Source organism: Lygodium microphyllum, chromosome 16 (genome assembly GCF_053477565.2).
Source record: "Lygodium microphyllum isolate KBCC chromosome 16, Lygodium_microphyllum_v1.1.10, whole genome shotgun sequence".
In the NCBI taxonomy this organism is placed as follows: domain Eukaryota; kingdom Viridiplantae; phylum Streptophyta; class Polypodiopsida; order Schizaeales; family Lygodiaceae; genus Lygodium; species Lygodium microphyllum.
Window position 1 is genome coordinate 91,104,746 of NC_141150.1, and position 72,089 is coordinate 91,176,834.

The following is a 72,089-nucleotide window of genomic DNA, read 5'->3' on the forward strand; positions in this document are numbered from 1 at the left end:
ATTTACGAGATAGAGCATATGGACTGGGTATCACCCATAGTCATTGTCATGAAAAAGAATGGAAAGATTCAAGTGTGCCTAAACTATAAGAAGGTCAACATAGTCATGAAGAGAGACAACTATCCATTACTATACACTAAGCACATGCTAGAGAGAGTGGTAGAAAAGGAAGCTTGCAACTTTCTAGATGGCTTCTTAGGCTATAACCAAGTATAAGTCCATCCGCACGACAAGCACAAGATGGCATTCACCACCAAATGGAGGACTTTGTAATGTCTAAAGAGAGTAGTACGCTACCCTATCCAACACTTGAAAAAGTCATGTAATAAGCCTTGTCCTTTGTTTTTTACGACAAAAACATGCGAGTGGGGATGGTATATAAAGGGTGGAAAATAGAGGTTAGCAGTGCAAAAAAGAGACACAATTCCCGAGGAGGTCACTCATAAATATATGTATATATCGTGTGGGTTCAATGTAAGGGATTTTTAAAATGCCATTTTTACACATTTTTTTACATATAGAAGGGTCCCATATAACGGGATTATGTACAAATTGAATAGAAAAGATTTATGTTTTCTTAAGAAAAAATTCATAGATAAGGGTATCTATAAATAGGCCTTGAGGGCACATGATATAGAAGGTATAGATATAGTAAATTACTTGGAACACAATTAGGCATCGGTTTTATGAATAATCAATCCTCTTCACTTTCCTTTCAAGCTTTCATGGCCTTTTCTTCTTCTTTCTCTCTCTTCTTGTGCTTCTCTCTATTTTCCTAGTCTTTCTCTCTTTTCTCTACAATCTTCTTTCTCCTCTCTTGTCACTCAGTAGTCCTCTTCATTACAATATGAGTAATGTCAAAATCATAGTTTTTTTAGTGTAGTGACCCACCTACACTACTTATTAGGAGTAAGATATAATTAGGAGAGGAAAAAATTTGTAATGAAGAGGACTGGAGAGGAGAAGAGAAGAGAGGGAAGATTGCAAAAGAGACGAGAGAGAAAGTGAGAGAATAGGAGGGAGAAAGACTAGAGAAAGATAGGGAGAGAGATAGAGAGAAAGGAAGCTATAAAAGTTGGAGAGACTTGATTATGCAATAATTGATACCCTAATTGAGTCTCACAATACCTTATATATCCCATCAGTGTGATCGGGTATTTTCCTTGTGTTAAAACTATGTCTAACTCATCTATCCCACTCTTTTACATCTAACCTATCTATCCCACTCTTTTACATTCTATCATGACCCCTAAGGTTTTTTCCCTAAAAAACAAAAAAGAGGACTTATTGGTGTGGCTCATTAGTGGGGATGTAGAGTACTACTCTGTTATGCATTAGGAAGGGTAATATATATGTGGTGAAGCTCAATTTCATATGGAATTGGGACATATAGATGTGTATGTGATATGTATGCCATGTAAGATTTGACAATGTATGAGTTTAGCCACCAATTCTTGATAGTTAAGGTCTTACAAATAGTGGGTAGTATGTTGTCCAAAATAGCCTTGCTATAGAGAATCATTCATAAAGTTGTATGGGTAGCTCCGAATGAGACATGTTACATGTCAAAACAAATCTCATCAAGTGTAATTTCTACCATATAAGTTACACTTGGATTCCATTAATGCATGATAAATATGGTTCTAGAACAATTGCTATCTTTAATCAAATCTCGGCCAAAGTTAGCTAGTCTTTTGCCAACAATATATTTTTTATGTAGGCAAACTACATTGGGGAAATGTTGATCTATATAGAGATTTTCCAAGCCATTTCTTCCCCCAAGATCAAATGGATAACCTACATGGTAGGCACTAAGGGTGTAGAGGTCATCCATACAAGTGTGTGTACCTGCACTGCACCTGAGCCAAAATAATAATGGCGACCCAATATATCTATTGTGTCATAGAAGTGATCCATGGTGCCATTCTCATCTTTCTCTTCCACATCTTTCAATATATATATACTATTGGGTTTAGCTCTCCTATAAGCACATTTAAATGCACGATCTGTAGTGTATATTTTTCCACATTGAAAATATAAGCCCTTCTCTTTATGCTCTTTGAAAAGTTCCAACAAGATGACTTGTTGGCCCTCTTGGCTACTTTGGAACTAAAGCAGCTCGATCCATTTGTAGTCTATTTTGTGTTGCTTGCTTCCCTAAAGTTTGATTACTATTGTGAAGCATTATTGCCACTAAATGTGTGCAAAACCTTAGATGAAGAGTTGCAAAATGAATATTTTGCTCATTTGTCTTGGGATAGATATCAAAGTAAGATTCCAACTTGGCTATCAACTCCTCTAGATACAATGGGGAACATGATTTCCCATTGTACCTAGGGGGATTATCTTGTCCCAGGCCTCCTAATCATAAGCACCTTGCTGCCCATTTAAGCACCATTATAAACATGCTGCTAATTATATCCATGATGCCATTTTTTCCATGTTGCCCATGATATGCATGAGTGCCATTATGGCCATGCTACCCATTAAATGCATATTTCCCATTGTAACCTTGTTGTCAACTACATACATGCTACCCATTGTGGCCATGTTTCCCATTTTATGCATGTTGCCCATTGTGACCTTATTGTCCATTATATGCATGCTATCCATTGTTGCCATATTGCCCATTATATGCATTCTTCCCATTATTATCATGTTTCCCATTTTGGCCATTAATAGGCCAAAATCTACTCAAAAGTGGGGGTTGACTTCTAATGCTAAGGTGTGTAGGGAAGGTACTCATCACCAGCTCGTCATTCCTATTAGACGATTCACCCACTTCAAAGTTGTTGGTGGAAAGGCCTCTACTTCCAATAATATTGGGCTACAATTTTGCATTGGGGGGTGGAGTGGGTTATCCTGGATCAAGTTGAGAGTTGGCATTAGGGGTTAGAGTGAGCCACTTGGATTCAATTATGTCTCTACTCTCTTTGTCTTGTGAATGATTGGCGATCATTTGAGAGTCAAGTGTTGTGAGTTTGTCCAAGGTTTGTTGGGTTTGAGATTGAGCAAGCATGGCTTGTTTATTGGAAAAGGGCTATTTTCTCAATCAACAAACCTATCTTGGAGGGGCTATTTGAGTGGGCCATATGATTGATGAACTTATCCAATTTTGACACCACTTTATTAAACTGAGTATAAATTTTCATGACTAATTCTGAATGGAGTAATTTTTAATTCAAATTGAAGAGGGCAACACCTCTTTGAGATGAGCTATCAAGCTTTATGATAAAAAATATTCAAAAAAATCTACAATGCAACCTTTGTGACTATTTGGGATCGATCAACACATTGCCCACAGTGAGCCTTATGCACAAAAATTTGTATCAATTTTGGAAAAGCTCCCCCTCAAGATATTGATCCTACTAGGATAGTCTTACTTATTGCTACTACTATCCTTTGTTCTATTTCCATGGATGCTTGGATAGGTTCTAAGAGCCCTAACACTTTATATGAAGGGTTCCATTCATGGAAATGATGTGCTTATCTTGATAGACAGTGGTAGTACATGTAGTTTTGTGAATAAGTCAATTGTGGATAGAGGCTACATTGGTTTCCTATTGATTTACAGCATCCCATAAGAGTATAAAAGTAGCTAATGTTGAAGAGGAGATCAGAACTCAAATGTGTCCATAGGTTCCCATACACTTAGCTAGAAATTATGAAGCAAAGGTGAGCCTGATTACATTGGAAATGGGACCCATAGATTTTGTCCTTAGGTTTGATTGGCCGATGACCTTAGGAAAGATTGCTATGGATTTCTCATAGTTATACATAGAGTTTACCATTCATAGACATTTTATCCATTTATAGAGAATCCTTAGTAAACCTAATTTTTAGCTTATCACCATGAAGCAACTCAAGAAGAAGTGTAAGAGATGTTCTCAGTCTTTTGTTTTACACCTAAAATCAATTCAAAAATTCATCCAAGTATCTAGCTTTGAGAGCTCTTCTTGAGGAGTATAGGGATTTGTTTGAATTGCCTACTTCATCATCTCCCAAAAGAGTAGTGGATCACGCTATAGATTTGGAAGCATATTCAAATCCAATCAATAAGACACCCTATAGATTTTCTAAATGTGAGCATGAAGAAGTGGCCAAGAAAATCAAAGAGCTTCTAAAGATGGGACTCATTGATCCTCTCTTCACCTTATGCATCTCTATTCTTGTTAGTAAAGAAGGAAGATGGATCCTTCAAGATGTGTATTGATTATAGGGATCTAAACAAGATCATAGTGAAGAACATGTATCTTATTTCTTAGAGTTGACAATTTGCTTGATGAGCTCAAGGGGGCTAGCTTGTTTACCAAAATTGACTTGAGATTAGGATATCATCAAATCCATATGCGAGATGGTGATAAAGTTAAAACAGCTTTTAGGACTTGTCATGGGTTATACCATTTCTTAGTGATACCATTTGGGCTTACCAATGCTCCAGCTATCTTCCAGAGTGTGATGAATAATATCTTATAGCCTTTCTTCATTTAGTTTGTCCTTGTTTTCTTAAAAAACATACTGAGTTATAACAAGATACAACAAGATTATTTGTTATGTATCAGGAAGGTTCTTGATGTATTGAGGTATCACAAACTCTTTGCTAAGGAGAATTATTTTTTAATGCAAACAATGGTTGATTACTTAGGCCATATTGTTAGTTATAAAGGGATACATGTTTATTCTAAGAAGGTGCAATGTATTGGAGATTACCACTACAACTTCACTTAGAGGATTTTTTGGTCTATCATCATTCTATCATAGATTTATTAAGTATTATGCGACTGTAAGCAGCTCCTTTGAGTAACAAGTCAAAGAAGAAATCTTTCTTTTGAGATACACTTGTAGATTCTAGCTTCAACTAGTTAAAGAAACTTCTTACTTATACTCCTATTTTTGTATGCTCATATTTCTCTAGACAATTTACCATATAGTGTGATGCTAGTAGCATTGGCATAGGGAGTGTATCACTACATGAGCATGGAATTATTGCCTTTAAGAGTTGCAAGCTTGCAAATAAGGAAATGGCTATTAATATATATGACCAAGAGATATTGGTTGTTCTTTATGTGATAAAAAAGTGGCATTGTTTGTATGGTAGTCACTTTAGAACTTAGAATGATTATAGGATCCTAAAGTACTTCCTTACTTAATCAAATCTCACTTCTAAGTATTGTAGGTGGGTAACTACTTTAAAAACTATGATTTTGATATCACTTATATAAGTGGTAGGGACAATATTGTAGTTGATTTTCTTTCTAGAATGTGGACATGTCAGGTTTTAGCTATAATTTCATAGTGATTGGATTGAGGAGTTATAGGAGGCCTATTTTTGGATAATGAGCTCGGCCATCTAATTCAAAATTTACAGTAAAGTCTTATGGAGAAAAACTCACATTATCAGCTTAAAAATGGCCAAATCTAACTTAATTGCAAGATTGTTATTCCCTCTACTACTTCTTTTAAGGTTAAAATTTATTGAGGACTTGCATTCTTCACCTATAGCATGGCATTTTAGAGTGTTTAATACGTATGATAAGATTAGCACAAGTTTCCACTAGAAAGGATTGTGGAGACATATTAAGGATTATGTCATGAACTGTATGTCTTGTCAACAGAACAAGGATATCACCCATAAGCCAGGTGGTTTGTTGTGTAGCCATTGCCTATCCCTGAAGGCAAATGGATACATATTACCATGGATTTCATTACTGGCTTACCTACTACCAAAAAGAATGGAATATCATCTATGTAGTAGTGGATAGTCACTAAACAATCCCATTGCATTCCCACCAAGACACGGTTTACTACTTTACATGTGGCTAATTAGTTCATGGAGTAGATCTTTAGATTATATGGATTACTGCAAGTATCAATACATGATAGGGATACTAAGTTTATGAGCAACTTTTGGTAATTGGTATTCAACTCTATGGGCACTAATTTGGTTCCTTCTACATCCTATCATCCATAGACTAATGGCCAGATAGAAAGGGTAAATAAGTGGTTGGAGGCTTACCTTCACCATTTCTATCATGATATGTAGTATGCATGGGACTCATAGTTGCATTTAGCTAAGTTTTTCTATAATAAATCCACTCATTTTAGTGTTGGAGTTTCACTTTTTGAGGCTATGTATGGTTATAAGGTGCCTTTACCCATAGTCATTTTCATTGAGAAGATCAATCCTCATGGGAAAAAAGAATTGGAAAGAATGTAGACCCTTCTTCAATAGTGTAAGATGAATCTTAGAAAAGATCAAGATCAAATGAAGATATATGCTAATGAGAAGAGGCAACCTTTAGAGTTCCAGAGGAAGGAGAGTTGGTTTTACTGAAAGTGCCCAAGTCTCGTTACTCTACTTTGAAGGATGGATCCACCAACAATAAACTTACTCACAAGTTTTATGGACCCTATAGGATCTTGAAATGTATCAAAGACTTGTTGGCATATAGGTTGGAACTACCTTATTCTAATAAGAATCATAATGTGTTTCATGTCAAGAAGCTTAAAGCCTTTTATAGTACTCAGGTGGAAATAGTTGATGAGTTGCCTAGGTCTTATTCAGTATATCCCTAAGGAAATCATAGGCAAGTATAAGAAGAAGCTTTGCTCTCATTCTATTACTAAGTATTTGATTAAATGGAGAGATTTGCAACTCAAGGAAGCTTCTAGGAGACCAGATTCTATACTAAATGAGTTTCCCTACTTATATGATGCGTTAGTGGTTAATGTATAGTCAATTATGGAGCCAATTATGGTGCAGATAGGGTATAGACATCAGTTTATTTGATAAAAGTTTTATTCTATCTAATTTTTAGAAATATGCCACCTACATAGGATAAAAGTACTCATCAATAACTATGTTTTGACATGTGGCATGTTTCATTTGGATGCTTCTGTTAGAAGTTATAGTAGATTTTGTTTAGTATGACCTGTTTTTTTAGCAAGCTATCTATTCATTCAAGAGTTTATTTCTTGAAGTTTTAAAGGCTCAAATTTCTTTTCAAAGACATCTGAATTATGTATATGGTAGAGGCTTCCATTTATATCTTTCTTTCAATCAATGAATTTCAATTTCTTCATTTATTTTCTATATTTTATATAGCTAAAATCATAGTAATACTTTATTTCATCCATCTTTCTTTGCCATGATATGTTTGCTTTTGTAGAAAAAAAACCTTTGGGAAGGGATGGATTGTAAGAAGCTGGGAAAATATATGATATAGTGAGAGATCATTAACTTCACAGTGGCATAGATATAAAATATATGAGGCATGTAATTTTTGGGATCTTTTTTACATTGTCTCTCATCTCACCTCCTAGCTCATAGCTTTCATGGCTTCTCTCTCTTCTTTTCTATCTTTCTAGTCTTTTTCTCTCCTTGTCACTCATTCCCTCTCCATTCTTCTCTCTTTTTTGCTCTCCTTTCTCTCACCCTCTTAGCCCTCTTCTTGACAATTGGTGGATCTTTTGGACAATTCATGATGTCACAAAATAGGTTATAGCTTGCTATAATAATTAGTCTAACTACATCATAATTGGGTCTTTATAATTTGGATGGACATATCAAGTGTCTGATACATTTACACATCTCATTGGCCTTATTTGGAGGAGTATATCTCAACTTATAAACATTTTTATCTTGTTCTAGATAGCATCTAGATTTTTATAGTTTTTCCTTATTTGTGACTCTTCTTTTCATTGGACATACTTCATCATCTTCAATTTTCATTCGTCAGAATTCTTTGTGCTTAAGTTTTTTAAGGGTTTTTAGATCATTTCATCACTTTTATCATATAAGCTTTGTGGATAAAGCTATTTTAGGTGGGGATGGTTTGTAATGAAGGATAATAGAGGATGAAGAAGTCCATTATCAGTTGTAGAGGATAAAAAAGTACATTATCAATTTGGAAAGAATAATTAGAAAAGCAAGTGTAAATAAATATTATTATTTCAGGAGTATAAAAGGGGGCCTTAGTGCCATTGTAAATAACTTTGACTCATTTTTCAAGAATCTAATAAGAACTCTTAGCTTAGCATTAGCAGTTACATTTTTGTACTTTTCTTGTACTTTGCAGCAGCCATGGATTCCATGGAGCTTAGACTAATGGAAGTGTATCACTTTCTTATTGTATTTTTGTTTTCTAGGCATCAAATGTTAGTCTAGTTTAGTTAGAGCAGGCCTTCTTTTCATAAAGTGACAAAATACATGCTACCACCATTCTATGTAGGTCCCCCAAACATATATATGCACAATATTAAATATATTTCTACCTATATCTTTGTCATGCCAAAAAGATTAACTTGCATGCTTCCCAAATTAACATCTTCACAAATCTTACATAATTTTGCAATTCTAAGTGTGGGAAACCCTTTGGATTGCATTAATTTCAACCTTTGCACATTTGCATGACCAATACATTTGTGTCAAAAGTTAATGTCTACAATCACATCTTTGCCTTTAGTATACATGGTAGTATTTATAATAAGAATTCTACCATCAAAGTAAATATGTGGCCAACTCTACTTCCTTTTGTAACTAATCTACACTTATTAAAATCCTCCACAAAAAGCCTTACACATTAAATCTAACCTACAACTCCTAATCTGCCTACAACTCCTAATCTGCCATTTGATTTACATACATTAGAATCTTTCTGATGGATGATACATGCAATTTGATAATCACTCTATTTGACCATTATATAATGACAAAGGAATTGTTACAATTTGTGAAACTGGGTGGCATGAATCATCACCGTCTCTATATAATGTGGCCTTTGTAAATCTTACATCTCCTCAAACCATTCAATATGTGGTTGTATGATTAGATATACTTGAATCAATATACCACACATAATTACTTATCACCTTACTTATAATAGCATTCATCATTTATTTCATGATAAATAGACATTTATTTTTATGATTACTCTATCTTGAATATAATGCATAGTTTTGTTATTATAGTTTATCATTACAAATCTCATCCTCTTTATCATTACAATGGGCTACCATATAACTTGTTCTTTCACAACAACGATAGATAATACTAGAATTACTAGAACCTTTCTTTTTCCATTCATCTCTTTCTCTAGAACTCCCCCTACTTCTAGAATTAGCACGGCCTCCCAAAATTTAGAGGTCACCAAACTATCGATTTAATCTGTGTTGCTAGTTATCACTAGTATGTCCCATACCATGGCCTCTTAAAGATGACTTGCGACATTCATTTTCTAAACTTAAGTAGAATACTTAAATCTATTTGGCACTTCTTTTAGAAAATTCACCTCACATTAGGATCAAAATACATTTAAAATGGCACTTTTGTTAAAAATTAGATTAAGGAAAGGGCCGATGAGAGTTTGCCATGTGTGCAAGAATATTATATTCTTGAATTGTCTATTTTAGAGGTAATGGAGTCCACTTCATGGATTTCTCCTTTTTCTTGGCCAAAATCTCTAAAATCTAATATATTTTGGTAGTCTCAAGGCTCCTAAATCTAATAAAGCCTAACAAAAGATGTAATTAAAATGAGACATAATTAATACTATATGTTTTGGAACTTTCAAGAGGCATTTGAATATTTCTTTTAGCACCCATTGTATTTTGATTGGTCTTGTTGACATTTGCTTTGAGTTCATAAATCTTTCCTCTTCAAGTTTCTTTCATTGCACATTACCTACACTCCAATTGTTACATAGCATCCATAATTCATCCCTCTCATTCTGTAAACTCTTATATTGTCTTTAACATATGGAAAGTGGGAGCCCAAATGTTTAGTATAAACAATTGGTTTACCATACTGCCACCTTACAAGGGTTCTTGCAAGGTGAAGAAAATGAAATAAGAAAATATCATGTATCACTGGAAGGGATGTATCATTGGTTTCAAAATCACATCCCATTGTTGAGGTACAATATGTTTACATGGATGAAGAAGGTTTAGTTTCCTCTCCAAATGAATGTCTTTCTTAGCAAACTTGCTATAAGTTTAGTTTTGAGTTGGATATTGTATGAAAATATATTTGTTTTATTAAAACATATAGTAAATAGTGGATTATTGGTATTAGATATCTTTTAATTGACAAGTTTTGAATGGCATCTTAGGGAGAGTTTTAGGAGCACATTCTATACAATTCATAAAGAATTTGTAGATAATATCTATGCTAATCAAATCGTAGATTTATTTAGTGAAGGTAGGATTTTTATGTATTGCGCAAAATATGTGGTTTTGTAATAGAATAAAAGTGCCTAAATTCCTTAGCCAATATTTAGCCTACTAGGGTTAAGTATAAAATGCTAAGTTGTAACTAGTCTAGCATCTTTTTGACATTTTTACAACGTTACATGTTTGAGGTCTCAACCTCCCACCATCTAAGAGGGTGAATACTCTTGGCCACCATAGCTTGGCGTGCATACCATGCTGCAACCACTCATCATTTTATTCTTAGCCCCAACATTGGTAATATCATTTCATGCATATCCACCTTGGCTATGGTTTCTTAGCAATTTAGTCTATTCCTTGTATTTTCAGTTTAATGGCTTCCTATGGGAATTAGCTTCTTTACATTGGTATTATAGCACATCTTTGATCCAATGGGAATGTCATTTTCATGGTAAATCTAGTTACAGTTTAGGCACAAAGTAACTGGAGGACAAAAATTAGTCACAAGATTTGACTCAATTAAAACCGTGAGTAATTAAGGTCTCTTCAGTAAGCCTTGACTAAATTTGATAGTCTTGAAGAATGCCTGAAGAAAAAATAGCGAATTCATGGTCATTTTGGTGGTTTGTGGTCAATTTGGGACCATTTTGAAGGATCATGGACTTAATGAAGTCTAAATAGGGTTTGAGAGGTTAAGCCGTGGTTACTTTTTGAAGCAAGCTTCTCTTTCCTCTTTTCAGGCTTGTTGCTAAAAACTACCATGGAGATCTCTTTTTATTTCTCTCTACCATGATCATTTCTCTTTAAGCCACCTACTAGAGATGATTCTTGATACCCTGGGAAACCTACGAACTACCTATTTGATGGTTCTTCATCAAGATTATCATCACGTGATACAAGAGAAGGCCTAGACAGTTTGTGCCAATTTTCAGCATGTTGTTGTCCACTTGAATCAGTTCATAACCTCATCTTGAAGTTATTCCCTCTCTTTCATGATCAAATGCTGCCCTAACCTAAAGTGTCAGTCATCTCTTACTTGATATTTCACTTTCCTTCAGCCACCCTGAAGCTTCCTTCACAACCCTAGCTATGGCTAGAAATGGACAACATGAAGATTTTAGCAATGTCTTGAAGTTTTGAGTCAATCTTGGTGTATTTTAGCTTCAAGAAGTCGAAATCAAGCATCTACAACCGACATTGGACAAACATTGGAGCTTCCAAACAAGATTAAAGCATTTTCCTCATCATCTCAAATTAGGAAAAAACATGGCATCCATCAATCTTCATCAAATTTTGCTTCTTTGATGTAACATTTTCCCTACAAATGCTTTCTCGTGCCTCTCCCATAAGAACCCCCCCTTTTCAAAATTTTAAAGCTACATTTTTAATTAAGATGAGTTCAAAATTTTTTACCTCTCTCTCTCCCCCTGCCGACAGTGTGTCGGGGAGAGACAAAGAGGGAGTAAGAGTGGGAGAGGGGGCATGCACCCCCCATGTGTGGGGTGGCGGCCCCCGCCAAATGGCCGTCTCCCCCACCCATGAACCACCCCCTCCCCAATATATAAGGGGAGCCCCCCCTCCCCCTCAGGATCATCATCTTCAATGCCACCCCCTGCTCCATCTAATATGTCGCCAGGCTGCTAGACTGCTGCCACATACCCTCGTCATCATCATTTTCGTCATCATCATCATTTTCAGCACGATTGAGGAGGAGTCACTATCAGGCCCAACTGACAGAAAGCAAGAAGCTAAAGAAGCTTCTTTATAAGCTTCCACTAAAAGATTCTTAGGGGTGCTTCAGCCGCCGCAGGTCACGTGAAGGACACGATTTGTTTGTGAAGGGAGTTCCCTTGCGGGAAGGAAGGACTGCCAACTTGCATAAAATTTCTGCACACCCTCCACATGTCTGACTTATTCCCAAATCCAAATTGCGATGGCCCCAAATCACCACACAAGAGGAGCACGTGTGGGAGCAAGAGGAGCACGTGTAGGAGTCCCCACCCAAAGTGCAAGAATCGATAATACCCCTCCTGCAGATGTTCAGGTTCCATCAAATTCACCTTCTTCATTTCCGCATGATATGGGTGCATTAAGTATAAATTTGCATAGGAAAAACTTAATTGCATTGGAAATTTACTAAAATTGAGCGCTTTGTTTTAAAAAGACCATAGGAATGTTCGAAAAAGTTTTAAATTACATGTCAACGTACTTATAATTCTTGCACCATCATGATGGAAGGTTGTTGCATTTTTGAATATACAGTTCATGTGTTAAAAGATGCACTTATGCAATAATGTTCTAGTTGCATCTCGCATATAGGTTAAATAAATATTGTGATGTTCTTGTGCATTGGAAGGTTTTTGTTGAGTAATTTACGTTCAAAAGAATGAATTATGTTGTATACAATGCATTTATGCAATAAAAATTCCTTGTTATGACCGTAAATAGGTTAATTCATAGAAGGATGTTTGATTAAAGAATAGATAGTTGCTATGGAGAGGAATTAAAAAAGTTATATTTTTATTATAATTCGCATAAGCAACTCCATTCTTATTCGTGTGACTTGCATGGGAAAAGAAAAGATTATGTTTTTATTTCAATATCATTGTAAATTTACATAGTGCCATAACTTACATGCATAAGCAACTTGCATGCATAAGTAAATGTATGAAAAGAAAAAGGGTTATGTTTTATTTGATGAAAAGCATATAGAATGCAATACACATGAAATGATAGTTACATTCAATATGAAACGATAGGTTAAGTTAAGTTAAAATTTTGCTTAGTATTGTGCTTGTAGAGTTAATCCAACGTTCTCGTACTTAGATCGTTCTATGTTGCGAGTAAGAGAGGGTGCTAGGTCCTAGGACACGAATACTAGTAATATCGACAAACAAAGGATGTTAAGTGACCAAGCGAGTTGCTTGCAAACTATCGTTACGACCTTAGACTACGGAACAACGACGTTTCCCTAGTCCAAGATAAATTGATAGGTTAAACTCTAGGTTGGATTATCGATCAAGGCCTACGCCTTGGACATTGGAGAGGATAATTTCAGACAATCATCGGATTGTCTGATTAGACAATCTTACTAGGGACAAGTGGTCCATAAGGGAAAAGGACATGATCTTAGGGCTCTCATCTTAAAGATCGAAGGACCAAACGTTAAAATCTCACAAGAAATCCTAGAGCCAAATCTATCTTCACCCTAGTGGGACTAGGGTTTTGGATTGGGGTCAATGGGACTCCCAAATCCTATACCTTGATCAAAGGTATTCTTAATCAAAGAATGCCATATGATAGGACTCGATGTAATTCCTCAAGATAGGTACTGTTACCTATCTCGTGCAACAAGTCTGCAAGGTCATATGCTATCGCAATTAAATTATAAGATGATACTACTACATCTTAGGCCAAGGAAGGCGATTTCTAATTACAAGTTAGATTTGTTAAGAGTTGAGTAGTCGCCCTACTACAACTCTCTCTCTTGGGGACTGATTTGTCAAACTTAGGGCAATTGTGAATTGTCAAGAAGCAAATTGACCAACCAAGGATGACGGGGTTGTCCAAGATCTATTTGACTATAGTACAAGGAAACCTAAGGTAATGATAATTGGGGTCAGTAGGGTATAAACCCTAAACCAAGGAAAAAGGGTAAAAGCTTCACAAGATGGGTCCGAATCGCCAATTCTCGGTGATTCAAACTCCATCAGAATATCAAGGTAAAAGCTTCAAAACCTTGATTGACTGTGGTAGTACACATTCCTTCATTTCACCAATCTGTGCAAAAAGATTAGGGATAGCCACAATAGATGCACCTACCTTACTTGTGGAATTAGCAAATGGTCATGAGGTCACTTGTACTAGGCAAACTGCTAAGGTGAAATTCCTACTGGGTGGGAAGCCAACTTCTGTGAGATTCAAGGTAATGAACCTAGGTGTCCACGAATGTTTACTTGAAATGGATTGGCTAATACCCAATGATGCCCACATCCACTGTGGGAAGAGCCAAGTCTCCTTCCGCAATTCTGAAGGGGAACTAGTCACGACTCAAGGTGAGGCTAGTAAGCCAGAAATATACTTGGCAAAAGCAACATGGATAATAAAAGGTGTTAAAAGGGTCTACCTGTCTATTTGATTAAACTGAATAAGCTAGATAAGAATTAGGAGTCTAGAGAAGAACCTTTATGGTTAAAGGAATACGCAGACATATTCCCTGAAGATCTGACGGAACTTCCTCCACAAAGGGAAGTCGACCACGAAATCAAACTTGTGACAGGAGCTGCAACGGTCGCAAAGAGGCTGTATAAGATGTCCATCCCGGAAACTAAAAGAGCAACTCAAGAAATTGTTAGATCAAGGCTACATCCATCCTAGCAGTTCACCATGGGGAGCTCCAGTGTTGTTCCAAAAGAAGAAAGATGGAACGCTTCGCCTATGCATTGACTACAGAGGGTTGAATCAAGTAACCATCAAAAATAAATACCCCATTCCAAGAATAGATGAATTACTTGTCAAGGGGCGAAGATCTTCTCAAAGATAGATCTTAGATCTGGATATTATCAGATAAGAATCAAAGAAGAAGATATCCCGAAGTCTGCATTCAGTACAAGGTATGGACACTTTGAATTCCTAGTGATGTCATTTGGGCTAATGAATGCTCCTGCTACCTTCAATAGGTTAATGCAGGACATCTTTAGGCCCTATCTTGATGAATTCGTACTCGTCTTTTTTGATGATACCCTAGTCTACTCAAAATAGGAAAAGGATCATGAACCCCAGCTTCGCATTGTTCTTGAAACAATGAGACAAGCTTTATGCCAAGAAGAAGAAGTGCACATTTTTCAAGCGACAGATTGAATAACTGGGATTCATTGTATAAGCAGAAGGAATTTCAGTAGATCCAGCTAACGTCAGAGACGTTCGGGAATGGCCAACACCAACTTCTGTCAAAGAAATACGTAGTTTTCTTGGGTTGACAGGGTGGTATAGAATTTTCATCAAAGATTATGCTTTGATTGCAGCACCTCTGACTAATCTACTAAAGAAGCAAGTAGCAATTGTATGGTCACCCGCTGAACAGACCAGCTTTGACAAACTAAAGCAAAGCTTGGTATCAACACCCATCCTGAAACTTCCTGATCTTAGTAAGGAGTTTGAAGTGGTAACTAATGCTAGCGCACTTGCTTTAGGATGTATACTTATGCAAGAAGGTCATCCCGTAGCATATTCTTCAAGAAAATTGAAGAGCCATGAAAGGAATTATGCTACTCATGACCTGGAGTTGTTGGTTGTCATCCATGCTCTCAAACTTTGGAGACATTACTTGCTAGGTATTTTCCTTAGTAACGGACCACAAGAGTCTTAAATGGATTTTCACCCAGAATGAGCTCAATATGAGGCAACATCAATGGATTGAAGCGCTAGAAGAATATGATTTTGAAATCAAATATAGGCCTGGAAAAGATAATGTAGTTGCCGAGGCTCAAGGGAGACGTACTCAAATATGTCAATAAGAGCTATTATTGGGAAAGGCTCAAGGGAGACATACTCAAATATGTCACGGAATGTTTGTCTTGTCAACGCATTAAGGAAGAACATGTTAAAATGCTTCGGAAATTGTAACCACTTGACATTCCACAAATGAAATGGAAGTTCATTAGTATGGAATTTATTATTGGCTTACCTCAAGTTCAGGGAGGATATAACTCTATTTTGGTTGTAGTAGATATGCTCACCAAGGTCGCACATCTCATCCCTGTCAAGACGAACTATAAAGCTTCAGACATCGCAAGATTATTCATTAAGGAAATATTCAAACTTCATGAGTTACCCAGAAGAATCATTAGTGATCGTGACTCTTTTTTCACATCACACTTTTGGAGGGCTATCTTTGAGGCTATTGGAACTCAACTCTGTTTCAACACAGCTTACCATCCCCAAACTGATGGTCAAATAGAACGATTCAATCAAGTCATTGAAGATATGCTCAGGGCATACTACTGTCATGAACCCAAAAAGTGGATTCAATACTTACCACTGGTTGAGTTTGCTTACAATGCTTCTTACCAACAGAGTATTCAGATGACCCCTTTCCAAGCATTGTATGGGCATGATTGTCGTACCCCTTTGAACTTCTCGGATCCAACTTTGAGGGTAGAAGCTTCAAGACAGATGCTAAAAGACATGGATGATCGAATCAAATCAATAAGACAAGACATTCAAGCTTCCAAGGATAGACAGAAGGCCTATGTTGACTTGAAATGGCAAGACAGATCCTTCGTCGAAGGTGATATGGTCTTCATCTGTGTACACCCTAAAAAGAGTTCACTGTCCTTGGGAGAGTACGAGAAGCTAAGTCTGAGGTATTGTGGACCTTATAAGATCATCAAGTGCCTAGGGCCTAATGCTTACAGACTACAGCTGCCCGCAACTCTAAAGATTCATAATGTATTCCATGTTAGCCTATTGAAAAAGTATCTACCTAATCTGAATCATGTACTTGATGATCAGCAAATTGTAATGCCTAGCCAAGGAGTCCTTGAGCTATGGTCTGATAGAATCCTAGATGTTAGGGAGAGGCATTTGAGATCCAGGACCTTGAGAGAATACCTCATCGACTAGAAAGATTATTCCGAAGAGGATGCCACCTAGATGGATGAAAATACTCTCAACCAACAATAACCCCAAATCTTCTCGAGATGAGGACATGTTGATTCCTCTAAGGGGGAGAGGATGTAACATTTCCCCTACAAATGCTTTTCCGTGCCTCTCCCATAAGAATCCCCCCCCCTTTTCAAAATTTTAAAGCTACCTTTTTAATTAAGATGAGTTTAATTTTTTTAACCTCTCTCTCTCCCCCTGCCGACAGCGTGTCGGGGAGAGAGAGAGAGAGAGGGAGTAAGAGTGGGAGAGAGGGCATGCACCCCCCAGGTGTGGGGTGGCGGCCTGCCAAATGGCCATCTCCCCCACCCATGAACCACACCCTCCCCACTATATAAGGGGAGCCCCCCCCCCCCTCCCCCTAGGTTTCATCATCTTCAACGCCACCCCCTACTCTGTCTAATACGCTACCAAGCTGCTGGACTGACGCCACATGCCCTCGTCATCATCATTTTCGTCACCATCATCATTTTCAGCATGATTGAGGAGGAGGAGATGCTATCAGGCCCCACTGGCAAAAAGCAAGAAGCTTCCACTAAAAGCTTCTTAGGGGTGCTTCACCCACCGCAGGTCGCGTGAAGGACATGATTTTTTTGTGAAGGGAGTTCCCTTGTGGGAAGGAAGGACTGCCAACTTGCATAAAATTTCTGTACACCCTCCACCTGTCCGACTTATTCCTCAAATAATAATTGCGATGGCCCCAAAGCACCACACAAGAGGATCACGTGTAGTTGTCCCCACCCGAAGCGCAAGAATCGATAATACCCCTCATGCAGATGTTCAGGTTCCATCAAATTCACCTTCTTCATTTTCGCATGATATGGGTGCATTAAGTATAATTTCGCATAGAAAAAACTTAATTGCATTGGAAATTTACTAAAATTGAGTGCTTTGTTTTAAAAAGATCATAGGAATGTTCGAAAAAGTTTTAAATTGCATGTCAACGTACTTATAATTCTTGCACCATCATAATGGAAGGTTGTTGCATTTTTTAATATATGGTTCATGTGTTAAAAGATGCACTTATGCAATAATGTTCTAGTTGCATCTCGCATATAGGTTAAATATATATTGCAATGTTCTTGTGCATTGGAAGGTTGGTGTTGAGTAATTTACGTTGGAAAGAATGAATTATGTTGTATACAATGCATTTATGCAATAAAAATTCCTTGTTATGACCATAAATAGGTTAATTCATAGAAGGATGTTTAATTAAAGAATAGATAGTTGCTATGGAGAGGAATCAAAAGAGTTATATTTTTATCAGAATTTGCATAAGCAACTACATTCTTATTTGCGTGACTTGCATGGGAAAAAAAAAAGATTATGTTTTTATTTCAATATCATTGTAAATTTACATAGCATAACTTGCATGCATAAGTAAATGTATGACAAGAAAAAGGGTTATGTTTTATTTGATGAAAAGCATATAGGATGCAATCCACATGAAATGATAGTTACATTCAATATGAAATGATAGGTTAAGTTAAGTTAAAATTTTGCTTAGTATTGCGCTTGTAGAGTTAATCCAACATTCTCGTACTTAGATCGTTCTATGTTGCGAGTAAGAGAGGGTGCTAGGTCTTAGGACACAAATACTAGTAATATCGACAAGCAAAGGATGTTAAGCGACCAAGCAAGTTGCTTGCAAACTGTCGTTACGACCTTAGACTACGGAACAAGGACGTTTCCCTAGTCCAAGGTAAATCGATAGGTTAAACTCTAGGTTGGATTATCGATCAACGTCTACACCTTGGACATTGGAGAGGATGATTTCAGACAATCATCAAATTGTGTGATTAGACAATCTTACTAGGGACAAGTGGTCCACCAAGGAAAAGGACGTGATCTTAGGGCTCTCATCTTAAAGATCGAAGGACCAAACGTTAAAATCTCATAAGAAATCCTAGAGCCAAATCAATATTCACCCTAATGGGACTAGGGTTTTGGATTGGGGTCAATGGGACTCCCAAATCCTATACCTTGATCAAAGGTATTCTTAATCAAAGAATGCCATATGATAGGAGATGTAATTTCTCAAGATAGATACTACTACCTATCTTGTGCAACAAGTCTGCAAGGTCATATGCTATTGCAGTTAAATCATAAAATGATACTACTACATCTTAGGCCAAGGAAGGCGAGTTCTAATTACAAGTTAGATTCGTTAAGAGTTGAGTAGTCGCCCTACTACAACTCTCTCTCTTGGGGACTGATTTGTCAAACTTAGGGAAATTGTGAATTGCCAAGAAGCAAATTGACCAACCAAGGACGATGGGGTTGTCCAAGATCTATTTGACTATAGTACAAGGAAACCTAAGGTAATGATAATTGGAGTCGGTAACGTATAAACCCTAACCCAAGGAAAAAGGGTAAATTAGCAACCTAGCTTGCCAAGCCCTTGGAATCTCACCAAGTCGTGAACGATCTAGGATCGAATACTGGGAGCATTCGAGAAGGAATCACACCTTAGTAGTTGGTCACACGAACGACCACTGAAATGATCGTGATTGTACACTTAGGTACATTGTTTGAGCTTCTTTGCTCAAGGAACTAATTCAAGGCAAAACACTTAATGCTTCAAGTTAAAAGCCTGGAGGGAGAGGTAGGTTCAGTTACCTCCATCTACCTGCCTGGCCCTATCGAAGGTGGTTGTTAGCCGCGCCAGGTACGTGGACCGAACTCATCATGAGAGGTCTCTTCGTGGGTGCTGCTTGGAGCGGGAGGACACTTGGGTGCCCGGGGAGGCTCTGGTTGCAAATTATTTGCCTCCAAATCCCGCACAAGAGGCCAACGTGACTCGAGATGGGATCTTGATGCCCGTGTACTAGTCAATGGGCGAAACTTGGAGCAGCAATCCTGATGATTGTTGGGATAGCCTTTGGCAAGATACTTGATGTATTCCAAAGACTATGATAAATAAAGATCAAATATTTGAAAAATGAACTTGCTTGACATTGTTTTTTTAATGTCAATGCCTAAGTTACGTAAAGGAACCTGTGTTTAAATTGGTTAATTAAGAAAGCTGCTTTTGCATGTCAAACATAATGTGGTAGGCAATTAGATAATTGAGCAACTCGAGGAAAGTGTGGTGGACGTGACTTGGGTCCATCCTACGGAAGGGTGGTCCCAACTAGCTGGAAACTTTTCTCAAAAGAAGTGATAAAGAAATTGTGATGACCTAGAGTCAGTAGAGTTAGAATCCTGATTTATGATGTTTTAGGGGAGCGGAATGGGACTATGCCTTATGGGCAGAGGGGTTGAGCTTCACATCTCTCTCATTTCCCATTCTCCTTGAACCAAGTGTAGCATAAATCTGCTTCAACCCTGTTGTTTCTACACAAAGTGGTTCATCTGGAGCTCAATGCTAGCTACTTCTTAGAGACTTGCCTGTTAGAAAAAAAAACCCTGATTTTAGTTTGGTCCTAAGTGGGAACGGCCAGATACTTCCGCTTTGGGGCAGACTCGAAAAGACCTAGATTGCAAACCCTGTGACATTCCTTACGAGTGCCAGGTGGCACTTTCTAGACTCTCTTCCCGATGGGCTGCTAAGATGTGTCCCACAAGTGGACAAGCGGACACGTTAGACTTGAGGCTTCAATTCATGAGGCTTTTGTTGTCTACAACCCCGAGAAGGACTAATCCATAAAGATTGGGCTTACATTGAAGAATTTCTTCAAGATTGAAGGTATTTTCAATCTCTTGCACATGGCAATGCCTGAAAATTCTTGGAATCTTTGATTCTAACAAGAATTTACACTCTTCAAAGCTCAAAGAATCTTCTCCAACAAGCCATTGTAGACTCCTATCAAATCAGTGGATTCTCTTGATTGCATTAGAGCAATCTTTTTGATCGAAAGGTAGAAATTATATGGTAGCATTCACGTTGGACAAGGATTTCTTGAAGCTTGCATTTTAATCATACATAAGGATTGGATCCATGACGTTCAAGAAGAGTATTTGCTTAATGAGCAAGAATCCAAAATGATGAAAGAATTTCATCAAGGCAAAAGAGAAGAGTATCCAAATTATTAATGACATAATCGTCTTTTATGGTATCAATGACAGGTTTTCTTGACTCCTCAATCATCTTTCAAAGACCACATTTTGCAAGAGATGCACTCTTCACCTTTAGCGAGACATTATAGTTTGTTCAAAACATTTAATAATATTCATAAGAGCTTCTATTGGAAATGGATTTGGAAAGATTTTAAAGAATATGCCATGAGTTGTCTTCCGTGTCAATAAAAGAAGGGTTCCACACTTCTACGCGGTGGTTTTCTTCAGCCACTACCTGTTTCTGATGGGAAGTGGACTGATATTAGCATGGATTTCATTATGGGATTGCCTACAACAAAGCACGGGGGGAATAGCATTTATGTGGTGGTAGATCAACTGACTAAATCAAACCATTTCATTCCAACAAAGGCTCAATTTATAGCAAAGTAAGTGGCTAATGAGTTTATGAAATGTGTCTTTAAGCTTCATGGAATGCCAATGAAGATTGTGTCTAATCGTGATACCAATTTTATGGGCAGCTTTTGGAGGAATTTGTTCTCTTCTGTGGGGATTAGTTTGACTCTAGTAGAACTTATCATCCACAAACGGATGGGAAAAATGAAAGGGTCAAAAAATGGCTAGAAGTTTATTTGCATCATTTTTTCCATGACACACAAAGCGCATGGGACCATTGGCTTCATCTTGCAAAATTTTGTTATAATAATACTCATCACATGAGTATTGGAATGTCTCCTTTTGAAGCATTATATGGTTACAAAGTTCAAGTGCCTTCCGCATTGTTTCATGATGATGTAAATCCTAATACTTGTGAAGAGTTAGAGAAGATGGAGGCTCTTATGAAGCAATGCAAGGACAACATTGGAAAATTTCAAGAGACAATGAAGGCCTATGCGGATGAGAAAAGAAGACATGTGGAGTTTGATAAAGATGAATGGGTTTTCTGGAAAGTTTCAAAATCCCGTTATGCTCTTAAGGGAGGACATAATAAACTCGCTCATAGGTATTATGGTCCATACCAAAATAGTTAAGAGAGTTGGGAATCTTGCCTATCAACTTGATTTACCTTCAACTACATGCATCCACAATGTCTTTCATGTATCTTAGTTCAAGAAGTATGTTGGCCCTGAAATCCAAGTTCTTGAAGAACTACCGTCCCTTGATGAAGATGGTTTGATCATTTATGAACTTGAAAAGATTATTAGTAAGTGGGAGAAAGTTCTAAGGAACCGAGTTTTTGTGGAGTGGAAGGGTTTGCCTATGGAAGAATATTCTTGGCAATATGCTTCATATTTGGAACAATTTCCATGGCTTCTTCAAGAGGATAGTTCATTCACTGGATAGTAATCAACTTCCTATTATAAATTTATGTTCTGAAGTGAAATGCTTTATCTTCATCAAAACTTGATTTTGATGGCATGGCTAGATACTATATATTGTCCTCTACATTTCTATACCTCACACATGAAATTTGGACACTTTTACTTCAAGATATGGCCAAATTTGTACTACAGCTTGTTTTGGACAACCTACAACAATTTGTTCCATTTACATGGTCTTTCTTCATCAACTTATTTGGTCTTCTTCAACATGAACTCCTATTTCAACATAACTTCATCTATTTCAAGCTATTCAAGTACTCATTATTGTATCTTGTTCCCAAATTCAGCTTTGAGGACAAAGCTCTTCTAGGCCAAGATGGCTTGTAATAGAGTAAAAGTGCCTCTGCTAGGGTTAAGTTTTAAAGGTTAAGTTATAACTAGCCTAGCATATTTTTGCCATTTTTACAATGCTACATGTTTGAGATCTCAACCTCTCACCATCTAAGAGGGTGAATACTCTTGGCCACCATAGCTTGGGTTACATACCATGCTACAACCACTCATCATTTGATTCTCGTCCACAACATTGGTAATATCATTTTATTCCTAGCCACCTTGGCTATGGTTTCTTGGCAATTTATTCTATTTTTTGTATTTTCAATTTAATGGCTTCATGTGGGAATTAGCTTCTTTACATGTTTCATCAAGAGAAGGTCTGTATGGACATATTGAGGATTTACCATTGCCAAGCATTACATCTTTAAATTAGGATACTCTTGATGAAGAATCAGTAAATAGCTTCAAAATCAAAATAGCCTAAGATATTCAAAAGGCCATGAATCCTAGAAGAATCTTGAGAAGAATATGCATGTGGTGGTTTGTACCCTTACATGTCTTTGTAGCTTTTTTTAAAACATTAAATTTATAGAGGGTGAAGATTACATAGTTAAGTAGAACATTTTTAGAGGAGAATTCAGACAAAATTTTAGGACTATCTTGGAAATTTAGAGATTGTGATCACAAGGGTGAATTTATATGGTGCAGTGCATGTCCTCATCCTTTGGCTATGCCTTACATTGTCTCAACAATATCTTATTATGGGTTTTGATTATAGGAGGTATAAAATTAGATATGGTACTTGGGTTCCTATGGATTTTGATGTTGATTGCATTGGAGGTGAAAATAATTGAACAAGAGGCAAAGAAATTTAACATAACTTCTAACTAGAGTCTAAAGGATTTAAGAAACACCTTGGGATTTCTAGACAATACAACTCTTAGGTGTAAGTTTAAGATCAATGGTACTATAATTGGAAGAAAACTTGAATGCTCTTTCTCTTGTATGAGATGTTTGCGTTTGATCATTTTGAGTTTTGAACCGTGAATATATAAACAATTTCGAATTGGTCTTGCTCACAAACATTGTTACCAGAGGTATTCTTCAATAGACACTCATAAGCATTACTAAAACTTGGCATGAACTTTAAGATTTAATATGATTCTATAAAGAAAAACTCATTTCATGTGGGCAAGATCCAAAAATTTCATTGTATCTAAGTTACAAAATTGAAGTATAAATATACAAAGGCAATGTAATTGTAGTACAAATGTACAAAGGGATAGATACAAGGCTAGTCTTTAGCTTTCTGATTTTCAATTTCTCCTTTCTTCAGACTTTTCTCCTTCTTTGTCATAACTTCTTCTTTGCCATTTTCATTCATTATCACTAGTTTTCTTATAATAGACTATTTCTTTTGTTAATAGTAGAATGTGAATTTCACAAGCATCCTCTTCTTGTGAGGTTTCAGAGGAGGTAGATTAAACTTCAAAGAAGAAAGCTTGGGCATTCCTTTCTTTATAGAGGCTATGAAAGTCTCCTTGGTGTGGTTAATTTAGTTGTGCCTTTACCCTTGCTTGTAGCTTTTACTTGTATCTTTGCTTTGTCCTTGGAAGATTTAGGTGGAAGAGGGGAGTCAAGATCCACTAATGTTATTGCCCTATCCAAAGTTATCTCCATACACCTCTCCCTTATCCACTACATGTATCACTCAGGATAATCTTTACACTAAAAGAAAGCACATAATAACTGAGTTGAAATCATAAGAGGCTTTCAATTTAGAAGAAAGATATAAAGACTTACATTCACCCCATCTATGTTTAGTAACCTTGAATCTATTTTCCTATAAACATTCAAAATTACTCTTTACTTGCAACTACGTTGTTGCAGTGCATAGGGTTGAAGGTCACCATAGGGGTTTGGCCAAAAAACTGGACAAGATAGATGGAGATGTGTCTTCAAGAGATAAGTAGATTACAATGAATGTTTAAAGGTTCAAGAGGTACTTCACAGTCAATCACAACGGTTTGAGAGAGAAGAATGTATGGGGGTTCAAGAGCTTAGACTCCGGAGATGGTAAAGATAAGAGAAGGGTTGAAGGTTTCAAGCCAAGTTCCCGACGATGTTAATAGAGCTTCCAACTGCATGTTCTTAGCAAAGATCACAAGATTATTATCTCATAAGTTCTAATCAAGCTTGTTTTCTTGATTGTAAGAGTAATCACAAATTATAAAATCAAGTACAATATGCTATCATGTATCATAAACAACTCTGCATCCCATCATTCATACATGATGCCATTGCATGAATCAACTTTGCATGATTACATTCAATGTAGACTGTTAAGGACAAAAGATTATGAGTCAATTACAAGGCTTGTAGGGCAAAGAGACTTGCTTCAAGAGAGCTTCAAATTGAGTTCCTGATAAGGATAAGTTACTACAACCAAGAAATAAGAGAAAAAACTCCTCTTAATTCAACTCAAAGTATCTATGAATGATCTACAAACATTTCACTGCCATAGGGGCACATAATACTTGCATATTTTGACAAGATAACTTCTATAGAGTAAGAAATTAATTAAAAGAACAATGTTGTAGCTAATTCTCTGAATATGGCTGAAGTTATCAGCCCAAATATATTCTGGAATTCACCTCTGATGATAGCATAAACTTCCCCTAGCACGGTATCGGTGTGTTTGGTGTCAAGAGTCCACCATGGGGGTAAGAGACAGCAAGGTGAATGTAGATTCAGGGAGAGGAGTAGACAAAAGAGAAGGGGTTCCAAGAAATTGAAGACATATAAGAATACTCCCAAAAAGAAATAGAAAATATAGAAGAATACTAACAGAGATAAAACATGTCAGTTTACTTCTGCATTATGAGAGAATAAAACTCTTGTAGACAAAAACGTGTATAAAATAATACCTTCCTCTATGCTACTCAGATCGCCAATCTGATGCCTCCATTGGCTTCGAAAGGAGGGTAAAATAATAGGACACCTTGCTAGAATTCAGCAAGATCCCTCCTTCGTCTCCCACTTTGGAGTGTTGTTCACTGCATGAAAACAGCGATCACGCATCGCACGATTTTGCCAATCTCTTTTTTTACATAAAATCCTCTCAAAGTAGCTGAAAGCTACGTGCTTTCTTTTACATGTTATCATAATCTAGAAGTTGTCCACAATTTTATGGATTTTTACAAGAGATAATATCTAGAATATCAAAAATTGGCTAAAACTTATCCAAAAATCTAATATTTTTGAACCATGGACATTAACACTAATATCTAAAATGGGATTGGCTCTCTAAATCCATAAGAAAGCCACACTCTAGATTTTTTTACATGGTGTGAATGTAGTAGCACAACAGCCACCCCCTCCTAACCTGCACATCCTCTGGCATGTGCCAAAGTCTTACAGATCTACAGTGTCAAAAGAAGTATCTTCTGCCATGCCAATGTCTTCATCTTCTTCCTCTTCTTCTTCTTCTATGTCTTCATGCTCTTGAATTACATTCAGGTCTTCTAACTCATATGTTGAACTTTCTCTTCATTTGAAGAGCTTGATTCTTTTTCCAGCTATGGGTATCTTCATGCTTGTTCCATCCAATTCAGCCAATGAATATGTAGCATTGTCATGAATGACCGTTACCACATACGGGCCAAACCAACGCTTTACCATCTTCCTACTGTATTGATTGCCTAGGGCTTCTATCATAGACAAGTACCCAGTCATTTTCTTGAATTGCTCTTGGCCGAAGTCGATGTCACTTATCAAATCTTATTTTCTTCTTTAGTCTTGCTGTCTTTAGCTTCTCAATAGCTACTTGAACATCTTCAAGCCTTCTTACTAGCTGCCATATGCGCAAAGTCAGCAACTCTTCTCTACTGATGTATTCCTTCCAAGGTAGAAAACTCCATGTGAGAATAGATTCTTCAATTGGCATAATTAGTTGTTGTCCATGCATAAGTTCAGCTGGCATATAGCCAGTCACTGTACTGTGAGTATGTCGATCAGCCCATAATGCAAAAGGTAGCATTTTAGGCCATTCTTTGATCTTTCCTCTACAAGACTTTGCTAGAGCTTTGAGAATAGGCTAGTGCCCTCTCTCACTTTTCCTATTTCCTTCAGGGTTGTAGGTTGATGTTAAAGCCAACTTAATACCCAATTAAGAAAATAACTTGCGTGCCTCATCAACGTCCAATTCTCCTCTATCTGCAATTACCTTGCCAACACAGCCATATGTGCAAAATACTTCTTCAAGCAAAAAGTGACAAACAGCTTGAGCAGTCTTGGTTATTAAATCTTTACCTTCAACTTGCTTGGTTAGATCTTCTCTTGCAAGCAGTAAATACCACATATTCTATATCCATGTAGGCATGGGTACAAGATCAATAACCCATCTATAATCTATAGACAAAGGATAGGTTGGTTGTAACCCATCTCAATACTTGACCATAGAATACATCTAATACATATAACAGGTTTCAACAAAATGTGCTATGTCCCGATATATGTTTTGCACCAATATTTTTCTTTGACTTTACTAAAGGTTCCCCATATGCCTCTATGGCTAGCCCACATGCTTTCATGAAATTCCTTCATTACCTATTGTTGCAATCTTTTGTTACCTAAAACTTGGACAAGCGCTCCTTTCTTCTTCTTTACGTGCTTCCATAGATGCCCTTCTTTAAGAAAAAATCCATAATCTTTCCTCTTAATATGCTTGAACTCTTCATCAGTCTAAGACTCCTACTTCTTCATTGTGCTCAAATATTGGCCAATCTTCAGCCAATCTTCTTCATAATCTTCTTCAAAGGAATGAACTAGAACTTGAGCAATGCAATGAGCATGTTGGCTATTAGTTGAGCACCCTTCTTCCATAGATAAATCTTTGATCTTTGTTGTTGTATGCTGATTTACAACATTATTTTTTCCTATTTTTACTGTACTTAATGCTATACCATTAAAAAGATCAGCTTCGCCTGCAAGATTTAGCTTTGGGTTTGTATACGCAGCAACTGAAAATGTACTTTCAGTAGCCATGGAATGAAATTCAACAAGTATAGATTCTTCAACTTTATCTTTTTCCATCAGCTCTTCTTCATTGTCATATCTTGCACATGATAGCATGTCAGCCAACTGGATTCGTATTTCCTACAATATGCTTTAATTTGGCGTTGAGAGATTTAATATATGCAATCCATCTCAGCATAGCAATGTCAGGTGTAGAGAGCAGTTGGCAATCATGCCCAAGAGTGGAAGACAATGAGTTTCTACCACTACGGAAGCACCTATAAAGTATTCATAATCACACTTTAATGTTGTTACAACTCCCCACAATTCCCTTTCTACTTGTGCATACCTTCTTTGGTGTTCATTGAGAACCTTTGCTCCAAAATGAATTGTATACCTGTTACCTTCAAGGTCTTCTTGGCCAACAACCCATCTTATCCCAATGGGACTTGTATCCATAGTAAGGATGATGGGTTGACCATTTGAATAATCAGCCCTTTTGAGAGTGGGAGCTAAAATTAAATTCTTTAGTTTGCATAGAGTGAGAGTATGCTCTTTCCCCCAAGAGAATCTTTGGCCTTTTCTTAATAATTGATAGAGATTTTTGGCTACATGAGCAAAATGTGGTATCCATATGAGATAGAATACACATGCGCCAAGAAATCTTCTCACCTCTGAAATATTTGTGCATTTTTCTTGCATTCTACTGATGGCATCTATCTTGATTGGTGAAGGTTTATGTCCGTAAGGGCCACACAGATGTCCCGACCACTAGGACTTCTTCTACTCCAAAAATCGACTTAGCTCCAGAAAGGGTAAGATGTACCTCTTCTAGCCTTGTCAAAATCCTATCACAATCATGAATATGCTTAACTACAAATGTCATGTAGCCATCTTCATCAAGCTCCTCATTCTTTTCATTGACTTAACATCCCTTGATAGGTACATCATCAAGAAATGGAAGAGTAAGTTGTGGAATAAAGTCCCTTAAGACTTTGTGCATGGCATTCATCATATGGGCTACAGAGTTTGTTGCACCTTGTGGTAGAGTGCACATAAGGACCAATCCAAGAGGTGTCTTCATTGTGGTAATGTCTCGACTTTCTAATGAAAGTTGAAATTAGTCATAGCCTGAATATAAGTCGCCCATAGAATAAATTGCTCTACCTACAAAAGCTTCAGCAAACTCATCAACAATTGGACCCGAACCAACATTTCGGATTGTGACACAATTAACAAGATGTAGATCTTGAATGAATTGTAAGGGATCCATTTTTCTTGGGCACGGCAAACCATCGATTTGAGTAAGGTACTGAAGAAGGTTCTAAAATCTTCATTTTGATCTTCTCATTTAGAAGTTCTAATAATTTGGGCAAATGCCCCCTTAGAATGGGAATGGGCTTGAGGTTCCAAGGCACATGTGGAGACTGTAAAAATGACCATAGAAGCCACAATATTTGGATCCACATAGCCTATTTCACTTGGTTGAAATAAAATCTTTTTCATGTTTCATTAGCATTTTCATAAAAGAGTATTTTTCAGCCCGGTGAAAGGAAAGAATTGTCACCTATTTTGAGCTCTTTTATACTTTCAGATGTGAACTTGTGACCAATGTTGGAAGGATCATGAAGACTTGGCTGATTTGTTGCGCTATCAGTCAGCCCTTCACTTTCAGGAGGCAATGGGACAGGCTTGACTTTCTTATCCACCATCTTGTATTTTGTCTCCACTTGCGCTTTAGCCTTGTTGAGTAAACCAATGTCTTCCTACTCAACAAATTCTTGAATTGTTTGATAAAAATCCAATGTATGTACTTCTATGGACTGATTTTCAACTTGATTTTTTGTATGAGCAGCTACACATATTTCAGCCAATGTGTCAGTAGTAATCAGTCCAAAAAAAATGCTCGAAATATCTTTATTTTTAGCCATCATGTCATAAGTTTTCAGCTCCCTTTTTACATGACATAAATATTTTCTTTTAGCTTTATTCATGGCTGGAAGAGACTTATAACAGCCCACATTATTGGCTGTACATACATACAGATTTGCTAGAGACATAGTTTTTGTAGCATAAGGAGGTTCAATCTTTTTACATGATGCACTGCCATAGCCTCCTTTTATAGCAGTGCAACCCGAAAACCCTTGAATTCTCGAGCATTAGGAGGCATAAGATAATCACAAAGTCGATCTCTATTTCGATGATGGTTAACACACATAGTAAGAAATTGCACAACTCATTCATTATCCTTGCTTTGGATTTGAGCATAGGAAGAACCATCATCAAGAGCTTTTGTTTTCAAGTGGGCTTCAAAAATGTAACGTTACCCAAGAATGATAGGGTAACTACAAGAGTCCTCAACAAAAAAGTGAAAATTGTCTTTAATGTCTCCAATAGTTACTTCCACATTAGGACATGTGGCATATAACTCTCCAGAAGAGTTGTTTGTAGCTCTCATTCACCAACCTGGATCAACATCTACGGGCCATCTGCCACTTTCATAGAGACTCCTTATCATGACATTTATCTCAAAACCATGGTCTAAGAGTGCAATACATGGTGTTTCTTTTTCTCCAATTTTGACGACTGTCTCTATTTTTGCTCTTGCCCAATGTGTATGGGAGTAGTGACTTCTTGGAATGAATCGAGCTTCTTCCTCATCATGCATGTACTATAGACAACCTTCTTTTTTAGAGGTGGGTTGCCCAACTGGTTTGGACCAACCAACCATTACAATTTTAGCTTTCACTTCTTTAATTTTTGCATTCATGCTTTCTTTATCTTTAGCTTTAATTGCTGCAATTAATTCTTAAACTTCTTCAAGATGAATTCCTTGTGAAGTCAGCTTCTCTTCATCCTACACAAAAACTCGAAGAACTTGCAAAAAAACATACGTTGTTTCTTCAGCTTCATCACCAACATATTGTCTTTTCCTTTTGATTATATTAATAATTACATCATGGAATTCATGTTTGGCAATTCCAAGAATTTTGCCTAAGGTGAATTCAATTTTTCTTCCTAGAATTTGTTCTTCTAGGACTCATTTGAGATCGGTTGCAGATTCTATGTCTGACTGCAATTTGTAGCCTGGTTGCTTGCCTTTCTTCTTTCCTTCGGTCTTCTTTGTTTGTGGTGCATCTTCCATCTCTTGATCTGGGGTTATATTTTCACCAAGCTTTGGTTGTTTAGGCATTCTTCTAGTTACCCGTTTCAGAGGGCCAAAAGAGGAAGGCCCTGGTTCATCTTCTCTTCTTCTCTTTTCTTCAATCAAGACTTCTTTATGATTGACATTAGTCAAATATGCAAAGGCAGAAAAAGAATCTATCAGTTCTTTCCAACCAGTTATTCCTCGAATGCACTGACTGGCATTAGCCAAATCTTCTTTGGCTTCTTTACATGTTCCATTTTATCTACTGCCAACATCCATACTTTAGATTGCACATTAGCTTTACATGCTTTCAAATTTGATTTAGTTGGTTCAATTTGCAGCCTATAGGTAGCTGCATCAATTGCTGTGTAGGCATTCTTTATAGCTAAATCTTCTAACCTTTTCTTCATTCCACCATTGCCAAAATTTGGCTCCAGTGGAAGGCCAGTTTCAGCTGCATGAATTTTTCTGTCTTTCCAAAAGGCCAGCTTATGTGCTTCAACCTCACGAAAAGCAAAAAACTCCCTCTTGTCATGTTGTTGGCTATCACACCAAATACAATACCTCTTAAAGTCTTCTCTCTTGGGTCTTTGAGTTGATGACCGTACTCGTTCTTCAACTTTGACATCCAGCTTCTCCACCTTGGAACTAATTTCTGTAAGATTGAGATGAAGATCATGCATGCTTTTAATGAGTTCATCCATGACATCATTTTTAGAAGGAATAGAAGAAGAAAGAGTTGGTTGATTAGTCAAAGGAATAGGGGATTTTGAAGGTGAAACAAGCTCCATCAATGGAGTTGTTGAAGTTGAAGTAGAGCCCAGTCTTAGTCGCATCCTCTCTCTTTGAGCAATCATGTTAAATGCATCAGTAACATCTATCCATGCAGTCTTGACTCCTAATTCAAAGGTAGCATCTTCTAGGCGATCAACAAGCTTCTCTTGCAGAATGGGATCTGCAGCCTTAAGGAATAATTCAATCTTCTGACCTTCCATACTTTGTTGGTCTTCAGCATCAAGTTGTTCAAATTCACTTTCAAACTCATGGTACAAAGCTATTGCAACTAAACCTTTGTTGGGTTTCTCAACCCAATCAGTGAATATTTTCTTCATCATTAGGCCAAAGTCTTCTAAGAAGAATTATTCACGTAGGGATTTTTTGAATGTAGCCCAATCCGCATCTTGTTGAAAAAGACCATGGATTCTTCCTTGAAGACCATGTTTGGCTAGTCTGGCAAAATAGCGACCATGTTTGGCTAGTCCGGCAAAATAGCGACTCCATGCATATTGTGGTACACCAAAGAAGAGCATTTTCTCAACATACAAGTGAATGAAAAGAGAGACATTTTGACCATTAAATTGTTTTAATTCCCACCCAACTTCCTCTAGGGCCTTGATAGCTATGGAATCAATCTTCTCTTTGTCTTGCCTTTGTTGTTGTTGTTGTAACATTTGGATTTGTTGTTGTTGAGTCTGTTGCAGTATGCGCACCAATTGTTGTAGAGTATCTCCTGAAGAATCCCCCATCTTGGAGTTCTCTTACACTGACCTTCACGTCAAGTTCACCAATGTCGCAACGCATAGGGTTGAAGGTCACCATAGGGGTTTGGCAAGAAAACTGGACAAGATAGATGGAGATGTGTCTTCAAGAGATAACTAGATTACAATAAATGTTTAAATATTCAAGAGGTACTTCACGGTCAATCACAAGGGTTTGAGAGAGAAGAATGTATGGGGGTTCAAGAGCTTAGACTCCGGAGATGGTAGAGATAAGAGAAGGGTTGAAGGTTTCAAGCCAAGTTCTTGAAGATGTTAATAGAGCTTCCAACCGCGTGTTCTTAGCAAAGATTACAAGAGTATTATCTCATAAGTTCTAATCAAGCTTGTTTTCTTGGTTGTAAGAGCAATCACAAATTATAAAATCAAGTACAATATGATGTCATGTATCATAAACAACTCTGCATCCCATCATTCATAAATGATGCCACAATATGAATCAACTTTGCATGATTACATTCAATGTATATTGTTAGGGACAAAAGCTTATGAGTCAATTACAAGGCTTGTAGAGCAAAGAGACTTGCTTCAAGAGAGCTTCAAATTGAGTTCCTAATAAGGATAAGTTACCATAGCCAAGAAATAAGAGAAAAATCTCATCTTAATTCAACTCAAAGCATCTATGAATTATCTACAAACATTACCCTACCATAGGGCACATAATGCTTGCATATTTTGACAAGATGACTTCTATAGAGTAAGAAATGGATTAAAAGAACAATGTTGTAGCTAATTCTATGAATATGATTGAAGATATCAGCCCCAAATCAACCCAAATATCTTTCTAAATTCACCTCTGATGATAGCATAAACTTCCCCTAACACAGTGTCGGTGCGTTTGGTATCGAGAGTCCACCATGGGGGTAAGAGACAATAAGGTGAATGTAGATTCAGGGAGAGGAGTAGACGGAAGAGACGGGGTTCAAAGAAATTGAAGACGTAGAATAATACTCCCAAAAAGAAATAGAAAATATAGAAGAATACTAACAGAGATGAAGCCTGTTAATTTACTTCTACATTGAGAGAATAAAACTCTTGTAGACAAAAACGTGTATAAAATAATACCTTCCTCTATGCTGCTTAGATTGCCAATCTGATGCCTCCATTGGCTCCAAAAGGGGGGGTAAAATAACAGGACACCTTGCTATAATTCAACAAGATCACTCCTTCATCTCCCACTTTGGAGCATTGTTCACTACCTAAAAACAGTGATTGTGAGTCGTGCAATTTCGCCAATCTCTCTTTTTACATAAAATCCTCTCAAATTAGCTAAAAGCTACATGCTTTCTTTTACATGTTATTATAATCTAGAAGTTGTCTACAGTTTTATGGATTTTTACAAGAGATAATATCAAAAATTGGCTAAAACTTGTCCAAAAATCTAATATTTTTGAACCATGGACACTAACATTAATGTTTAAAATGGCATTGGCACTCTAAATCAATAAGAAAGACACACTCTAGATTTTTTTACACGGTGTGCACGTAGTGGCACAACAACACACATCACTTTGTAGTAGAACCTCTTGAAGAAGAAACTTGAAATGTCTTTCAGAGCCAGTAATCCCCTAAAATTTTGGTATCCAAGTGGGTAGTAAGAAGTTTACTAGCAATGCAAATGAAAACTTGTTAGTCAATAGTAAAGAACCTACTTGCAACAATACTAGAAAACAAGGAAAATCCAACAAATAATAGAAAACCATTGATGATACATTTTTTCCATGCCTAAATTCTAGAAAGAGAACTCATAAGAATGACCTCTTGAGTAAGAATATTGAAGTAGATTAGACTCCAATGTCCTTTGTAAAGCAAATATTAGTCATTAACAAATATAAAAATAAATCACTATAATGTCCCCATTACTTACTTTATTTTAAGGTGCATATATGTGGTGTTGTACATCCACCAAAAAAAAAACTGCAGAATCTCTATAGGATTTACAGGAAGCAGGATTAGTTTTCTATAATAGTCTGAAATCTCTAGCATCATGTTTAGATGACTTAGTTTCCACTTTAGATGGGTTCAAATATATATTATGACTTATTTTGAAGTGAATAAGTCGTCCAAGACAAAAGATAGATAAAAATAACACGATTTATTAAAAAATCATCATTTTCTCTTAATTTTGATGGATTTTTGTAATTCTACCCACGCTAAGTTGTTGATCAGATGTTTTTCAATCATTTTAAGTACCCGAATGTCTATATTTGGAGTTCATATGACAAAGTTATGATCCAAACAAGTTGTAGGGTAAAAAAAACGAAATCTTTGTCATCAATGATGTCATCAAAAATGCCAAAAAGAAGATGCCCTCTCTTTACCCCCCCCCCCCCCCCCCCCCCTTTCAAAAACTATAAATTGAGGACTTGGGGATGACCATGGAGAGCAACAAGAGCAATCTTGACGAGGGCAAGATGCTAATCAAGAAGGAGGAGCAATAAGAGCAATCTTGACGAGGGCAAGATGCTAATCGAGAAGGAGGAGCAACAAGAGCAAACTTGACGAGGGCGAGACACTGATCGAGATGGAGAAGACTCTACCCGAGATATGCTGAAGGTCTCTCATCCTCTTCTACTCTGATCCGAGAAGAGAAGACACTAAAGAACTCTATCCTATTCTATCATACCTCTACTCTCAGCTCTATTCTATCATGGCCCCAAAGAAAAAGAATTCAAAAGTGGAAATCGCAAATAACCCTACTAACGTAGAAGAAACAGTTGGAGTTGCAAGCACGTGAGTCACAAATGGAGTTGGTGCGCAGATCAGTCGCAGATAGCTCACGTAGTGAATCCCTGAAGGTCCCCAAGAACAATGAACTCTACCTTTTTGCACAAAAAACAATGTAAAAGCTTGCACAACAAGAGGCAAGAGACAAATTGGGTTCAATCTCCCCCATTCCTTGTGTGAGCGCTTCACAAAGCATGTATTTTATGTATATTTCAATCTTCATGCTCAATAATAGCCCAATTTACAAAAATATGACAAGCTTTTAGCTTTTGAGTTTGCTTTCTACAAAAATAGGAAAATAAAGCTAATGGATGGTGCCCATAGAGTCTGGCACGCCCAATCTCAATGTCCAAATAAAAATAACATATTCGGGCGCATAGGCGCATACAAAATAATAATCAATAATCAATGTCTCAATAGACATAACAAAATATAGGCGTGGTGCCTATCAAAATATAATCCAAAGGTCGAATACCCGCTAGACTCCAATGCTTTCCTCCGCCACTGTTGCTATCTCTACACATCAACTGAAGCATTCACAATCGTTAGTAAAATAATACAATTAAACCGACAAAAGTGAATACCTAGCAGTCTTCAGCTACATAAATAAATCAACTAGTTAGAAATAAATCCTAACCTTAATTTATTACGAGTGCGCACTCTAAACTCATAAACGTTTATTAATTTAATATGCATTTTGCGGAATCACCCGCTATGGAATCACCCATGTACACACTAAATTAATGAAACGCCCGAAAAGGACAGGCGTCCTCATCAACTTCTCGCACAAAGAATCCTCTTTGTGTATGAGCCCCGGTCATCTAAGTTTACGGAATCCACCGTAAAACCTCACGGAATCCACCGTGGCACGGAATCCACCGTGGAATATGCCTCCTGGCATCATACCCCCGAGGTGGGATAGCAATTGACCTCAATTGCTATTAGCTCAATGTGGAGCTAACAGAGTGGGGAAAGCATTTAAGTCTCTAGCATGCATCCATTGTGCTTCCTCTACAGGATGGTTCTTAAATTTTACTAAGTATCTAGAATACCTTCGGCCAGTTCTAGTGGTCATGTAGTCAGTGTCTATGATGGCTTCTGGTTCAAGTATTTCAGTCTCTTCCTCTAATAAAGGTGGGTTTTCATAAACAGGGTGGATAGGTAATTGGCCTCTAAATGGTCTCAATAAACTAATGTGAAATGTAATATGAATTTTCCAATGAGATGGCAATTCTAACTTGAATGCATTATCATTAATCTTATGAATGATTCTAAATGGTCCATAGAATCTAGGAGCTAATTTGACAACTGGATGTCTATCTACACTTTGTAGTCTACGCTTTTCTATTCTAAGCCAAACATAATCATCAACTTTGAAATTCATAGCTTGTCTTTTCTTGTTGGCTTGTTTGGTATATGATTGTTGGGCTTTAGCAATCATATCCTTAACCTCATCAAAAATACTATTATGCATAGTAGCAATATCATCAGCACTCTGAATTCTATTAGACAAAGATGCAACAGGTGTAGATAATCTATATCCATAAATGACTTCAAAAGGTGCTTTCTTTGTAGATGTGTGCGGTGTATTGTTATATGCAAACTGTAATAAATGCAAATGAGTATCCCATGTCTGAGGTTTAGAGATAGTGTATGCACGTAAAAGATCTAAAATAGTGCTATTTGTGGCTTCTGTTTGTCCATTTGTTTCTGGATGAAATGCAGATGAGAAATCAATCTTTGTGCCTAGATTTGCAAACAGTGTAATCCAAAAAATATTACAAAATCTAGAATCACGATCTAAAATAATCACTTTTGGCAATCCATGGTTAGTAAAAACAGTTTTCAAAAATAATTGTGCTGCTTGTGATGCTGTTAAAGTTTTCTTACATGCAATGAAATATGCTTGCTTACTAAATCTATCTACAATTGTCCAAATCATGTCATGGTTAGATTTAGTATTTGGTAAACCAGTAATGAAATCCATAGAAATATGTTTCCAAGGTTTAGATGGAATAGACAAAGGCATTAATAATCCATACTGTTTACCATGATGTCCCTTTATTCTTTGACAAATCAAACATTCAGAAACGAAATTAGATACATCCGTATCTATATGCGGCCAATAAAAATCTTCAGTTAACATGCGTAATGTAGATATGATTCCTCTATGACCTTGATATGGGGGACAATGAATTTCATTCAAAACAAAAGATCGGAATGGAATAGTAACACACAGTCTCTTTTCAAAAAACATAAATCCATCATTATATGACAATGAATCAACAGGAATGAAATTATGTTGAACTAATTTTTGCCAATCAGAATGAAAAGTAATATCCTGGTGATATGTATCTTTCATAGCAATCAAAGAATCAAAATATATGACAGAAATATTATGAATTGCAGGTCTTCTACTCAATGCATCAGCAACTACATTTTCTTTTCCAAGTTGGTATTGAATGATAGGATGAAAACTTTGAATGAAGGAAGCCCATTTGATATGACGATCAGAAATTTGGGGTTGGCTAAGTAGATGTCTAATGCTTTGCTGGTCGGTCTTTATCATGAATTCTGAACCCATTAAGTAGTGCTTCCACTGTTTTAATGCTTGTACTACTGCTAATAGTTCTTTGTCATAAGTGGAATATTTGAGCTCAGAGGGTTTCAGCTTAGAACTAGAATATGCTATTGGATGATTGTCTTGCATTAGTACGGCTCCTGCTCACGATCCCGTTGTTGAAGTAAATCCCATTGCTTGATAGCCTTCTCATGAAATTGCGGTGGAAGGAAATTTTGCATGAACTTCTTCTTGAAATCTTCCCAAGTAGCAGGACATTCTATGCTCTTGCGGACTACAGTCCACCAAAGTGATGCTCTGTCTATCAGATGATTAGTAACACACTTGATTTTATCTTTTTCGGGATAAGTTTCCTCATGACAATAGTCATCAAACTGGCTAATGAATGATAAAACAGTCTTTCCTTCTCGTATGCCATTGAAAGTGCGAAACTTGAAACTTCGTTTACTTATATTGGATTCCTTGCGAATGGTTTGTGCTTCAAGAGTAGCGTCGATGGTACGTCGAATCAAATCTTCAGCTTGAGGTTCTTCTTTGTCGGTGGATGCTCTTTGTAGTTTTGTCAATTGCGCTTGCAATGCTTGCCTAGCCCTTCGCTCTTCTTCCAATTGTAGCATGATTAGATCCAGCTTTTGTTCCATGGTAGGCTCAGGTAAGTCGTCTTCAGTCATAGGATCATCCATATGTGGGGTAGTCATCGTGTAAAACTCAATAAACCTTTCTCACTCAAAATCAGGTTAGCGGGATGAGCGTAGCTCAAATTTGGGATTACAAGGCTATGTATTTTTGGGTATTTCTTTGTATATTTTCAGAAAATCTGCAATATTTCTGTATCCGTTTGCTGAAAGTACTTCAACAAACTTGTAGATAGGTAGAACAGCTTGCTGCGAACAACTTTCCAGTTCAGAGTTTTTGCATACGAACAAGTCTTCTAGGAGTTTTAAGCACTAGTCAGTTCTGATTTAGTCTGACTTGCAGAGTTGCAGACTTAGCAGACTTGCAGAGTTGTTGACTTGCTGAACTTAGGCCGACTTACAGAACTTACAGAACTTGATTCCACTTGACTTGCTGAACTTGACTTTGGCAGCGCAGGACCTGGAGTATATCGACTTATCTGCCCTATGTGACTTGATGAGAGTTGAGTGACTTAAGCTTAATAGCTTAAGCTATGGAAGGGGGAATCAATGGGCAGCAACGGCGTCAATTTTCGTGGGGGGAGGGGGGGCGTTTTTTGCCCGCGCGAAAAATTCGGAGGCCTCTTCTTCACCACGATTATGAATTTTGAAGCTTAATGCTCTTAAGCTTTATAATTAAGCTTTTGATAAAGAGGATTAAGAGTTTTTCTCACTGTTTCTTCACGACTTGTATGTGAGGATGTAGGAGTGGTCCTCCGCCTGCAGAGCCTGGTCCTTCGCGATCTGACAGTGGAAACAGGGGTTCTTGATCGCCAGAAGTCTGCCTGTATCGACGGTTCGCGATGAGATTGACTGTAGAGCCCGTTCGTTCCTGGAGCTCCGCCTTCGCCCGAAATTGGTAGCGATTGGAAGCTCTTGATCTCTGCTCCGCTTTGATACCACTGGTGCACAGATCGGTCGCAGATAGCTCACGTAGTGAATCCCTGAAGGTCCCCAAGAACAATGAACTCTACCTTTTTGCACAAAAAACAATGTAAAAGCTTGCACGACAAGAGGCAAGAGACAAATTGGGTTCAATCTCCCCATGCCTTGTGTGAGCGCTTCACAAAGCATGTATTTTATGTATATTTCAATCTTCATGCTCAATAATAGCCCAATTTACAAAAATATGACAAGCTTTTAGCTTTTGAGTTTGCTTTCTACAAAAATAGGAAAATAAAGCTAATGGACGGTGCCCATAGAGTCTGGCACGCCCAATCTCAATGTCCAAATAAAAATAACATATCTGGGCGCATAGGCGCATACAAAATAATAATCAATAATCAATGTCTCAATAGACATAACAAAATATAGGCGTGGCGCCTATCAAAATATAATCCAAAGGTCGAATACCCGCTAGACTCCAATGCTTTCCTCCGCCACTGTTGCTATCTCTACACATCAACTGAAGCATTCACAATCGTTAGTAAAATAATACAATTAAACCGACAAAAGTGAATACCTAGCAGTCTTCAGCTACATAAATAAATCAACTGGTTAGAAATAAATCCTAACCTTAATTTATTACGAGTGCGCACTCTAAACTCATAAACGTTTATTAATTTAATATGCATTTTGCGGAATCACCCGCTATGGAATCACCCATGTACACACTAAATTAATGAAACGCCCGAAAAGGACAGGCGTCCCCATCAACTTCTCGCACAAAGAATCCTCTTTGTGTATGAGCCCCGGTCATCTAAGTTTACGAAATCCACCGTAAAACCTCACGGAATCCACCGTGGCACGGAATCCACCGTGGAATATGCCTCCTGGCATCAGGAGTCACGGGCGTGGATAACGCCCCTTTACCAACCACGATACCACAAGTTTTTTTTTTCTAAAATAGTTCTATTCAAGTTCAATAGAAATAAGATAAGTCTCTTGAGAAATGCTGACTTAAGGTCAAGAAACTTAGTTACAAGAATTGGGAAGTTAGAGACTCAAATTCTAGATACCTCTAGTTAAATTCCAAGGGGAAGAGTTCATTACTTTGAAACTCAAGTGTCGATTGCTACCAGATTAATCATCACTTGAACTTGAAAGTTGCATGATTGATTGAAGTCATAACTGCTTGAAGACATCAATCTTGTTTGTGAATTTTCTAGATTAAGTCCTGATTGAATTAATTATTGGAACAGATCAAAATTGAGGAGCCCTATGCCTCCCCCAAGGATAGGTGCTGAATCCCCATACCAAGAGGGGATGTTTTTACCGCCGCGGAAGCATGGACCAACGCCGATAGCGAGAGGACTCCCAACAGGGATTGTATTAAGTAGAAGGTGGAAGGGTGTTAGGGGGGCTTTGGCTAGTAAATCATTTTTCACACCTAGGAACTACTTGGTCCCCTATATGGCCCAAGTTCTACTTGGGACACCTATGAACGCTAGCTATAGGCCGATTTGATCTTGGTGACGTGCAGATGCGCCGGATGAGGCAACACATGATGTGCAAATATGGCGAATGAGACAGCACATGAAATTGTAATTTTTCTCCTGTATGGGTGGGAGAACACACATTATGGAATATAATCAATGAACTTGTTTTATTCTTATTGTATGTCTGTGAATAAATTACGTAAACGAACAACTGTGCATAAAAAGATTTTAATTAATGAAGTTGTTTTTATATGTTTCACGTGATGTGGTAGGTAATTAGATAACTAAGAACTTCCATAGAGAGAAGTGGGTGGATGGATTCCCAACGAATCCAGTCCTATGGTAGGGTGGTCTCGGTTAGCCAAGAGGTTTCCCCAAAAACAAACACTAGGAAGAAACTCTAGGAAGGGCCAATTCGTTGACTTACTTAGGGTTTGGTCTCAGAACTTGAACTGTAAATTATCTTAGGGGAAAGGTACTACGGCTAGGCTAGAGCATTACGAGGGATTTCATAAATCCTTAGTCTGCTACTGGAAAAAAGCGTTGTACTCCATGAACCAAGGGTAATGGTAGTTGCTCCTTCCAGACAAGAGGCCTCTCAAGGACACCTCCGTATGTGAGTTAGTTGTTGATAGGTGATTGTTAGGTCAATTAGAAACCTTCAGGTCGGTCCTCAGTGGGTAACGGTAGGACGCTTCCCTTGCGGGGTAGACCTAGGGTTAACTAGCCAAACAAAATCCGATCATTCTGGTTAGAGTACGGATGGCGACGGCTAGAAGATAAACTCTAGGGGACTACTAGAACATTACTCATCACGTAATCAAAGGCGGGTACGTCACAAGTGGTGTCAGAGTGAAAAGAAATTAGAAACTTGGTATTGTAGCTTGAGATATGAGTTGTTTTTCCCTTCTTTTGCTGACATGTGTTTTTATATTACCTAGAGGGACGAAGATTAGGAGCGATTTCTAGTCTTTCGAGCAATGTTTACATTGGCAATGCATTCTATGAATTATGGATGGAGAATGCAAGTGATGCGGATTCTAGATCACATATATGATCCTTCTCCACTATACCGGGAAAGACGTTGGATAATGAGTGGTAGAATTTGTTATATCGACGCAAACCGTCTTGCCTTCCTTCAGAACAATTTTAAGAGAATAAGATGGATGGAAAACCTTAAAGTTGTGAAGGTTTATTTATTCCATGAAGCTAGAGTGAATTCAACTTTATTCACTAGAGGCCGGAAGGTTAAACTAAATCGATCTATTTACGAGGAAGGGACAAAGGTCATCCCAGCGAACCAAATTATAGTTGTTGGTCGCTCTAAACGCCGCAATTACATCAAAGACGGACTTCTTGATCTTCCTTTAAAGTACCGATTTTTAGATATCCATTCTTCAAAGCCAAACTATTACCCAATGGATGTATCCAAATGCCATACCTAGATTGTATTAGGGAAATCTTCTCTCCCAAATAGCCAACCATCCCAAAAATAAACCATGTATTTATCCCTTATAGCAAAATAAATTATTTTGTCTATCTATTGGATATGAAATTGGTTACCATTCTAGCAATTAACAATTACGAGTCAGTAGATATATCTAAAATCCATGGTTAGATTCCTTAAGTTCATTCGAAAAACTCTATCATGATGTGACCTTCTTGAAAATTTAATATAAAGTGTTTCTATCATTTTGAAATGATTTCTTTTTTTGAAAAGATACGAGCAAACTATATGATAACATTCGTAGAGCTAATCTTACGATACCACACGAAGTTGTTCCTACCCTTAATGCTGCTGAGATCCAAGAAAAGAAATTCCTACTTAAGCAAATCAAACCACCTGAGTTTGATGGCCAAGGCAAAAACATCAAGGTTGAAGCAAAAATATGGGTTGAGTCTATGGAAGATTATTTCATTACTGCTAGAATCACCCCAACTAATCAAGCAATGATCAGTAAGTTAAAGCTAATAGGAAAAGCCGTAATTTAGTGGAAAAAATGGTATAAAGACCAAGGAATCTCCAAAGCGTCTGTTAGTTGGGACATATTAAAGGATGCAGTGCGAGGCCGGTATCTTTTGCCAGCATACTGCACACAAAAGATGAATGAACTCTTTGGTCTAAAGTAACTTGGAATGACACTGGAAGCCTATTACTCAAAGTTTGTAACACTTCTCAAGTATGCACCGTCTATGGACATTGCACAACAAGTATCCAAGTTTTGCCACCGATTAGATGATCCCTTGAACACACTGCTTGAAGCAATGAGCACAATATTAGTGAGTTTGGGAACCCCCAATTCCCATTTTTTGAATGCAAAAAAGGTGGCACCCGGATAACATGCCCATAAGTCTCTCAAAACCATATGATGTGACCTATCATTGGAAAGCGCTTGAAAAATGGAATCTATTGAGCTATAGAGCGCTCGATTTGGAGTTATAGTGTACAAGTTATGACAAATCTAAATATTTGACCATGTGTCCCAAACTTATGGGAAATTCCCATATTCTCCAATATGGTGTTAATGAGTCCATGCAACCTCCAAGATGCATTGATAAGAGTAAAACCGATTGTACAGGAACTCCAATCCAAACCAAGAAATGATAAGCCTTGGAATAATAAGTTCCAAAATAGAAATATAACTAGGGGCTATGCAAAAAGAGCCCAAGGTCAATTCCAATCTGCTAATAGCAAAAAGGCTAAGACGTCAACGGTGGAGAATTTTACTGGTGGTAATAAAGACACTTTCAAGTGCTACTATTGTAACGAACCTGGCCACATCCAAAGGTGATGCCCAAAACTCAGACAAAATGAATGCCAAAGCAAGTTTCGTAACAACCAGAGCCGGACAGCCATAGCTAGAGGAAGAGTTTCCGGCATAACCCTCAAGGAAGTAGAAGATGACGAAGGTCCCACCTTGGAAATTGACATGGAGAGAGCAAGAATTCACACCTCTCTCAACAAGAAGGGACCAAATCGACAATTCTCAGTGATTCAGACACCATCAACCTATAACGGTAAACCTTTTAAAATTTTGATCGATTGTGGAAGCACACATTCATTCATATCACCAAGGTGTGCTGGAAAACTAGGCATAGACACAATGCATGCATTTGGGCTAATAGTTGATTTAGCTAATGGAAAAAAAGTTTCCTCAACACAACAAACAAGTAAGGTGGAGTTTAATTTGGGTGGCAATCAGACCAACATGAAATTCAGAGTGATGAACCTAGGAACCTATGAGTGTCTGTTAGAAATGGATTGGTTAATTCCCAATGACGCTCATATTCATTGTGAAAAGGGCCAAGTCACATTCTTGAATCTTATAGGACAACAAGTGACTACACAAGGAGAAGCAGGAAAACCAAAGATTCAATTAGCGAAAGCTTCTCGAATCGCTAAAGGTTTAAGAAAAGGCTCACCTGTATACCTAATCAAATTAAATAAAACTGAGCAAGATAAAGAAGCCGAAGATGAACCGTCGTGGCTTAAGGAATATGTTGATATATTCCCTAAAGAATTAACTGAACTTCCACAACAAAGAGAAGTCGACCATGAAATCAAGCTAGTACCAGGAGCTGCACCAGTTGCAAAACGACCATATCAAATGTCCATTCCAGAAGCTATAGAACTAAAGGAACAACTCAAACAACTCTTAGATGAGGGATACATTAGACCCAGTAACTCACCCTGGGGAGCTCTGATGTTATTTCAGAAAAAGAAGGATGGGACTCTCAGTCTCTGCATTGATTATCGAGGGCTAAATCAGGTAACAATCAAAAATAAATATCCGATTCCAAGGATCGAGGAACTACTTGATCGATTACAAGGAGCGAAGATTTTCTCCAAGATTGATCTCAGATCAGGGTATGACCCCAAGATCAGAATCAAGCAAAAAGATATTACAACAACTGCTTTTAGCACAAGGTACGATCATTATGAGTTTATCGTAATGTCATTTGGATTAACCAATGCCCCCGCTACCTTCAACAGATTAATGCAAGATATATTCAGGCCTTATCTTGATGATTTCGTCCTTGTATTCTTTGATGACATCTTAACGTATTCCAAGGATGAAGAAAGTCATGAGTCACAACTATGGACAGTTCTTGAGACAATGTGGACTCACAAGTTGTATGCTAAGAAGAAGGAGTGTGCATTCTTCAAGAAGCAAATCGAGTATTTAGGGTTTATAGTTTCAGCAGAGGGAATTTTAGTAGATCCGACGGCCAAGGTCAAGGATGTACAAGACTGGCCGCCTCCAACCAATGTTTAGTGAAGTTCGTAGCTTTTTGGGTTTAACAGGATGGTATCGAGTCTTTATCAAGAATATGCCTTAATTGCTACACCCCTCACGAGAATGTAATTGCAAATGCTTTAAGCTGCAAATCATTTCTCAATGCACTTATCTCAGAAGAACCTCTTAGAGCTCAAACACTAACTACAATGATATCAATGCCTAGCAATCCTATCGTCGAGCTAGCCAAGGAGAAGGCGAATAATGATCCCAAATATCAACAAATGCTGAAGGAAAATCAAAATAAAGAACAAGACTCTGAGCTTAAAACAAAGTATCTTAACTTCTCTGTTGACGAAGGGCTTTCCTATTTCAGGACAAGATTATGTATTCCTTCAAGTCAAGATCTTAAGAAGAAGATACTATGGGAAGCTCATGATTCCCCATTTTCAAGACATCCTGGCTATGCCAAAACTCTCAATGCAGTTAGAAAAAGCTATCATTGGGAAAAGCTCAAAGTGACGTACTTAAATACGTAATCGAATGCTTGAATTGCCAACGAATAAAAGCTGAATGAGTTAAGCTGCCAAGAAAGCTACAACCACTTGATATTCCTCAGATGAAATGGGAATTCATTAGTATGGATTTTGTAGTTGGATTACCCTTAGTTCAAGGTGGATACAACTCGATCATGGTAATTGTGGACATGTTGACTAAGGTCAACCACCTTATTCAGGTCAAAACTAGCTATAAAGCCTCAGATATTGCCAAGTTATTGTCAAAGAAATCTTTAGACTATTGAGATGACAAGCTCAACACATGCGGACATTGATGATGGACCGCCTGGTTAGATGGGTCCACACGTCTACACTTAGCATGTTGGTGGTCATTATGACTCTCACATGGCCACTGACTCATTACTTATTATATTCATGTTGTTACACATATTTACAACTGGCATAGTTATAGCGCCAGTCAACTAATGTAGTCGGTTATGCATTGTTTGACTTAGTAGGCCACTTTCTTTTATGTTGTATCTTATCTATACGTTATGTACATTGTAAAGTGTGTGGAAGAAGAAGAAGAAATCAGCAAGAAAACTTTTTGGCCTTCATCTCTCTTCTTGTCTCTTGAGTGAGCTTCTCCTTGTGCATTCTGTGGGTATTTGGTGCAACATCTTGAGCAAGTCCTCCCACCACGTGATTCTTGACATGGTATCAGAGTCGCGCCACTGAGAGAGGATGATTTCGAAGGCTGAAGCAAAGGAGAAGAAGTAAGGTTCGAGCAAGCAAGCCACGGGTAAGAAGCTCTCCCATTCTTCCACTCTTTCTCTTGGATAGTGCCTGTGGAGGCACCGGAAGCAAGGTCAAGCAAAAATCTCAGATTGCAGTGAGATTTGGTGTGCGCGAAGAGCGCTGTATATTCTACAAATAAGCCCTTTAAGGCTTGCCCATTGTTATTTTGGGCATCTGAGGCCGTTTCAGGCCCCGTTTTAGAGCTGCAAGGTTGCAGACAGTAGTTTCAGGGTACACTATGACTTCTAATGTATTGACCGAAAGTGGGTGCGCAGGTTACAGATTTCAGATCTGTAAGCTCAAAGGTGTTTACCAGCAAGTAAACACAAGGTTTATCTACAAACTGGTTGCAGATTGCATGTATTGCTGAGCAGACAGTGAAAAAGGTTGTCTGGTGTATTGCTATGCACTACAGGTCGAAGGTTGCAGAAGATTTGCTTGCTGTTTGGTATTATTTTTATGATAATGGTAGAGAACAGTGGAAGCCCCATCATTGAGAAGCTTGACAAGAATAACTACCCTTCATGGAAGTTTCGTGTCATGAACTTCCTTATTGGAAAATGCCTCTACGAGTTTGTTTCAGGTGAAGAAAAGGAGCCGGAGGTGAGTGATCCTCCAACTGCAGAAGAGACAAAGGCACGGAATGAATGGAATGCAAAAGATAAAAAGGTCATGTATTGGTTGTCTGCAGTAATTGACAATAATATGCTGGGACATATTAGAAATGCAGAGAATTCATATGCAGCTTGGACTATACTTGAAAGTATGTTTTCTGTAAATACAAAGGCACGAAAGATTCAACTCAAGCAAGAGTTGAATACATTGAAGAAAGGGAAGATGTCTATCAATGAGTATGCACTGAAGGTAAGAAGCATTGCAGATGCCTTGGCAGCGATTGATGCAATGCCCGATGATGATGATTTAGTGTCATCTACCTTGGGTGGACTTAACAATGAAAAGGCTTGGAAGTCTTTTGTAACTTCCGTATATGTCAGAAAGCCATTTCCAGATTTTGATGAGTTGGTATCCCTTATGATCACTGAAGAGATCAACATGCAGAGTGAGATATCTGAAAGAATTGGTGAACAGGTCCAAGCTTTCTACTCCAGTGTTGGAAGGGGACGTGGCAGATTCTCTTCAAGAGACCGTGGTACAGGACGTGGTAGTGACAACTATCAAAACAGATTGAATCAGCAATTTGGTGATATGCAGGTTTCAAGAGGTCATGGTAACTTTAGAGGTAGGGGGAGCTTTAGAGGAAGAGGTGGATGGCAGAACAGAGGCTCTAACAACTCTGGTATTGTGTGTCACTACTGTGGCAAAATAGGTCATATTGCAACCCAATGTTATGCTAAGAAAGATGATATTCGAAGTGGTAAGTTGCAGCAAGGAAACTATGCATCGTCTTCACGACAGAATGAAGATAAAAATGAACGTCTGCTTGTTATGCAGTATATGCTGAATGCTGTTACAGGAAAGGGAATGCATGACGATGTTTGGTATGTTGATTCAGGTGCATCCAATCATATGACCAGCCATGCAGAATAGTTTGGAGAGATGCAAGATTTGCAAAATGCAGGTTATGTGCAGATGGGTGATGATTTATGCACCCAATTTCACACATTGGAAAAGTTCCCTTGTCCTTGCATGATGGTAAGACAAAGAGTCTTTCAGATGTATTACATGTGCCATCTATTACAAAGAACTTGGTGTCATTCGGTCAAATGGTAGAGCAAGGGCTGCAAGTGAGATTTAATGCAAAGGGTTGCTTTGTAGAAGACTTCAATGACAAGTGCAGGTTAGTTGCAAAGGGAAGTAGAGTTGGACGTATGTTTACTCTGTATGCTGGAATTCCTACTATGAATGCTGCTATGTATGCTAAAGGAAAAGATGTTGTTGCAGATATTGAAATTTGGCACAAAAGCGTTGGACATGCAAATGTACAAAGACTAAAATTAATGTAGTCCAAAGGGTTGGTTATAGATTTTCCTACATTTAGAGTTGCAGAATTTCATAAGGTATGCGAAGCATGTCAATTTGGTAAGCAGGAAAGACAACCCTTTTCACATGACAGAGATGTAAGCAGAAATATCCTTGATGTTGTGCATACACACATTTGGGGGCCTACACAAAATGTATCTCTTGGAGGCAGTTCATACTTTGTCACATTCATTGACGATTATTCTAGAAAGCTGTGGGTATATTTATGAAGGAAAAGAGTGAAGCGTTTGAGCACTTTAGAACTTTCAAGGCTGCAGTTGAAAGAGAAACAGGCTTGAAAGTAAAGTGCTTGAGGTTAGATAGGGGGAGAGTACCTCTCAAATGAGTTCAGTGATTTTCTAAGGTCTCATGGGATAAAGAGACAGTTCACATGCAAATATACCCCACAGCAAAATGGGGTTGCAGAAAGGAAAAATAGGCATATTGCAGAAGTTGCACACGCCTTGATGGTTGAAAAGAATATGCCTAAGCATTTTTTGTCTGAGGCTGTTCATACTGTTGTTTATATTATGAACAGAACTCCCACAGCTGCAGTTCATGGTATGACCCCCGAAGAATGTTTTACAGGTAAGAAGCCTAATGTCTCACACTTGAAAGTGTTTGGCTGCATTGCGTATGTTCATGTGCCAGATGAGTTACGGAAGAAACTGGATCCAAAGGCTAAAAAGTGTGTCTTTATTGGATACTCTTTAGCCTGTCACATCTAAGTTCAGAGTAAGCAGGGATGTCATCTTTGATGAAATGAGCTATTGATATGTATCTAGTGGTGATGCATTGGATGATGATGATGATGATCATGACACTCATGTGCAGGCTGAAAAGCAAGAGTCACAGACTCTTAGTGGACTAGAGACATCATCTGGTAGTCCTTGGTCTGTGAGACTAAGGAGTACCTCTACATCTTCAGGTGCATCTAGTAGCACTATAGGTAAAGACAAAGGAAAGAATAAAGTGTCAGAAGGCATTGATGCAGTTCTTGATGGAGACTCCAGTGGCTCAGAGAACTTGGATGATGAGCTTGGCATTCCTTCAGTGAGGACTCCAGGTGTGCAAAGAGCGCGTGTTAATGCAAAGACTCCATTGAGTGATCCAGTGGTACGCAGGTCTAGCAGGGTGAGATACCCTGTTAAAAGATTTGGTTTTGAAGGTTATGTAGCTCACCATTATGCTTATATGGTGAAACTAGTTGAGAATGTTGAGCCCACATGTTTTGAGGAGGCTATTGGTCATGCTCATTGGGATGCAGCAATGGATGAGGAGATGGCTGCATTAGAGGCCAATAAGACTTGGGATCTAGTATCATTGCCAAAGGGCAAGAAAGCTATTGGATGTAAGTGGGTTTATAAGATTAAACACAATGCAGATGGTTCTATTAGTAGGTACAAAGCTAGGCTGGCTGCAAAAGGCTATGCCCAGACATATGGCATAGATTATGATGAAACCTTCAGTCCAGTTGCTAGGATGGCAACTGTCAGATATGTGATTGCTTTGGCAACAGCCAAAGGTTGGAGGTTGCAGCAAATGGATGTGAAGAATGCCTTCTTGCATGGTGATTTGCAGGAAGAAGTGTATATGGATCAGCCAGCAAGTTATGAAGATTTAGAGCATCCCACATATGTGTGCAGGTTGAAGAAGGCGCTCTATGGACTCAAGCAAGCACCTAGAGCATGGTCTGACAATATCAGAGAGTATCTTGTCAATATTGGCTTTTATGTTTCTGATGATGATCACTCACTTTATGTGAGAAAGGGAGATGCAGGTTTGGTCATCATAGTCATCTATGTGGATGACTTGATTATTGCAGGTGATAGTGATAGTGGGATTGCTAAAGTTAAGGATTTTTTGAAGAAGAAGTTTGAGATGAAGGATCTAGGTGAGCTAAGTTACTTCCTTGGCATTGAGGTGATCAGATGTGATGATGGTATATGGCTGTCCCAAAGACAGTATGGCTTGGATATGTTGTCCAAGTATGGTATAACAGCATGCAAACCACTTTCAGTCCTGTTGGAGCAGAATGTAAAGTTGAGTGCTGATGTTGGGGATGAGATAGAAGACCCTACTTTGTTCAGGAGGATAGTGGGGAGTTTGATCTACATGACTATTACAATACCAGACTTGAGCTATGCTGTTGGTCTTGTGAGTCAGTTTATGCAAGTACCTAGAAAGCCACATTTGGATGCAGTCAGACACATATTGAGATATGTGAAGTCCAGATTACATTATGGACTTTTCTATGAGGTAGGTACAGATGTACAGGTGTTTGGATACACAGATGCAGATTGGGCTGGTAGTATGTCTGATAGAAGATCTACCAGCAGATACATGTTCTCTCTTGGTAGTGCAGCAGTTGCTTGGAGCAGCAAAAAGCAATCTACAGTTGCTTTGTCAAGTACAGAGGCTGAGTATAGAGGTGCTGCTATTGCAGCATGTGAGGTAGTATGGCTACAAAAGTTATTGGCTGATTTGGATGTGCAGGTGGAAGGTCCAGTTGTCATTTATTGTGACAACATGAGCAGTATACAGTTGGCTAGGAACCCTGTATTCCATGCCAGGACAAAACATATTGAGGTACACTACCACTTTGTGAGAGAGAAGGTACTAGTAGGTGAGATTGACTTGGTGTATGTCAGCACACAGGATCAGATAATTGACATCTTCACGAAGGCATTGGGTACAGAGAAGCTTCAAAAGTTTCGAAGCTTACTTGGAGTTGCAAAGATGTAGTTGAGCTTGAGGGGGAGTGTTGAGATGACAAGCTCAACACATGCAGACATTGATGATAGACCGCCTGGTTAGATAGGTCCACACGTCTACACTTAGCACGTCGGTGGTCATTATGACTCTCACATGGCCACTGACTCATTACTTATTATATTCAGGTTGTTACACCTATTTACAACTAGCATAGTTATAGCGCCAATCGACTAGTGTAGTCAGTTATGCATTGTTTGACTTAGTAGGCCACTTTCTTTTATGTTGTATCTTATCTATACTTTGTGTACATTGTAAAGTGTGTGGAAGAAGAAGAAGAAATCAGCAAGAAAACGTTTTGGCCTTCATCTCTCTTCTTGTCTCTTGAGTGAGCTTCTCCTTATGCATTCTGTGGGTGTTTGGCGCAACATCTTGAGCAAGTCCTCCCACCACGTGATTCTTAACATAGACTTCATGGACTACCAAAGAGAATTATCAACGATTTTGATTCTCTATTCACTTCACATTTTTGGAAGGGATTATTTGAAGCTCTCAGTACACAACTTTGTTTTAGTACAGCTTATCACCCTCAAACTGATGCTGGACAAACAGAGCATGTAAATCAGGTCATTGAAGACATACTTGGGGCATATTGTTACAAAGAACCTAGACGGTGGATACAGTATCTACCTTTGGTGGAATTTTCTTACAATGTGTCCTATCATTAGAGCATCCAAATGACCCCATTTCAAGCTCTATGTGGGCAAGAATGCCTAACCCCGCTAAACTTCTCCGACCCTACCTTGAAGGTTGAAGCTTCTAAAAAGATGCTTGAAGAAATGGATGAACAAGTCAAAACCATCAAGCAAGACATACAAGCTGCCAAGGATCAACAGAAAGCCTATGCTGACCTAGGGAGAAAAGAGCGAATCTTCCAAGAAGGGGACGAGGTTTTATCCGTGTACGTCCAAAGAGGAGTTCTTTATCCTTGGGAAAATTCAAGAAGCTAAGCCAAAGATAATGTGGACCTTACAAAGTCATAAAGGCTCTTGGACCTAATGCTTATAAGTTGCAACTTCCTGAAACCTTAAAAGTTCATGATGTATTCCATGTAAGTCTCTTGAAGCCCTATGTACCAAATCCTGACCATATTCTTGATTATCTACAAGTTGTAATGCCAAGCCAAGGTCTACTTGAACTTCAACCTGATAGAATCTTGGATGTAAAAGAAAAAATCCTTAGGAATATGATCCTTAGAGAATATCTCATCTAGTGGAAGGATTATCCTGAAGAGGATACCACTTGGGTTGATGAGGTAATCCTTATGAAAGAATACCCCCAGTTTCTCTCGAGATGAGGACATCTCGATTTCTCTAAGGAGGGCAGAATGAAATGTCCCCATTACTTAGTTTATTTTAAGGTGCATATACGTGGTGTTGTACATCCAAAAAAAAAAACTGCAGAATCTCTACAGGATTTACAAGAAGCAGGATTAGTTTTTTAGAACAGTCTGAAATCTCTAGTATCATGTTTAGATTACTTAATTTCTACTTTAGATGGGTTCAAATATATACTGTGACTTATTTTAAAGGGAATAAGTTGTCCAAGACAAAAGATGTATAAAAATAATGGAATTTATAAAAACTATCATTTTTACCTAATTTTGATGGATTTTTGTAATTCTTCCCACGCTAGCTTGTCAACTAGATGCGTTCGAAACATTTTAAGTACTCGAATGTCTATATTTGGAGTTCATACGACAAAGTTATGATCCAAACAAGTTGCTAGGTAGAAAAAAACGAAATCTTTGTCATCAATGATGTCATCAAAAATGCCAAAAAGCAAGTGCCCTCTCTTTTACCTCCCCTCCCCTCCCCCCCTTTGCAAAAACTATAAATTTAGGGCTTGGGGATGACCATGGAGAGAAACAAGAGCAATCTTGACAAGGGCAAGACGCTGATCGAGAAGGAGGAGCAACAAGGAGCAATCTTGATGAGAGCAAGACGCTGATCAAGAAGGAGGAGCAACAAGAGCAATCTTGATGAGGGCGAGACATTGATCGAGAAGGAGGAGACTCTATCCAAGATATGCTGAAGGTCTCTCATCCTCTTCTACTCTGATCCAAGAAGAGAAGACACTGAAGAACTCTATCCTATTCTATCATACCTCTACTCTCATCTCTATTCTATCATGGCCCCAAAGAAAAAGAATTCGGAAGTGGAAATCGCAAATAACCCTACTAACGTAGAAGCAACAGTTGGAGTTACAGGCACGGGAGTCACAAACGAAGTCACGGGCGCGGATAACGTCCCTTTACCAACCACGATACCATGTTCAATAGAAATAAGTTAAGTCTCTTGAGAAATGTTGACTTAAGGTCAAGAAACTTGGTTATAAGAATTGGGAAGTTAGAGACTTAAATTCTAGATACCTCTAGTTAAATTCCAAGGGGAAGAGTTCATTACTTTGAAACTGAATGTCGATTGCTACCAGATTAAGCATCACTTGAACTTGAAAGCTGCATGATTGATTGAAGTCATAACTGCTTGAAGACATCAATCTTGTTTGTGAATTTTCTAGATTAAGTCCTGATTGAATTAAATATTGGAACAGATAAAAATAGAGGAGCCCTATGTCTTCCCCAAGGATAGGCGTTGAATTCCCATACCAAGAGGGGATGTTTTTACAACCACGGAAGCATGGACTGGCTCCGATGGCAAGAGGTCTCCCATCAGGGATTATATTAAGTAGGAGGTCAAAGGGTGCCAGGGGGGCTCTGGCTAGTAAATCCTTTTTTGCACCTAGGAACTACTTGGTCCCCTGTATGGCCCGAGTTCTACTTGGGACAAAGTTGTCATGTATGAGTATTCATTATCCTTGCCTATTTCTTCTACCAAAGGAGTGAGTCTTAAAAGAAAAGGAAGGGTGGCCTCCATAGCATTCAAGGAGCTAGTAAAAGAAAATGATGGTCTTGTCCTCCCTGATGTGCTTTCAGCCACATCTCTAGGTTCCATAAGAAGTGCAAGGATATCAAAGAGGATACTTATCAAAGGAAAATCCCCTTTGAAGACCTAGGCCCACCCAAATTATAGATATCACACCCTTTGAGAGGCTTCTGGATTTTTAAATTTAGAGTGGTATTGAGTTGTAATTTTTTCCAATTGTTAGGGATATATTCAATCTTGAATGGGATCTTGATCAAGTAGTAAATTATTCCAAAGACTTTTATAAGGAGAAATATGAAGAGTTTGCAAGGAGTTCTTGTAAATTTAGCAGGTCCAAACATTTCTCAAAAAACTTCTTGACCTTCAACATTGAAAATGGAAAATCCCATACCTCCCTTTTTTAGCATTCTTTGTAGCTTCCATCAAAAAACAAAGTGGCTTCTTTATCCTTCATTTTCTTATGAATTTGAGGATGCATGATCAACTTTTATTTTATAATAGTTGCACCTTTAACAGGATCTTTATAGGTCAAACTAAATTAGCTCTCAAAGTATCCTCTTTCAAACAAGTAAAGTCAAATTCCTGTAGAACCAATAGCCATTTAGTTACCCTTATGGAACTTTAAGTAGACCACAAAATGTACAGCAGTAGTAATTGGGAACTAGTAAGTACTAGAAATGGTTTTTGAATTAGATATGGTTTCCATCTTTTAATTGCATATACCAGCCCCCATACAAACAACCCTTCTTCCATCCAAGCCTTTTCAATTGCTAGAATATATCTTCTTATGTAAAATAGAAGTCACATATAAGATATTCCCTTCCCTTTTTGAATCAAAATAGCTCCAATGGTATTCTTTCCAACACTCATGCTAATAAAAAGAGGTTTATCCCAATTCAAAGGCATGAGAATTGGCAAAGTACTTAATTTTTCCTTTATCTATAGGAATACATCCTCTTCAGTTTCTATCCAAATTAAAGCATGATTGTGCCCATACTGAGGAGAGAACAAGGGGAAAAAGTGACAAAGTACAAATGTACATACGTATAACATAATGAAGAATGATGTCATCTCATCCAACATCCATCAACTTCCTAAGAAAGGAAAAACGCTCTCCTGAGGGAACTTTCATGAGCAGATGTACATGATTTTGGTTAGTTGAAGGTCAATTGACTTGTCCTCAACAACCTCTATGATAAAGTGGTAATGCATCTCTGTGTTTTTTCTTCACATGAAAGACCGAATTCTTGGTTAATTGGATAACACTCATAGAATCTAAATGTAGTGTAGGGACCACATTAGTAATACCAAGGTCTACGACGGCCTAACCAAAGAGCCTCCTTACAAGCCTAAATGGTTGCAACATACTCAGCCATTGTAGTAGAGAGGGCCATGCATTTTTGCACCTTGGACATCTAAGAAACAACACCTCTAGCAAAGGTGAAGACATACTTTATTTTAATAATATACCGGCAGCTAGGCACATGTGCCTTTACCCCCAACACAATTTCTAGAAGTACCAACCTAATGATGTTGAGAGAGTGTACTCTTTTTACTTGATTGGCCATTCATACCACAAAAGGAGTGAGTTTCCAATCCAACAATCCTAGTTGTTGACAAGTAGCCATTGTGATGACATTTACCCTCGATTCTCTTTTGAGCAGGACATTTTGGATGATCTATTCTCTATACCAAATAGGAACAACCAAGATGGTCATATCAAATAGGGAGCCTACTGGTATTGAACCTTCCTTACTATTTCCTTTAGGTCTTGGGTCATCATGGCTGCTACTTCTAGTTTAGGTAGTATTGGTCATTTAGGCTAAATCATCTTCAAGAGATGTTCTTTAAAAGTGAAGACTAGATTGTAATTAAGTCATCGAGTGGGACAGTAATGTTAATAGGACCCCATTCAACTAACTGAAGCACCTTGCATGTTGTGGTGTGTCCATTGAAATGTCCTCCAGCAATCTTGCCATGTGCTTCCTTGAGCACATCATACATTTTTTCTTTGCAGACACATCTCCTTAAGAGTCCATCCTATCCTAACCAATACAATTTACATGCAATCAATTGATAGGGTCGGATTTTCAAGTTCAGTCTTTTTAACCTAGCCTTTTTTCCTTTTTTAATGGGTTGTTCATGCAATCCATTCTCTAGGATGTGGACTATGTCATCTGCCCAATATGGTGTGAGGTTTTCTCTAAACAAATCTCATTCGATGGAAATTCTAAAAAGATGTGCATCTAGTAGGTCATCAATGATGCCCTGTCTAGCCACTTCACTTATGGGTATGCAGGACATGTGATTGGCCATGTAGTATTATTTTCCCTCTATGTACTACCACAGAGAAGTTAAATTCCAAATGTAGAAGTAATCATTGAGCAATGCATCCTATTGCATAGGGTCTGTTCGCAAGATAAAGCAATGCTTGATGTTCCACAAAGAAGGTAAAGGGTATCGCTAGAAGATAGTGTCTAAACTTCTTTACGATGAACACCATGGCTAACCCTTCCCTCTCTATTGTGAAATAGTTTTTTCTATATTGTTTGCTAAAAGCTCATTGGATACTCAAGGTTATGCTCACCAAGTTGGCACAACACCACATGGTAAACTTTGGTGCATCAATGTGCATATGGAAAGCAATGGACCAATTTGGGGCTCTTAAGATAGGGGCTGAGTTTAGAGCCTATTTAAGCTTTTCATAGGCTTATTGAAATTCCTCAATTTACTCAAATACTATTAATAGCTTGTACAAAGGTCTAGCAATCAATGCATAGTTCAACACAAACCGTCCTCTTTCAAGCAGAAGTTTATGGAGGTGCACTTCTTGCCCATGGCTAGATAGTTAGGTGTTTTCAAGACCTGTGACAAGATTTCCAAGAGCTTTCACTAGAAGAGTTTGTGGAAGGATGTAAAATTGTATGCCTCTAGATATGTGCCATGTCAAACATAATAAGAACAACACTCCTAAGCCAAGTGGTTTACTATAGCCATTACCTATCCTCCTTGAGGGAAAATGGATGCACATAGCTATGAATTTTATTAATAGCTTACCTCCAAACAAGAAAGCTAGAAAAATATCTATATGCTGGTGGATAAACTCACCAAGAAATCCCATTTTATTCGCACCAAGACTCAATTTATTGCATCACAAGTTGCCAATTAGTTTGTGCATATCTTTAAATTGATGGATTATCACCATGTCATTGTCTATGATAGGAACTCCAAAATTATGAGCAATTTTTGGCATGTAACTTTTAGCTCAATAAGCACTAAGTTAGCTCCATCTACTACAACATACCATCCTTAGACTACTGGCTAGCTAGAATGAGTTAATAAGTGGTTGGAAACTTATTTTAGACATTTCTATCATGATGTGCAACATGCGTGACACTCATGGATCCACTTGACTCAGTTTGCCTATAATAGTTCTAGTCATTCTAGCATTGATCTTTCCCCTTTCAAGGCCTTTTATGGTTATAAGATTCCATTTCCTATAGTCTAATTATTTAGTGGAAAGATAAATCCTCAAGAAAAGGAGGAGTTAGATCAAATGCAAGACATTCTATAGTAATGCAAGCTGGATCTCAAGAGAGCCCAAGAGTAGATGAAGTTGTACGCTAATGAGAAAAGGTGCCCATGGAGTCTCAAGAAGAAGAGTTACTATGGCTAAAATTACCAAAGTCTCAATACTCTACTTTGAAGTATGCCTCAAGCAATAAGCTTGCACACATATTTTATGGGCCATACAGAATCCTCAAGCACGTTGGAGACTTGGCTTCTCATCTAGAACTTCCTTCCTCCACAAAGACTCATAATGTCTTCCAAATAAGCTAGCTTTTGCCTTTTGTTGGCACCCATGTTGATTATGTGAAAATTTTTCCATCCATCAATGAAGAAGGCATAATGCAATACATCCCTAATGAAGTCATAGGGCAAGGAAAAAATAAGCTTGAATCTTGGTTGATCATTGAGTACCTGATCAAAAGGAAGGGTTTACCTCTTGAGGAAACTTCTTGGAGACCACCCTCCATTGTGAAAGAGTTTCCCTATCTTCAGGATGTGATGTTCTTTTAGTTGAGAGCTAGTTAAAACTAACCCTATTTTGCTACAGACAGCCCTTAGATAGCCCTTTTTTTTGTTTAATTACTCTTTCATAATGATAGTAAAGTGCAACCTACATAGGTTGAAATTCCTCCAAAAGAGCTTTATTTTGATGTGCAGCATGCCTCATTTAGATCAACCTATGAAAAATTATTTCAAACTTTTCCTAGAAGGATCTATACTAAATATCAAGCTATCTACTTGTTACACACATCTTTTCAAGCAAATTTAGTAGCCAAGAATTCATTTTGAGGACATCTGGATGTTGTTTACAAAAGATGCTCATTCTTAGCCTTCATTTTAGCCAAAATTCTTGAGATTACCTAAAATATTTATATGCTAGAAAGAGAGTAGTACTATGTCTTGCCTATCATTCTAGCCATTGTAATAAGTCCCTATTTTGTTTTTTAGGGCAAAACCTTGTCAAGATTGTGGGAGAGAAGGAAGGAGTCTCACTTGTAGCTTTCTTGCTTGCACAATGGGGGAATACACACAAGGGTGGAGGCTGAAAAACAGTTTTCCTCTTCTTAGTTGTGTAAGCCAAAAGAACTCTAGTACATAGAAATAGAAGAACCCTATATATGGGTCTCAAACCAAACTCAACTAACTAAGGTGGCATACTAACTGAGCCACGAACTGGAGTAGATAAGGATAGATGTCATCTAGCTATTATTCATGGGCGGTGTACCAACCGCATCTGCAAAACTGACAAGTCGATGACATAAATGCACAACGGTCACCCTGGCATATCACGGGTGGAGCTCGATATCTCAACACTCCCCCTCGAGCTCAATCCCAATTCCTGCACACCAAGCAGGTCTCTGAACTTGCGCAGCTTCTTTGCGCCCAATGCCTTCGTAAATATGTCAACTACCTGATCCTCTGTGCTAACATAAACTAGATCAATAAGACCTAGTAAAACCCTCTCCCGCACATAGTGATAATACACCTCAATGTGCTTTGTTCTAGCATGATAGACTAGGTTATTTTCCAAGTGTATACTACTCATGTTGTCACAATAAATGACAATTGGCCCATCTGTAGGCTGATGCATATCATAAAGTAGCTTATGCAACCAAGCTACCTCACATGCAGCCATTGCTGCACCCCTGTACTCAGCCTCTGTGCTCGACAAGGCAACTGTAGGTTGTTTCTTGCTGCTCCAAGTGACTGCAGCACTCCTAAAAGAGAACACATATCCACTGGTAGATCGTCTATCAGAAATACTACCAGCCCAATCAGCATCAGTGTATCCATGCAACTGTATCTGGACCCCAGTCTCATAAAGTAGTCCATACTGCAATGTGGACTTCACATACCTGAGTATGCATCTAGCCGCATCCAAATACGGTTTCCTTGGACCCTGCATAAACTGACTTACCAATCCAACAGCATAGCTCAAATTTGGCCTGGTAATAGTCATATAAATCAAACTTCCTACTATGCGTCTGTACATAGTAGGGTCTTCCAGAAACTCACCTGTATCTGCGCTCAACTTCACATTCTGCTCCAAAGGAACTGAAATAGGCTTACAGCCTGTCATCCCATATTTGGACAACATGTCCAATCCATACTGCCTCTGCAAGAGCCGTATCCCACTTGGTGATCTAATCACCTCAATGCCCAAGAAATAACGCAGCTCTCCCAAATCCTTCATCTCAAACTTCTACTTCAATAGCATTTTCACATGAAGGATATCTTCATCACTGTCACCTGTCATAATCAAATCATCAACATAAATGACAAGTAGCATAATACCTTTCTCTGTTTTTCTCACATAAAGTGAGAAATCTGCCTTGGAAATCTGAAAGACAATAGTGACAAGATATTGTCCTATCTTGTCAGACCATGCTCTAGGTGCTTGCTTCAAGCCATACAAGGCTTTCTTCAACTTGCAAACAAACTCAGGATGAACAGCATGCACATAACCTGGTGGCTGCTCCATATAGACCTCTTCTTGCAAATCACCATGCAAGAAGGCATTCTTTACATCCATCTGATGTAAAGACCATTCCTTTGATGCAGCCATAGCAATGACTACTCTTACGGTTGCCATCCTTGCAACCGGACTGAATGTTTCTTCATAATCAATGCCATATGTTTGTGCATACCCCTTGACTACTAATCTTGCCTTGTATATGTTCACAGAACCATCTGCATTGTGTTTCACCTTATAAACCCACTTATAGCCAATTGCATTCTTACCTTTAGGCAAAGGTACCAATTCCCATCTAGCATTTGCTTCCAAGGTATCCATTTCTTCATCCATGGCTTTCTCCCATTTTTCTTTTCCCATGGCTTGCACAAAAGAAGTGGGTTCTGGTTCATGTATCACTTTGACCATATAGGCACAGTGAATGGCTGTAAATCCATCATATTTCAGCCTATCCACAGGATACCTAGCTCTGGTAGACCTGCGCAAAGTAGGTTCACTCCCAGGTGCTCTCAAAACATCCCTAGTCTTCCTTACTCCAGGTGTAACAATAGAAGGAATATCCAACTCATCATCAATGCTCTGTTCTGAGCCACTGGATTCACCATCCACATAAGAGTGACCTGCATTGACATCAAACATGGGCTGATCTACCTTCTCTTTTCCTTTTCGTGATACCTGCATACCACTATCTGCATTGCTTTGAGAAGATTCTCTTGATCTCAATCTGTCTATCCATGGTGAAGAATGTGAACAACTACTAGAGGATGCTCCAGGTCCACTAATATCTTGTGACTGCTGCTGTGAATTCTGTGCAACATTACCATTTTGTGCATCTACATTATCAATCACATTTATTGGTTTATACTAGCTACTCATCTCATCAAAAACAACATCTCTACTCACTGTAAACTTACGAGTAGAAGGGTTATAGCATCTATACCCTTTTTGCTGCAAAGAGTAACCAATAAAGATGCACTTCTTAGCTTTTGGATCCAACTTGGATCTCAACTCATCTGGCACATGAACATAGGCAATGCAGCCAAAAATCTTCAAATGAGAAATATATGGTTTTCTACCAGTATACCTCTCCTCTGGAGTCATCCCATGTATTGTTGCAGTGGGAGTCCTGTTCATTATGTAGACTGCTGTAGTAACTACCTCAACCCAATAAAAATATGGCATGTCTTTTTCATTGAGCATGGCACGAGATACCTCTCCAATATGCCTATTTTTCCTTTCTGCAATTCCATTTTGTTGTGGGGTATGACTGCATGAATATTGCTGCTTTATGCCATGCTCCTGCAGGAACCTTGCAAACTCATTTGAGAGATACTCTCCCCCTCCATCTGACCTTAGGCATTTTATTTGCAGGCCTGTTTCTTTTTCAACCATAGCTTTAAGAGTTTTGAAATGCCCAAAAACTTCACTTTTCTTTTTCATAAAATACACCCAAACTTTTCTGCTATAGTCATCAATAAAAGTGACAAAATAATGACAACCTCCAAGAGATGCAGCTTTAGTAGTCCACACATCAGAGTGGATTAATTCCAATGGCTTCTTACTCTCTTGAACATGTCTAGGAAATGGTTTCCTTGCCTGTTTTCCAAATTGGCAAGCTTCACATACCTTATGCATTTCTGCAACCTTGAATTTAGGCAATCCTGCAACAATATTTTGGGCCTGCATTGATTTAAGTCATTGTACATTAACATGACCAATGCATTTATGCCAGATATCAATATCTGCAACTACACCGGTCCCATGTGCAAACATTGCTGCACTCAATTCAGGCATGTCTGCATCCAACGTAAACATTCTGCCCTTCTTCTTTCCTTTTGCTATCAAGCGACCTTTATTTTTCATATCCTCAACAAAGCATCCATGAGGATTAAATCTGACCTACAAGCCCTGCTCAACCATTTGACCAACAGAAACCAGATTCTTGGTGATATTCGGGACATGAAATACATCAGACATGTATTTCTTTTTCCCATACTGCATAGACAAAGGAATTTTTCCTATCTGCATAATAGGATGTACAATATCATCACCAGTCTCCACAAATCCTGGTTTTTCCATTTTCCTTGCATCCTCCATCCATTCTGCATGACTTGTCATGTGGTTTGATGCACCTGAGTCAACATACCATACATCATTGCTTTCTTCTGCACTTATCACAGAATTATTCATGTGCTGCACCATAAACAAATGCTCATTTCTGTCATCACCCTGTCGACTAGAAGATGCATAATTCCCTTGTTGCAATTTTCCATTCATGATGTCATTCTGCTTTTTATAGCAGTCTTTAGCCATATGACCCATTTTACCATAGTAGTAGCATTCAACATTACTGTTTGCATTTTGGCCTCTTTGCCATCCACCACGACCTCTTTGGCTCCTCTTACCTCTAGAGTTACCACGTCCTCCTCCATAGGACTGGTTTTCTTGAGTTTGCTGCATATTCTGATTTCTACCACGGCCTCCAAATCGGCCTTCTCTACCTCTGCCTCTACCTCTTCCAGCATTTGAGTAGAAGACAGCTTCTTTTGAAGTTCCTCCTAAAGAAGATGCACCACCATTTCTCTGCTCCTCAGAAATTAGAAGAGCAATCAACTCCTCAAAATCAGGAAATCTTTCACGGACGGAAATGGATGTTCGGAACTGTGCATAATCCTTTCCTAGACCATTCAAGGTCACTGAGACTAAATCATCATGTTCCACTGGCGACCCAATGGAAGCAAGTGCATCTGTAATCTTCTTCACCTTCATGTGGTAGTCATTGATGCTCATACTTTCTCTTTGCACATTGTGCAACTCTTGCTTGAGCTGCATTTTCCTGGCTTGCGTATTTGTGCTATACATTTTTGACAAAGTATCCCATGCCTCCTTTGGTGTACTTACATCCTGAATATGCACAATCATAGAGTCTGAAATGCTGATAGACAGCCAATACATAAATTTCCTGGCTCTCTCATGCCATGCTTTAAATACCTGCATTTGCTGTTGATTGGGAACATCAGGAAGAAATGGTTCTTCTTCATTTCCTGCAACAAATTCCCAATATCCTTTTCCCATAAGGAAATTCGTCATTCTAAACTTCCATGCTTGGAAGTTGTTCTTGTCAAGCTTTTCAGTTACAATCTGTGAAAGAGAATCAGACGCCATTACAGAACAGTGCAAAAAATTCTGTCACTGCAAAAAACACAGCTTCACCCTCACAAGGGCAAATCTGCAAAACTAGCGAAAGTGGTATTTGACCACACAGTCACTTCCTAGTGACGATTTTGCATAAACAGGAACCAAGGATGAGTTTGTAACTCCCAATGTCTCTACACACAAGCATACGATGCAATTTCTGTGGTAACTTTTCACCGACCTGTAGAACAGTTGTCGCACAGCATAAAACATGGCCTTTTCCTGAGTGCGTACAGAAAACTTCCACCTCCAAAACAGGCCCCGAAATGGCCTCAAATCAAAAAACAGGGTCACCAAAGGCTAAAGTCCTTGCCCGTAGCATATATTTCCCTCTTGCTTCACCGCGAAGGGCATCTCAACTTGAGACAATGCACTCCTGCACTTTCCGGCTGTGCTACCTACAGAGATTTGCTCGCAAAACAAAAGAATGAAAGCAACATTGTTCCTCTTACCAGAACACCACGAACTTGGCTTGCTTTCTTGAGCTCCTTACCACGAACAAGGCTCTGATACCATGTCAAGATTGTGGAGAGAAGGAAGGAGTCTCACTTGTAGCTTTCTTGCTTGCACAATGGGGGAATACACACAAGGGTGGAGGCTAAAAACAGTTTTCCTCTTCTTAGTTGTGTAAGCCAAAAGAACTCTAGTACATAGAAATAGAAGAACCCTATATATGGGTCTCAAACCAAACTCAACTAACTAAGGTGGCATACTAACTGAGCCATGAACTGGAGTAGATAAGGATAGCTGTCATCTAGCTATTATTCATGGGCGGTGTACCAACCGCATCTGCAACTGACAAGTCGGTGACATAAATGCACAATGGTCACCCTGGCATATCACGAGTGGAGCTCGATATCTCAACAAACCTTTGGGTGGGGATGGAATATAAAGGACAAGAAAGATATTAATAATTTGGAAAAAATAAAATTGTAGCCATACTAGCTAGGTATAAGATGTAAGAGACTTTTATTTTTTCGTCGTTCACAAGACATCTCTTTCATCTTACCTTCTCTTGAAGTTTTCATCACTCTTTTGCTCTTCATTTCTAGTATTTCTCTCTCTTCATCCAATATTTCTCTCTCCTCCATAATCTTCTTTATTTCTTTGTCTCTCCTTTCAGTCCCCATCCTAACACAAGGTGATGAGCTACCTGAATTACTTGCTAGCACTAGGGTAGTGAAAGACAAACATAAGTGATGTATCTACCTGTATGGTGCATGTAAAGCTAGCAAGTGTCTAACTAATAGTTTCCACTGTCCTACCAAATATATATTGTGAGTTGTCATGTATCCTAACATTTTAGTATGCTAGAAGATTCAATTCTAGATATATGTACCATCGTGTTGTAGACCAAGTAACTCGATTTAGGGTTACTCGCTCTTGATCAAGGCATATATAGAGAGAGATTACATTATACCAAAATTTTCTTTTGAAAGAATTGTTTGACTTACTTTATGTCATGTTCCTAGATAACATGCCCAAAAACCTTATGTAAAAGGCTTAATCAAGGAAGTTATTTTCACACATCAAATAATATGGTAGCCTACCATTTTTAGAAAACTAAAGATTGGCTCATGTGTATTTGGTTGAAATTGGGTGGGTGCACAATTGACCATGTATCCTACAAATGGGTAGGCCCAAATAGTTGGGTAAATTTTCAAGATTTATTACACTAATTGCTAAGATAGATTATTATTAAAACCTTAGGACAACTTGTTTGAATGGAGGGCTAGAGTACTAATCCTAGTGATAGTAGCAAAAGCACCTAGCATTCTCTATAAACCAAGTGCAAGTTGACTCCATTCCTAAGAACACCCCCAAACTCAAGGATACAACGTTTTGAAAACAGATAGCCTACATTGACTATATGCTAATTTTCAAATTAGATATTTTCCATAGTTATAGACTATAGTCCAAATTTTGAAAGGATTTTAGGATAGAAATAAATAGTCCTTCTACCCTCTCATGAAAGAGTCATCAAATGCAAGTCATGCAAGATGTCTATGATTCTGTACTCAAGAAATGAAATTGGATTGACTTGCTCAAAGAAAAAAATGACAATTGTATCATGTGGCTTATTACTTGAAGAGAAAGGCAAAAGGTAGCATTGCTCACCACAAGACTCTTACAAAGGCAAGGAGGTAGAGTCTGGCTTACAAGCGACCTACACATCTAGGGCTAACCTAAATTCGAGTCTAAGTCCTAGAAATAAATTGGCATTGATCAGTGGAAGTTAAGTGCAACTAGTACACCTATGATCAATTCAAATGGAAGAGAGAATAATGCAGAATATGCCCATGTTATCAGCTCCTGCTAATATTGCTATGCCAATGGCTAGCCAAATGGTTGCACTAAATAATGGAAGCTAAATGACAAACCCTAATGTCATGCCAACTAATCGATAGACTGACCCTAATCAAGTAGTTAGGCTAGCTAAACGACAATCGGCCATTTATGAGTCTAGTGCATGAAAATATTCTTGGTGAAGTCAAGGACAGATGAAGTATTACATTGATGTGATAACAAAAAAATTTAAACAAATAGTTGTAGATGTTAATTGCCTAACAAAGTGACAAAACTTGATAGGAAGTCAACGTCTTGAAGAGGATGGTCTACCAAGATTTAGTAATAAGTAGTGTGACGGTCAACACTTTCTGAGAAGCTACCCTATGTCAAATGTGACATGTGTGTGAAGTCCAGCCATCTAGCTAGTACTTGTTGGAGTAAGATCAAATCTCTTCAACAAGGGAGTAGGGAGGGAGGTCCAATTGCAAAGAAAGATAAGTTGAAGATGGCATTTATCATTGTACTTAGCACCTTTATATATCATGTTATTGCTTTTGGATTATGCAATATGCCAAGGTCTGCAATGTACGACTATTAAAACTTTCGGTGATATTTTCCTAGAGGAGTTGAAAGTCTTTATTGATGACCTAGGGGCATCCACCACAAGGGAGAGAGAGTTAATTATTTTAAGAAAATGTTTCCAGCATTGTAGGCAGTTTTGCATTGCTCTTAATCCTAGGAAATTCATCTTTGGAGTGCCCTATGGATTGCTATTGGGCCATGTGGTTAGTTCAACTAGTATTGCAACCAATCCTAAAAAGATAAAGGTTATCATCGCTATGAGTTTGCCATGTAATACTAAAGAAGTGTATAGCTTTCTATCGTCATTTGGATATTATCAACAATTTATTAGTGCACTAGCTAAGAGGACGTTGCCATTGATGAATCTGTTGTCCTTTAATTGTCTATTTGTTTGGAATGATCCATGTCAAGTATCCTTTGAGGATGTGAAATAAGAATGGACAAAATCACTAGTCATGAAAGCACCTAAAAGGGATGAGATATTTTGAATATTTTTAATGGCTATGATGTATAATACCAGTTGCTATTTATCCCAAATTTGGGAGGAGAAGTAGTACCATCCAATTGTGTTTGCCAATCACACAAATTGGGGGTATCCGAGATTAATTATACCTACATGGAGAAACTATGCCTTGGGATGGTCTTTGCAATGAAGAAATTTAGGCACTACATCCTATATAAAAAGTTAGTATTTTATACAAAGGTAGAGGGGCTAAGGCTATTGATGAATAAGTTGCAGCTGTCTAACTACCTAGCAAAGTGGCTGATTGCTTTGCAGGAGTTTAACTATGAAATTAGGAGTAAGCTGCCAAAGTTGCAGGGCATTATTGAATGTCTTGTGGATTTTGAGGAGCTAAAGGAAGTCTTGGTTGAAGGTAGTGACCATGAGGGTCTATTCAAAAGTGATATGGCCTCCATTCCATCCTTGTATGCTGCTATAATGCACTATCTATCCTTAGTAGGCTAGGCCTCTTTGTTGAAGACTAAAAAGAGAAAAACTACGTAGCAGGCCTTGAAATTTTCATTGATTAGCAATATTCACACTATATTGGTAAGGAATTGATGATGTTTATCGCTGATGTGTTATGCCTGATGAGGTTCCATTTATCTTGTAAGAGTGTCAAGACTCCGCTTATGGAGGGCACTTTGCTGGATGATTACTACACAGAAAGCTTTGAGAGCTAGATATTGGTGGCCATCCATTTTCCAAGATCCATTCCATATGTCAAGAGATATGATACATGTCAAAGACATGACAATAGGGAGAACAGGAAGTGCCCACTGACTCCTATCATGGCTATACTACCATTTGAGAGGTGGAGCATTGATTTTGTTGGACCTATACATCCTTTGTCAACTACGCGAAATCATTATATCATTGTGGTGACAAACTATTTCATGAAGTGGTCTGAATCCCATGCTATGATGGAGAACAATGTCAAGGAAATGGCTAGTTTTATTTTGGAGTAGATTTTTTGCCATTTTGGTCCACCTAAGAGCTTGTGTCTAATGTGAGACACGTTTTTGGAATAAAGTGATTGAGGCTTGATGGAAGCTCTGAAGATTAAACATAATAAGACCATGCCTTACAATCCCCAAGCTAATGGGCAAGTAGAGAGTACTAATAAGCAGCTTGTGGGAATTTTATCCAAGACTACATTCGAAGGTAAGCCTGATTGGGATAAGAAGTTGTATGTGGTTGTTTGGGCTTATAATATGACATTCAAAAGAGCTACATGCCACACCCCTTTTAAATTAGTATACTTTGTTTTACATTTGAAGATTGAGTTACCTATAGTAAGGTTTGCTCTAAACCACTCTTTGGGTGAAGAGAAAGCATTGCAAGGAAGGTTTACTTCCCTTGCACATCTTGAGGAGATTAGATTATAAGCCTTTTTACATTAAGTAGGAAAGAAGTGAATGAAAATTATTCATGACCTTTGGGATAAGACGTATAAATTTGCTAAGGTTCAATTGGTCCTATATTATGATGCCTCTTCCTAGGTAAGTTGGAACCCAAATGGGATGGTTCTTACAAGATTGTTCATATAGGAAAAAATGGCTCTACAACCCTTTTAGTGAATTTGCAAGGGGTGGAGTTCAAAACTAAAGTAAACTTCAATAAACTAAATCTCTATTATGTGTAGGGATTGACGTTGGACTTGATATCTTTGTAGATCCTTTAGGATTCAACTTAACCTTGCAAAGGGTACCAGGACTATCGGATGGGAAAAATCATTCCTTATCTTGAGCATCCATGTTTAGAGCAGTGTTACCACCAAGGCAAAGTGATCTGATAGAGTAAGGGTTATCACATCACTGAGTGGCAACATGGATCTTTCACGTGGGATATTCAAGTCTATTACCATCATTGTCATCGAATTCTTACTAGTATCTCTATCAAGTTCAGTGAGAAAGGAGGGATTGTGCCTATCTTACACCCTGTCTCTAGATTAGACTTTGATTATCATAAGTACGAATAGGTTGATTGCCATGCCAAGTTACATCAATGAAGCTATGGCTTACACATTATATTTTGATAGAGCTTCTCAAGGACCTGCTAAGCATGCAACTATAGGGGTTATCACAAAAGACCCTGATCGTCAAGTGGTTTTAAAAATGGCAGTATATTTAGGTATTCTTTTACGAATATCATGGTGAAATACAAGGCCTTGCTTATGGGGTTAAATCTAGCCAAATGTGGTAGTATTCTCTTGTTATTGGTGAAAGATAACTCCAATTAGTGATTATCAATCAATTGATTGGGACCTATAGTGTGAGGGATCCTATTCTAAGGATGTACCATCGTTCAACCTTGGACACCCTTGAGATCTTTGAGGAAATGACTTACCAATTGATTCCTCCACTGTGGAATCACTTTGCAAACTCCCTCACTAATTATGCCTTTGTTGAATATGACTTTCTTAAATGTGGTTCTAAAGGGTTTTTACAATTGCTTCATGATATTAGTCCACGGCTATTATGGGGACTGCTTCCTAACACGCCATATTTTGGCCACTGAGGTTAGTATGGGTTATGAGTTGGGTAGTAATTAACCATCTTCCTATTCTATCATGGACGCATCAGATCACTCAATGACATATTCATCGAACATCCCTTACCATTTATGCAGGGGGTTAGCTAATAGTTTGATCTTCAAACTTTTAAGGACATTAATTCGAAGGTGTAGGGTTCAAAAACCGCCACTTATCACAATAGCTCCTAGTAAATGCACCACTTCTTGGGATCTAAAATGGTCCCAACACTGTCTCTAAGGCTCTAGCTACAGGCTCCTATGCCTGCTCACCAAACCACCCTCACAGTCTCGTGATTAGAAGCATGTGGAGGCTATACACTACTCTAAATAAATCAAGGATTTGTATCGATTTGTAATCCAATGATTTTTCCCATCCCAACTCCAACAAAGGGAGTATACCACACATATCGGTGACTAACACCTTGTTGCATGCACATACAAAGCATCCCCTAGTCGATCATTGTGGCTCCTATGGCTCTCCTACACCTTGAGCATTGGCCCTAAGATGTGCCGTCTAGACATAAAATACAAGCATAACATTGTCCACTCTTTTGATACATTCCAAGAGATATTTTTGTATCCTCTCTTAATCAGTCTCCTAAAAACAATCATATTATCTTAAAACTTAGGGATCCTCACACTCTCATCGTTAGTCAATAGTTTACAAATCAAGTGCTATGCATCCAGTAAATTTTCTCTTAATACCATGTTTAAATGTAGATGCAATATGCAATGCCATATAGTGCTCAAACAAATTAACCAAAAATCAACAAATGTATCGTGTGAAAAAATATTCCTTCACCAATGATTTTCTTTCTAACGTATTTTTGTGCTGCTTAGAAATAATATTGAACTAATCCATGCTATTGTCCCTTCCCTTTAAACTTAAATGAAGCAAGTCCTATAGGTCATGATATGCATGAAAATTAGAATTTAATTGATCCTTAACTTTTTTCAATCCCTTTTCCCCTACCATTTAGGTTTTGCAATCATGCTTTAAAAGGGTGTTTCGTGTAATTTTTTCATATAGAGAAGTGGTAAACACACACTTTCACATAAAGATAGAGGTAGACTAAGGAAAATCTCAATGTCTTATCTTCACCATACATCCACACACATATACCTAATTTATTGTACTTTTTTACACATAAAAACTAATTTTTTCTATCAAATATATTTTTTATAATTTTTAATTATTTATTTTAATATTAATTACTCTTTTTATAATTTTAAAATTTATGAAGCTTATTGGGTTGTAATTCAGTGCTATATTCAATATGACTCCTTAGAAATACCATTTGAACCAAAAAAATCCATGAAATTATCAATTTTTATTAAATCCTACATTGTGGATTTTATGATTTTGATTTTTATCATGTGAATTGCTAAAAATCATTGATTATTCTATGGTTTCAAACATATTCAAGCATATTCAACCATTTCCAATCATTTTCCATCACAAGAACAAAAGACTCATCATAAAAATTCAACAAAATGTGCTTACGCTATAATTCGCATACGCACATATCATATTTCAAAAAAGGGAAGCCATTCATGCTCGTTTTTAACTGACACCTCTTTGTGCTTTCTTGATCCACTCCTCACATTTCGTCATGAACAGGCATCCATTCTCCCTCATCCTCTCAGCCCATATGAACCACATTTATGGTGAGAGAGAAAGAGAAGAGAGAAAGACTAAATTTTGAACTTTTCATTCGATGCGTCAAATTGCATGAAATCTAGAGCAATTGAGCAAAGGAATCAAGAAATATGTATCAAAATTACTGAATAAATCTCAAAAAAAATAGTTCAACTCTTTACGCTCACATTGTCTCGCAAGTGGTTTCGGGCTAGATAGAGGGGCAAACAACTCAAATTCATGATCCAACTAGACGGGCAGCTTTCTAGCATCAAAACCTATTACCTTGGCCTTCATTGCATCCTTTCCAACTTCCAAATCCAGTAGTAGATCTACTTCATAACACCAAACCTTACAGCCATCAAATGGAGGGGCAAATGAACTCCAATCAACGAATGGACACTTGCATTAGATTTTTGGTGTTGAAATGCATCTAGGAAAAATCCAGCTCCTTAATCTGTAATTGTTCTATTTTTCACTAAAATTTCTCTTTTACAATGCTCCGACCACTTTTGTGGTTTAAATTCGACTTTAAAATCGGCTCTCAACTATTGGGTGTCTTCTTTGTCTATGCCACATTGGGCTAAATGTGCAATTTGAAGTGTCACATATGAGTAGATTTATGATTATCCTTTATTGAAATCATTATAAGCTATGAACCATATCTCTTTACTACTTGCATGTGAGAAGATTGATGCATAGCATAGATCCAATGTGTTACAAGCTTGAAGGATATCTTTTGCTAGTTGCAAGGTAGGTTTGTGCATAGCCTAGTTTCAAAGTACTACAAGTTCGAAGCAAATCATTTGCTAGTTGCAAGGTGTGTAGCATTATTCTTTGTTCACCCGTGTGGTAATGAGTACATCCATTACATGTATTTTTTAGGTAATTCACAGAACCTCCACTATGAAGAATGTCCTTTTTACTACACTAGCTCTATGCATACACTTTTTTATTTTATAATAATATGTATAAATGCATCTCTTATGTAGTCAAAATAATTGAAAATACATTGCTAATTCAAGTATGTAGCAAGGTATCATCAAGAAAGGTGATCACGTTTGGTTGCTAGCTACTACCTTATAGCTAGTTTCATAACAAAACATGAGAGAGAAAGAGAGAGATATATTGTCACAAGTGGATCACAATAAGCCCTTGGAGTAAATCAATGTATAGACCCCATAGTAGATGCTTTGATATCTCTTATGCCTTGTAGAAAGGACTCTTCTATAGTTGGACCAAAAAAAATTATCAAAATAGAGGCTAGATAACTTGAACTTACACGTAATAGAAGTTTTCCTACTAAAAGTATCAACAATGTGAGGAGGATGCAACCACAAAGAACCCTCACATATTGTCTATACATGTTTTCAATCAAGAAAACATAACCACATCAATTCCATATCTCTAAGATAATTTTTTTCCTTTCTTGAATGCTAAATATGGAACTATGGAATTAGCAAAGCATGGTCTTCCTTCAACGATTTTTTTCCTTTGTTGAATGCTAAATATGGAACTATGGAATTTGCAAAGCATGGTCTTCCTTCAA